We start from the raw sequence: 63,933 nt of genomic DNA on the forward strand, positions 1-63,933 counted from the left end.
GTCCAAGGTGCCCAGGACATCCTCTACCTGTCTGTCCCCATTGTCCAGTAACCTGTGTGTGTCATCACAGGGGGGTCTCATCAGCAGCACCGGGGTATCAGAAAGGGGCCTAAATAGTTCCGCCATTGGGTTTAGGGCGGAAGAGGGAAAACTCTCGTTTGGTTCAGCTGATCGAGACTGAAATCTTGTCTCCATCCCAGGATACACCAGGGTTGTGTCTTCCTCCTCAGACTCACTCTCAGATGTGCAGAATAGGGGTAAGTTAGCTGCAGGGGGCCCACTGTCTGTGTTGGATGGCGGCTTTGGTCTAGCACCTCTGTTCTGCCCGGCGGCCCTGCCGTGGCCCATCTCATAAGGGGTGCTTACCAATTCCCCCACAGGGAGCAAAAGGTTTCTATGCACCGTCTTTATTTGCCCTGGACCGTCTTCAGGTTTGATCTTGTAGACCGGCAGATCTCCCAGCTTTTCCATCACCAGGTAAGGTATTGCCTTCCATCTGTCAGCTATCTTGTGTTTGCCAGCAATACCCAAATTTCGCAGCAGGACTCTGTCCCCCGGCTGGAGCTCCTGCGAACGCACTCTAGCATCATATCGATGTTTGTTGCGGTCTGCGTTCTTCCGAGCCGCAGCGGTAGCTAAGCGATAAGCATCCCGCAGCTTTTCTCTTAGTCGGGATACATATTGCTGATGAGTTTCATAGCTATCTCCATCCTCTGATACACCAAAGCACAAGTCTATGGGTAATCTTGGTTCTCGCCCAAACATCAAGAGATATGGGGTGACTCCCGTAGCATCGTTCTTTGTGGCATTGTAGGCATGCACCAGAAATGCGACATGCTGGCTCCAGGTTGCCTTCTGCTCTGGTCGCAAAGTTCCCAACATATCTAATAGGGTTCGATTGAACCTCTCTGGCTGAGGATCACCTTGGGGGTGATAAGGCGTTGTCCTAGACTTTTTAATTCCTGCTATCTTCAGCACCTCCTTCAGAAGGTGACTCTTAAAATCCCGCCCCTGATCAGAGTGTATCCGAGCCGGGAATCCATAGACTGAGAAATATTTGTCCCACAATACTCGAGCAACGGTGGTGGCCCTCTGATCACGTGTGGGATATGCTTGTGCATACCGTGTAAAATGGTCAGTCACTACTAGAATGTTTCCAACATTCCTCTTGTCTACCTCTACAGACAAGAAATCAATGCATACCAACTCCAAAGGTTTGTTGCTGGTGATGTTCTTGAGATATGCAGCCCTCGTGGGCAGAGTTTTCCTTTGAACACATCGAGCGCAAGTCTCACATTTCCTGTGAACATCTTCAGCCATTCGGGGCCAACAGAACCTACTACGAATAAGTTCCAGGGTCCTCTCCATCCCTAAATGCCCAAAGTCATCATGCAGGGCCCTCATGGCCAGGGCTCTGTACTTTTTTGGCAGTACTAGTTGTGCTCGTTGTTTTTGTAAAGGGTCAGTGGTCATTCGGTGTAGCACTCCCTGAATCAGTTTTAGTTTGGTCCATTCTCTCAATAGTAGTTTACCCTCCGGGTTAGGTGGGACAACCGCAGCTGGGCTTCGCCCCTCCCTTTTGGCAAGTAGTGTATCACGAATGTCAATATCTTGCCGCTGGGCTTCTTGCCAGTCAGCCGCATTGAGCATGGGCAAAGGAGATTGGTCTAATGCAATATAGTTCACTGAAGCAGAAGGCATGCATTCAGGGGGCAGGCCCAAAGCTTCTGCAACACATCCCGGACGAGCCCCCAAAAATGTAACCCTTCTGCCCGTCAGAGTTGGCAGCAACAAGGGCCGGGTTCAATATCTAGGGGATCCATTCCAATAACACAATGCAAACCGGCTCGAGCCCCCACCCAGTGACCTGGGACAAATATATACCACCCCCGCTGGGCGCCTCCAAGAGGCAATACTTCCCCTCTCGCAAGCACATAGCCTGAGTGTAGCAAAAGCCTTTTAATAACAGAGAGAAACAATGTGGCATTATGTTGGGGAAACACCACCAACAGGATTCATAACACAACCCATGAGCAAAAAAAACCCACCCCAGGCAAATTGGGGCATGCCCTTTTCCCTTTGGTTCTTGAGTCCAGCAACCCCAAATCACCCAAAGTCCCAAAAGTCCAATGCCCCAAAAGTCTCTGTCCCTGGTCAGGGCAGCCCCAGAGTTTGAAAGTTTATCTGCGGAGCTTTACCTCCCAACCTGGGTGGAAATGGGACGGGGGTAAGAGGCACCTTACATGATCTGAAGCTGACCGCCCCATAGCTCCATAGCAGCGCTCCGCTCTGCCAGCCGCCCCACAAACTCCTTCGCTCCGCTGCGCTCCGCTCCACCAGCCGCCCCACGAACTCCTTCGCTCCGCTGCGCTCCGCTCCGCCAGCCGCCCCACAAACTCCTTCGCTCAGCTCCACGACCCACAAGCAGCTCCTGCCATCCACACACTGCTCCGCGTTGAACTGCTTCACCAGCCGTGCCGCAAACTGCTCCACAATATATCTTCAGGCTCCCCCACTACTTAACACAACACTCAGTGATTTCAGCTCTTAGGTGAATTCAGCTTGTAGTAGGGGAGCCCCAGTGCTGGTGCACTGTCAGCCCAAAGTGAGCTCAGCAGCCTATAACTAGACTTCTAATGAAATCAAAATTAGCTCTGATATTCCACAGTGGAGAGAGGAGGAAGTGCAATTAGCATGTAAGGTCCTCACCAAGGGGCCCATGCCACCAAGTATTAATACTTGTCCCCAGCCTCTCTCTATTCACACAGTTTTGGAACCCATGACCCTTGCCTAGCGAGTGCTACTTAGTTGATGGTGAATCCCTCCATCATAACAAAAGGCCACGTACAGTTCCAAGCACAGTTCCCATAATCAGGGTAATAACAATTTATTCTTCCTGCCCCAATAACAGAGACGCTGGGGATCCCACAGCAGCCAAAGTGACCATTTGAGCAGCTATGGTCTCATTCTAGGCGTGGTGGGTGTGCCTATGCAAATGACATCGGCCCCTGAAGTTCTTTTCCACAACTTGCCACACCTCACCACCAGATGTCAGGGTGGAGCTCATCCTGACACTGCTTACACCTAGAGTAAAGCTAAGTGGAAGAAGGATGCACCAGTATTACTGCCCAGTGCACCAGCCATATGCTGGGACAGCTCTCCAGAGCCTCCCTGCTCTAGCGCTGCTAGGGACATCCCCCAGACTCCTGGGTGCGTTGAACCCCTCCTTCCAGTGACAAATCTGGACCTATCTTATCCGCTTTCTCTGCCACTTACGGTAATGGAAACTGCTACTCCAGTGGATGCATCGCTGATCCTGGGGCAGAGACCATACCTGGCCATCGCCCACGGACTGCTCGTACTGACAGCTCCCCAGCTACCAGAGGCTTCCTTGGACTCTGACACCTTCTCTGAGGTGGAGCTATCCTTCTCTCCCATTTTCAGGCACACTCGGACTACCGTGCTCAGAGAATCCTGCTCCCAGAATCCTCCAGCAAGTTCAGACATACCAAGCCATACCAAACTTATGCTTGCCACGTTTATCCATATCAACCACAGCAGTTCATAATAATTTGGCACTGTCTCAACAGCCGCCATGCGATCGAGGAGGCACCGGTGCACCGAGCTGTGTGGGTTGCGGCATAACGGTCCGCTGGGAGACAGGCCTGAGCCGTCACAGAATCCAGGCGCGTGCTGATGAGGTGGATTGTCTGGACTGGGACGAGTATTGGTGTGTGCGTTTTAACCCCGAACTTTGAAATATATCAGCATAGAACCCGCTCACAAAGTAAAAAACACGTCAGCCCATGCGATCAGTGGGCTTGGTCCAGGCTGACATGGGTAAAAATGACCCTTTTTGGATAACCTCACACACTAAGAGCTTAAGTGAATGATTTATGAGAGGCTAAACTATGGATGAGCTTTGGTCTGTGTGTCTGCTTTGCAATCCCTTCCACAATTATGAAGAAAACCAGTAACAAACACCTACGAGGCATATTTCTGGAACAGGTGACTCCTTTGAGAACAAAAAGGGATATAAATGCTAAGCAAAGTAAATGAGTCAGATTAGTTCCCCAATGAACATCAGAAGAGGTTCGAGACTGTGAGCCAGAAGTCGTCGGGGTCACCGAGACCTCGCCCCGAGGGACTTTAGAACCAGAGGTCGTCAGGGTAACCAAGGCCCTGCTTCAAGGTACAGACCAAGTGCCTGAGAGGGGAAAGAAGAAAGAGAAGTAGTCTCCCTCTAGAGCTGGTAGATATGCCCGCTTGTTTGCTAATCAGGATACTGTGTAAAGCTAACATAGTTACTGAGGGTTGATGCTTGGGGAGCTAAGGCTTGTAGGAAAGGATGTATAGCATGTAACTTTAACTGCTTGGGTGATTCTCTCGCAAATAAATGACTGGTCATTGAGCATATTGGTTTCAGAATTCTCACTGGGATGGGTAAACATCTGCCCAGCTGCGGGCCATTAAAGCTCCGTTTCAACAGTGGCCTGCACCTATGTGACACCACGTGCCTGCCTACACATGCCCTGCCTCCAGCTGTGGCTCCTGTCAGTCTACAACCCTTACAGTGCCCACCTGGATGCCACACTGCTCGTCCCACGTTCGGTTCTGGTCTCCCTCACCTGGTGGACTGACCCTTCCAAGGTGCTGATCAGCACCCCCGTCGCCATCCCTGTTCCAGCCACCACCTTCATAACAGATGCCTCCCTCACCAGTTGGGGTGCCCAGCCAGACGTGCATGCCTCCCGGTGGATTTGGACTCCATGCAAGGCCCGCATGCACATCAGTGTCCTGAAGCTATGGGCAGTCCACTTGGCCTGCCACGCGCTCCTGACACTTCTCAGCACCTGCCATATTCAACTCCTATCCAACAATCACTGCAGTGGCCTACATAAACAGACAAGGACGCACCAAATCCCTTTTGCTCTGTGCAGCGTTCATCCGCCTCTGGAATTGGTGTATCTGCCATCACGTCACACTCCACGTGGCATGCCTCCCGGGTACGCAGAACTCTCTGGCAGAGGCAGTCAGCCAGACCTGGTATCTCAATCATGAGTGGGAGCCCCGCGGCCCCACACTCCATTCCATCTGCTGTGCCTGGGGCACCCCGCGCTGGGTCCTTGTCACCACTCGCGACAACCACAAGTTCCCCCTCTACTGCTGTCCTGCAAATGTACTGTCTGGGGTATAAGTAATGGCTTCCTGCCACGACTAGGTGAAAGGCATGGGCATGTGACTTGCCCATGTGACTCCAAACTCCATCTTGTTTTTCCACAGTAAGAACAATGGGTTTCCCTCCACATGGCAGAAGATATAAAAGACCCTGGAAACCCCTCCATTTTGCCTCTTTCCTGCTCAAACCTCCGGACTTATACTAATGGGAGCATTCTAACCAATGGACTGAGGACCTTCCAATGATTTGGAAGCAGCCAGAGACTTGACTTAAGCCAGCAGTTTACTCCATCACGGCTACAAGCCTGAACCAAGAACTTTGCAATTACTGTATGTAATTGATTCCTTTAGCCAATTTTAACACTCACCTATCTATCTCACAGAACTGGAAGGGACCTTGAAAGGTCGAGTCCAGTCCCCTGCCTTCACAGCAGGACCAAGTACCATCCCTTATTTTTGCCCCAGATCCCTAAATGGCCCTGTCAAGGATTGAACTCACAACCCTGGGTTTAGCAAGCCAATGTTCAAACCACTGAGCTATCCCTCCCCTCTTTCTTTCTTTCTTTCTTTCTTTCTTTCTTTCAATAAACCTTTAGATTTTAGATACTACAGGATTGGCAACAGTGTGATTTTTGGGTAAGATCTAAGTCTTCATGGCTATTGCAGACAGGTCTCAGGGCCATGCCCTCTCCTCCCCAAGCATCTCAAAGTCAGTCTCTACATGCATCTGAGAGTGCTATGTACTGTCTAACACCCTGCCAGGCTGGATTATGGCACACTCAAAGCGGGCACATCTGCTGAGCAGCAACCTGGTGTTCCATGCATATCTTCACCGCCCATTACGCCCAGTGAGTGGCAGAAGACACGGCCATGAGCTGTGCCATCCTGCAAACTGCGATACCTCCTGCATCCTCGCACCCACTCCACGCTGATCACTACTTGCTACTCACCCACGTGAGGGATACATATGGGGACTACCACTCAAAGAAGAAGAGGAGGTTACTTACCTGTAACTGGAGTTTCTTCGAGACGTGTGATCCCTATTTGTATTCCAATACCCACACACTGTCTCCTCTGCTGCAGACCATGCTACTCAGTGGTAAGAGGGTGACTGAAGGGGCGTCGCATCGCATGGCCTTATATAACCTCACCTGGAGCAGGAAGCGACATACAATGCATGGACACTGCTACAGAAATCTTCTGTTTCCAGCACATGGTGCACATGCGCACCCGTGTTTGGAATAAAAATAGCGACCACGCACCTCCAGTTACAGATAAGGAACCTCCTCTTTTTTGCATACCCATTAAACTGATAACTACTTGCTGTGGTTAGATGTTGATACATGTTTGGCTGCGTCTGTGTGTTCTTCCTCTGTGCTGGAACGACAGACCTCGAGCAAACCGCCCAATGACCACAAGATCCAGTAAGGTACAAAGGCACCCAGCCAGGTTTATTGTCGACGAAGCACGGTAATGGAACCTGGCAGACTCTACGAGGATACTAAGATGTCTATGCCAGTGACAATGACGCAGCTCAGTCAGTGGCAGGACTTTCCATTCCCCCCTAGGCTGGCCAAAGACACTCCCTCTGAGACACATCTTTATACCCTGATACAAACAAGGTACATACTGCCCCTTTGACACAGTTAGTTACTTCCCCCTGACGTGGGCTAGTTATCACCCATCACCTTGTACATGCTGGTTCGATCAAAACAACTCTGTTACATACTGTCATCCTGACCTTACTTTTTAGGAGGGGTCAGTGTGTTCCTGTTCTCCTTGGGGAATATTTTTGTACCATCCTTGATACCAGGATGTTCTGGTACCACTTGATATCGGGATGTGTTTGCATGAGTACTCTGTGCTTACTACACTTGCCAATGATCTTTGCACATCAAATGTGGTTTTTGTACATGAATTGGAATGGTAGATTTCGAAAATATTTTGAAATTGAGGCTCTGTTCTTTTATTCTTTTGCTTGAATAAGCAGAATTGGACCCTGGAATATATCAATTCATCTACAACTGAAATACCACTGTCTCTAGACTGAAACACATAATCTGTTTAACAAGGGCACCACAGTAACTACAGTCCTAAACATAGGTGACTTTTCTTTTTTGTATCCACCAGTCAGAAAAAAATAATGTAGGTCCTATATTATTCCAGGAGACTGGAAAGGGCAAATAGGGTGCCAATCTACAAAAAGGGAAATAAGGACAACCCGGGAATTACAGACCAGTCATCTTAACTTCTGAACTCAGAAAGATAATGGAGCAAATAATTAAGCAATCGATTTGCAAACATCTAGAAGATAATAAGGTGATAAGTAACAGTCAGCATAGATTTGTCAAGAACAAATAGTGTCAAACCAACCCGATAGCTTTCTTTGACAGGGTAACTAGCCTCATGGATGGAGGGAAGCAGTAGATGTGGTATATCTTGATTTTAGTAACGCTTTTAATACTGTCTCGCATGACCGTCTCATAAACAAACTTTCCATTACAGTATATTTTCCAAACCACACTGTGTTAAACATAATCTTGCAAAGTTTTCTGCTACTTATTTCTTTTTTTAAGAAAGGAAATGGACAGCTTCAGCCATCAAGCTGTGATACCTCAAGCCTAGTTGCCTTTTCAGAATGCAAAGTCTAGTAGAGAAAACCAGATCCAGGGAAAAGTATCTTTGCATTCTCTGTGCATTAAAATAGGGTCATTGTTATTAACACTTAGCAAAAACTTCCGTGGTCTGCATAGCCCTGCTATCACTTGTCAACCACCAATGTGGCATCCTTGTTTCCTGCCTGCCTTTGCTAAGCAAACAGGCCACTTTTTGTCTTGCAAACTGCTGCGGACATGCACACAGAAGACTTGTTCCCAGACGTCTTGATGTTGTTTAATAATTACAGAAATTCATGCGACTGGCTTAGGAAACACAATATTTTAATAATAAGTATGGGGTTCACGTTCAGAATGCTGTCAGGTAGCATGGAGGATGCAGTGCAGAATGCTGTGGTCCTGACACTCAATATGAACAGGCTGATCCACGTGTATGTTCAATTGAGAGCCGGAAGGCTTTGAGTGGGCCAGTGAATCCAATATGGCTAAAGGAGGAAGATGAAATCAAGCAGTTACTTCTGCATAGACTTTTCCTGGAATGGCTTTATTCAGTGGAGCGCCACTGCTAAGCTCAGGCAACTAGCAGTGAATGGTGGGACAGAAGAGTGATGCCGATGTTGGGATGACCACCGGTGGTGGCTGACTTTCAGGATGAGGACGTCTAATTTCCCACGGATCTGTGCAGAGCTCATCCCAGTGACGCCCTCTACATGACGAGGCATGTGGCCAGCTGTGATGAAGTGGGAATTTTTCATAAAATTTTGGAAGAATATTGTGTGTGCCCCAGTTCCCCCATGTGCTGCATGTTCAACCACGTGCTAGGAAGGGTGTTTCCTTTGGGCAGAGTCTCAGCAGACATTGGTTGCTCTGATGGCCTGGATATCTGATGCCTAGCAACTAACAGCCCTGGGTGGCTGACTTTCTGCAGGAAGCCAGCCTGTTTGACCGGCTGGGGAGGTTGTGGCTAAAAGTGAGGCGACTGGAAGGAGGGTTCGCTGGGGATTTTGGGACTCGGGGGTTGAGAGCCAGGTCTCTGGGCCTGACCAAGATGGACTTTGCTGTAACTTCCTGCTTTCTGTGCTAACAAAGGATTTTCTATGCTGTGTTCCAGACAACTAATAAACCTGTTTGTTTTACAACGCTGGCTGAGAGTCACTGCTGCTAAGGAAGGTGTGGGGTGCATTGCTCCCCTTTTGGGTGTGAGTACAAGGCTTCCCCATGCATCCTATTCAGATGGACTCACTGCAGGGAGCTCACAGTGTGAAGCAGAGGCGCCGAAGACTCCAAGGTTGATTCCAGGCAGCGTTGAAGCCATGGAGGCTTACCCTATTGAGAGTGTGCCCTGGGAGGGTTGTCACACTGCAGAGGGTCCTCCCAGGGATTGATTCAGAGCGGTTCCAGAGCACCAAGACTGTGGCTCCATGATTACATCACCATCTGGAAGCTCACCACCCTCAATGACTGCTGTTCAGTTGCTAATCAGTTGCGTTGGTAGACTGCCTGTCCAGGCTGTTGTCATGGAGGTGTGTGCTGATTTTGGCCAGGTGCTGCTGTCCTGGGTCATAAAGCTTGGAAATGCACAGGAGACAATTGTTGATGGATTTGCACAGATGGGGTTCCCAGATTGTACGAGGGTCATTGTACAACTAAGGATGAATATAAACAAATAACACAAATATGTAGGGACAAAATTAGAAAGGCCAAGGCACAAAACAAGATCAAACTAGCTAGAAACATAAAGGGTAACAAGAAACCATTCTACAAATATATTAGAAGCAAGAGAAAGACCAAGGACAGGGTAGGCCCATTACTAAATGAGGGGGGGGAAACAATAACAGAAAATGTGGAAATGGCAGAGATGCTCAATGACTTCTTTGTTTCAGTTTTCACCAAGAAGGCTGGTGGTGATTGGACGCCTAACATAGTGAATGCCAGTGAAAATGAGGTAGGATCAGAGACTAAAATAGGGAAAGAAAAAGTTAACAATTACTTAGACAAGTTAGATGTCTTCAAATCACCAGGGCCTGATGAAATGCATCCTAGAATACTCAAGGAGTTGACTGAGGAGATATCGGAGCCCTTAGCAATTATCGTTGAAAAGTCAGGGAAGACGGGAGAGATTCCAGGAGACTGGAAAAGGACAAATATATAAAAGGGCAATCTATAAAAAGGGAAATAAGGACAACCCAGGGAATTACAGACCAGTCAGCTTAACTTCTGTACTTGGAAAGATAATGGAGCAAATAATTAAGCAATGAATTTGAAAAAATCTAGAAGATAATAAAGTGATAAGTAACAGCATGGAATTGTCAAGAACAAATCATGTCAAACCAACCTGACAGCTTTCTTTGACAGGGTAACAAGCCGTGTCGATAGGGGGGAAGCAGTAGATGTGGTATATCTTGACTTTAGTAAGGCTTTTGATACTGTCTCGCATGGACCTTCTCAAAAACAAACCAGGGAAATACAACCTAGATGGAGCTACTATAAGGTGGGTGCCTAATTGGTTGGAAAACCGTTCCCAGAGAGTAGTTATCAGTGGTTCACAGTCATGTTGGAAGGGCACAACGAGTGGGGTCCTGCAGGGATCAGTTCTGGGTCTGGTTCTGTTCAATATCTTCATCAATGATTTAGATAATTGCATAAAGTTTGTGGATGATACCAAGCTGGGAGGGGTTGCAAGTGCTTTGGAGGATAGGATTAAAATTCAAAGTGATCTGGCCAAACTGGAGAAATGGTCTGAAGTAAATAGGATGAAATTCAATATGGACAAATGCAAAGTACTCCATTTAGGAAGGAACAATCAGTTGCACACATACAAAATGGGAAATGACTGCCTAGGAAGGAGTACTGCAGAATGGAATCTGTGGGTCACAGTGCACCACAAGCTAAATATTAGTCAACAATGTAACACTGTTGCAAAAAAACCGAACAGCATTCTGGGATGTATTAGCAGGAGTGTTGTAAGCAAGACACGAGACATAAGTCTTCCACTCTACGCCACGCGGATTAGGCCTCAGCTGGAGTATTGTGTCCAGTTCTGGGCGCCATATTTCAGGAAAGATGTGGACAAATTGGAAAAAGTCCAGAGAAGAGCAAGGGAAGTGATTAAAGGTCTAGAAAACATGACCTTTGTTTAGTCTGGAGAAGAGAAGACTGAGAGGGTACATGATAACAGTTTTAAAGTACATAAAAGGTTGTTACAAGGAGGAGGGAGAAAAATTGTTCTTCTTAACCTCTGAGGATAGGACAAGAAGCAATGGGCTTAAATTGCTGCAAGAGAAGTTTAGGTTGGACATTAGGAAAAAATTCCTAACTGTCAGGGTGGCTAAGCACTGGAATAAATTGCCTAGAGAGGTTGTGGAATCTCCATCATTGGAGATTTTTAAGAGCAGGTTAGATAAACACCTGTCAGGTATGGTCTAGATAATATTTAGTCCTGCCATGAGTGCAGAGAACTGGACTAGATGACCTCTCAAGGTCCCTTCCAGTCCTATGATTCTTTGGGACCCACAAGCCTATTGCTTCCCCTCTCCCCCAGGCTTCTGAGTTCATTAACAGAAAGGGGTATTTCTCCATGGTGCTGCAAGGGTCTCCCAATCCCCAACCCACTGCCGTGCACCAGAGACCAGAGACATCAATGGTTGTGGCCACGAAAAGGATACTCTCCTGCACAGACCATGCGTTGGTTCCACCATGTCAGTGAATTGAGGACTTGAGTTGGGATGATGAGTACCAAGGCCAGATGATGTCACAAAGGTGAATATACCATGGCCAGCCATGCCTGGAGAGGTCTGAGATGTAGCCTTGCATGTTGTACCATGTAGGTGCATGAGGCCATGTGGCCCAGAAGGCTCAGACGTTTCCAGACTGTTGGGACTGGATGTGCCCGTAGGGAACTTATCAGGGTCAAGATTGAGTGAAAACGATCCTCCGGAAGTACGGCTTTCACCTAAATGGAGTCGAAAACTGCCCCAATGAACTCTATTCTTTGTACAGGGATAAGGGTGGATTTCTGATAGTTTATTAGTAGGTTGATAGGATAAGATGGATGTTTCATTCCACCTGCGCTTCGGACTGGCCTCCGATTAGCCAGTCATCGAGGTATCGGAATATGTGAACTCCATTTCTCCTGAGGAAGGATGCCACTACTGACATACATTTGGTGAAGACCTGTGGGGCGGCTGACAGGCCAAATGGGAGAACTGCAAACTGGTAATGAGTTTGGTTCACAACAAATCTGAGGAACCTTCTGTGGCCTTGGAAAATCGATATGTGGAAGTTTGCATCCTTTAGATTGAGGGCGGCATACCAATCCCCTGGATCCAGTGAGGGAATGATGGAAGCCAAGGAGACCACATGGAACTTGAAGTTCTTGAGACAACAGTTTAGATGATGCAGATCTAAGATCGGTCTGAGACCCCCGTTGGCTTTCAGAATTAAGAAGTAATGGGAATAAAACCCCTTTCCTCTTAGATCAGTGGTGCTTAATCAGGAGGGCAGGGGCTAGGGTGTCCTCACTCCGGGGTGCTCTCTCTGCACCGGATGCTTCCTTGACCCACTGATCATTACATACAGTTCAAAGCAAATACAATGCATTAAACAGCAACCAATTTCTAAAAATAAGAAAAAAATGGGAAAGGAAAACCCGTCACCCCGCTCCGTGGCATGGGGACATCACAACCATCGTCTCTGGAATGTAAGGGAAGTTCGGTCTGTTCCTCACAAGTCCCAGACCTCCTTCTCAGGCCCTGGCTGTGCTGCAGGGAGGCTGCGGGTCAGACACTTGCTCTGGTGGTGGCCACATGCCCTCAGACTTTAGGTGGCAGGACCCTTCTTCCCAGCATCGGCCCCCCCCATCAGGGCTATGATCCCCCTCCAAGTCTGGCCTGCAAGGTGTCTTGGCTGGTGTTGGGATATATATATATCAATATACATTGTAATTTATATATTTATGTAATATGTTAGAGGTTATTAAGGCCTCGTATAAATGATGCATGCTTAACATAAATGCACACGTTGCAAGTTAGCAACCGAAGCAAGGACTTAAGCTCAAGGACTATTAGAACTTTTTGTGCAAAAACAATTTTACGTTCCAAGAAAAATATGGAACATTTTTAAAACCTCTATTGCGGGTCTAACACTGGGGGTGTCTGCCTGCACTGGGCTCACTGCCCAGGGTCCCCCTCGCTCTCCCCATCTGCTCACCGCACCTGGCTCCAGACTGCTCCAGCCCCCGCTCCAGCTCCACTCTGCCTCAGCACAGCTCCTGCTGCTGCTCTGCCTCCAGCTCCCTGGGCTGATTCTCTGGCCCCTCTGGCTCTGGATGCTACAACTCCGCTCCCAGCACTGACCTTCTTCCTGGGCTGCTTTTCTGGTCCCTCTGGCTGGCACGGACCTGCTCCACAGCTCAGCTTGGGCCCCCTGCTTTCTCCTTAGCTCGGCCCCTCTCTGTCTGACCCAGGCAATTCCAGCTCACACCGAGGACGGGACCACCCTGGCCTCCTGACTCCCTGATAAGCCTGCCCACCCTGTCAATCAGGCTGACCTGGAGCATTGGCCTCTCCCCATTGCTCCTGGGGACTGTCAGTCTCAGGGCCCTGATTTCCCATTGACCCTTCCCCTTACTTCTGGTACTGGGAGCTACCCAACCAAAAAAAAAAAACGCGACTGAGTTTTAGTAAGGGGCCAACAGTCCCCTTACACATGTTTAAAACTAAGCGTGTACTTAAGTCTACAAGATTTAAGCATATGAATCAAGCCAAGTACACATTTAAGTGCTTTGTAGAATTGAGGCCTAAACTTTCTGATTGTTTTCTTTAAAAAGAAAATCCCCTGCACCAGTGTGCCTTGCCTGGACCGTGAGGTATCTTTCTAGTAAGTCACAGAAGCACTTGCCTGAAGTGCACTATGAATGCACTGCTGTGGTATTTACAAGTAGCTTACCTGGTGCTTCCATAGAGCAGGCTGAGCTGCAGACTTTAAGCCCTAGCTCCACCATGAAAAGGTATGGGGAGAACATAAATCCAAAGAAGGTTATCCTTTCCCCTGCAAGTACTGTTAGGATCAAAGGGTTTGGAGCCCATCTCCTATCAATAGTTGGGAGTCTCAAGCTCACTCTTCCTACAGAAGCATTTCTATTGATTCCAAATTGTTACACGCTTTCTACAAAACAATATAAAAAGTTCGAGGACTAAAATAGCAGTAGCCTTTGTCATCAGGCCTGGCATACCACGTTAGCGAAGCTGTATTAAATGGTAGCTAGCAAAATAACTAGCCTGTTCTCCATTGTTTATGCAAGAATCACGCTTACTCAGAATTAGAAAAAATATTCTTCAGTCTCATGAAGGCTTTCTATTTTTGCACCTACTGTCAGATATTTCAGTTGCTTTAGTTATAAAAGGACTTTTGTCATGTTTCAAAATTGTTTTCTTTGTGGAAAAAGAAAGAGTAAGGTGTCTTCACAAGAAGCATCGGAAAGAACACATTTTCTGTCACTTTGTTGCCATCAGATCAATGATATTTTCATACCACACAGGGGAAAAAACAACAACACGTAGCCAGTCACTGGTTAGACAGGATTTGGTCACTTTGTTGCTGAAGTGTCTGTGGTCAATATCTCTCAGTTGGGTAGTACAGCAAACTTACAAATACCATTGTAGAAAATACACCTAAAGGAACAAACAAAATCCTTTTTCTCTGCTCTTTCATCTGCTTGAGAAGCGTGGGGAGGGGAGAGCACATATGGGTACAGTCTACTTGTATGCACATCAGTCTAAGGTTGGGGACATAGACGACTTGAGTCCCAGCCTCGTTGTCCCTGGAAATACTCGGGATAAATTTATTTCCTGTTAGTCAATAACATGCAACATTTCCTCCAGAAAAATCTATCCCTTATTTTCAAAAATACACATGTATTTGTAAATTAAATTAGTTTAAATACTTAATTTATTTCTACCAGCCCCGTGCCCACTTCACCTTTATGCTTCCTGTCCACTGCTCGCCCTCCACCCCACTTCCAGGATGAAACATTTTAAAAGTCACATGTTTAATAACGGACCGAGGGGCAGCGGCCGAGGACGTATTGGGGAAAGCATGGAGTCAGAAGCGAAGATCTCTAAATTTTGTTTTTAAATATTAAAAATGGTGTAAAAGTTTAAATATGGATTTTTGGGGGCAGGGCTGGGGGTGGTACAGCCATGCCAGAGGAGCTGGCAATCCACTAGACCCCCCTACCTCCTGGCATGCACTGACTGATTCCTTCCAGGTGTTCTTCCCACTGGCTAGGTCACTGTGGGTGAAATCCACCTCTGTGCAGAGGGACAGCACAACATCCATGCACCACAACTTCAACTTGTGTGACTATGGGAACTCAACCATCTTAAAGTGGGCACAAGTATAGAACCACTTTTTAGACACAGGGCCCAATCCTGTGAAGTGTGGTTTGCCCTCCCCTCCCATTGATTTCAGGGAGAATTAAGCTTGCTCAGCGCATCTTGCAGGTTTGAGCTCTCACATGGAAGAAGCAGTCTTTCCCTCGAATGGGGCACTCGGCCAAAGAATCACAAATACCCAGTTGTTTCACAAAGAGTGAACACGAGCTGGGAGAGCTAGGAGGGAAGGTTATATGTTAAAGATGGCTTCCCCTTATGGAAAGTTCAGGAATTGTCCGTGTAATTAAACTTTATTTTTGACTCGCAATCTGAGACCTACTCACTAATTACCTATATTGCAAGGATTTCTCTGGTATGTTACCAGGGAAAGGAAGTCAAATGTCTGATAGACAACACTTCCTGATTTTGGATGTGTCTGTCATCCTGCTAAGACGTACCGATGAGGCTGCTCTTAGACACAGTTTCTCCTCTGTACGTTCACACCTTCCTCTGCTGTTGTCATGGCTGGAGATACAGTTTATGCTGATTTAAACACTGCTGGAGCCTCTTCAAGACCACCACATCCATCTCAGCACCTCAGTAAGTGGATTTAATTTATTGATTTTATATCAGATACCTTCTATCTTTGAGGGGGCTCCTATTTTTCAAGTGATTTTTTTCCTTCAAGTGCAGCAGAAATAATTTAGAGAGAGAGAGATTCAGTAGAAATAAAGAGCAGGTCTGTGTTTTATGTACCATATGAGTGTCAGGACTTGGCTAATGTGAAGTCCTTTATCACTGTCAGAACTGGTAAGTGAATCTCTCTAATGCAATACAGGATATTTTATTTCAGTTTTGTCAATACATGTCACAGAAAACTTCATAGCCAGTGACAGTCTCTATACATACAAATTGAAGTGCAGGGCAATACAGTCTTATGTTGCACACCTTTCATACACATTGGAGGGATACAAGTAAAGCATTTAAGCTAAAACACTGACTTGCCCACTGTAGTACATAAAGAGCCATGCATTGGAGGAGTCTGGGGAAGAATGACTGAACACATGGAATCTGAGACTCAAGGAGCAGGAGGATTTCATTGTTTTATTGCAGAAGTTTAACATAAATTGGGGAGAAGAGATGGGATCTGAAAATAGCTATGGAGCCACTTTGATGCAGAAGGTCCTGGAGGCAAGACCAGAAGCTGAGGGGCATGTAGAGAAGGGTGCTACTAGATATTATGGAGAGGCAACTAAAGAGGCAGAGGTCTGTTATCTCAGGAAATCGGGCTGAAGAGCAGGAAGAAGTGAATGAAAACCTGGCCACTGCGGATGATGAAGGCAACCAGGGAATCTTTGTACTGCGTTCTGAAATGGACAGAAAGTCACAGACGGTTTCCAAGGACAGGGATGATGTTTCCATTTCTGAGCGTGGTCATGGAGGAGCTACTGTAATGCAAGTCAGCTGCTGTGTAATGAGTTGTGAGTTAGGGGAGATCAACAGAGTTGTAGTAAGGATGAGAGGCGACTTGTGTGGTTTAATTTAAAGCTGTAAAATGTAAATCATAGTATACATTTTTTAAAACGTTTGAAAATTAAAAACTTTAAAACTTTGATATTTTGGAGAACTATGATAAAGATAAAGGTAAGTTAGTTAGTTTAATAACTTTAGAGTGTGTTTTCTGTAAGTACAGCAGGGAAATTGATCTAAATGATTAACTATATTAAGCTGTTGATCTGAGCCTTCATATTTTCACTGTATTGATATTTAATTTGCTAAGTAAATATCCCAAACATGTTATCAAGCTACTTACACACAAGCTACTTATATATATATACTTACACTATACATATAACACTGCTGTACTATCCATAATGGTATTTCATAGTGATGATTTTTTTGTATCAATCTGGCTTTATCATGTTCTCTTCTTTATTTATATTTTAAAGTAATTATTTTGAACTTACAGATGAACTGTATTTATAAAGCTATTTTCTTTTTACATACACACCTATGAATATAATTAAATTATTGTACAGGGCCTGAAAATGATTCTTACGAAAGTACCCCTTTAGACTTGTATTAATAGTTTATATTTTCATGACATTTTTTGTTTTAGCATAAGGCCCTTCTTATCTAGCTGTCAAGGTGTAAGCTTTTATAAAGCTATATCCGCGCTCTTCAGACATTACTTTCACATAGGACTGGATATTCTTCTCTTGAAAAATATTTTAAGAGCCAGATTCTGTTCATGAGTAACATTAGAAGTCACTGGAGTTACTCCCAGCTTACATCAGTGTAACCGAGAGCTGAATTTGCCCCCCAAATTGTTCAGTTGTTTCTTAGCTAAAATTACGCTATGTTGAGAATTGACTGTGAAAATAATTTGGAACTTACTATTTCCAATGTCACAACTAGTCGGCAAATAACACTGAGCAGAGAGCTTGCTACTATGAATAGTCCCATTGGTTTTAGTCCCTAAACTTGAAAATGAAAACTAACTTTCTGTGGAAACATGGGAGTAACATCAAATAATAAGTCAAACTGAAAGACAGTTTACAGTAGAAGCCTGATCTAGAATTCCACTGCTTCTCCATTTCTAACCCCCCCCCCCGACCCCCAAATGATCCTTTTAGCCTGAAATGTGTGTGTTAGTCTGAGGCTAGATGAGAATGTTCTCTGGAAAGTTTGAAGTAAATTCAACAATCATTTTATTTTTTTAGTGATAAGAAAGGAGAGAGGGGACAGTTTTCATTTTTGGGAAATTGTTTTCACCAATTTTTTTCCCACTCATAACTTATGAACAAATTTATTCTTTCAAATTAATAGTATTAAGGCCACGATCCTGCCAACACTCATGTGATTAACTTAACACATGTGAGTAGTGTGTAAAGTAAAGCATGTGCCTCTGTGTTCATGGGATCATGCTCTTGAGCTCAACAAAAATGCGAATGCAGTGAGCAGTGGTAGAGTCTGCCAGGTGCTATTACCGTGCTTTGTCGACAATAAATCCAGCCTGGTACCTTCATGCCTTAACAGATCTTGTGGTCATTGGACGGTTCACTCGAGGTCTGCTGTGCCAGCTGTCTTTATGAACACTGGGCTACCATTTTCTGAAGTTACTCAAAGGGCCAGTATTCAGCTGGTGCAACTCTAAGAGAGGGTCTGTGCCCAGTTAAGGAGGCCATTGAGGCATGCCATCAATTGTGACCAGAATCAGCCACGGAAGGATCTTTGCTTTTTAAGAGAATGTGAGTTGGTTTGGGTATTTTCCTGCAACTTCTGTTGGTTTAGAGTAAAGAAGAAGCCTAGATAAGACATGTGGTTTTGTTTGTAAATCATCCTGTTGCTGTGTTTTTTTCTCAACGAAGTAAATAACTTTGTTTTTGAGAGAAAAGTGCTGTCTTTGAAATCCACATTGTAGTAGGAAGAGAGCCTGAGATTTAAGCCCTTGTATCAGAGGCCTGGTATGATGCAGGACCTGCTCACAGGATCTGGCAAGAACAGGGCTAATACTGCAGAAATACACGTTCCTAAGAAGTGCTAGGCACAGAGTACTCACATAAACACATCCTGATATCAGATGGTACCAGGACATCCCGGTATCAAGGATGGTACAAAAACATAGCCCAAGGAGAACAGGAACACGCTGACCCCTCCTAAAAGGTAAGGTCAGGTTGACAGTACGTAATAGAGATGTTTTGATTGAACCAACACGTACAAGGTGATGGGTGATAACTAGCCACGTTAGGGGCAGTAACTAGCTGTGTCAAAGGGGCAGTGTGTACCTTGTTTGTATCAGGGTACAAAGATGTATCTCAGAGGGAGTGTCTTTGGCCAGCCTAGGGGGGAACAGAAAGTCCTGCCACTGACTGAGCTGTGTCATTGTCACGGGCATACATGTCTTAGTATCCTCGTAGAATCTGCCAGGTGCTATTACCGTGCTTTGTCGACAATAAACCCAGCCTGGTACCTTCATGCCTTAACAGATCTTGTGGTCATTGGGCGGTTCACTCGAGGTCTGCTGTGCCAGCTGTCTGCACAGAGCTGGGGCAGCACATAGGGAGAACACAGAGAGGACACACACACACAGCCGAACATCTGAGGCAAGTTGTCTTCTGCCTCAGAGCCCAATACCCAAGTTACAAGAACCTGTCAGCAGAGGCATCTATTCTGGTTTTGGTATAGACAAAACCACAACAAATCTGGAGTTTCTTGGCCCAGCCATTTTGGAGGAATTGTGAGCCAAAGAAGAATTTTTTTTTTCAAAAGCAACCTTCTAGTAAACTCTCAAAATACTGCTGCACAGGCTCAAAGGAGAACAAGTTGCTATGTTTCTTATTCCTCACACTGGATGCTGAAGGATTTTCACCAAATATTGACTCTTGCAGGTCTCCCTCAGTGCCCACATTGGCATCGGATCGCTCTGGGAGTTGGATGGGCTGGGAATGTCATCCTGGCGGGAGCTGTGATTGTGCTGGGCGTCTGGGGTGAGTAGTTGCAGGCCTTATATTTTTGTTATTATTACTACAGTAAAATCAACTCAGATTCACGGACGATATTGTATTGATTGCCGAAAATACTATCAAACTACAGAAAATGTTGCAAGAACTCAGCACAAAAAGCAGCCAAGTCAGACTGAAAATTAACTGCTCTAAAACGAAATTTATGCGGTCTGATACCTTGCCAAAAGCCCAAATAACAATCAAGGGAGAACCAATAGAAGAAGTTGAGCAATAGGTCTATTTGGGCCAAGAAATTAACATGTGCTAAGATCAGGAAGGTGAACTCTCACAAAGAAAGAAATCAGGTTGGTGCGCATTCAATTCTATCAAGGCTGTCCTCCAAGGAAAAATCAACAAGGCAACACGCGCCAGCCTCTGAAACTCAACGGCATTGCCAGCAACGTTGTATGGCAGCGAAACACGGGCGCCGATGAAGACAGAGGACCAGCAACTGTCTGTCATGGAGAGGGCGATGGGAAGAAGAATTCTGGGAATTTCAATCCGCAACTGAGTCCCCCGTGAAGTGATCAGACAGCAGAGCGAAGTGCAGGATGCCATTGTTGAAAGCAGGTACAGTAAAATGCGATGGGCCGGGCATCAAGCGAGGCTCCCTGACAATCGATGGACTGCAGCTGTCGCTGAGTAGTACCCATGGGAACTGAAATGACCAGTCAGCCGATCTCCAAAGAGAGGGGAAGATTTTATAGTGAAAAGGCCGCACACGGAGAAGGAAGGCCAGGGTACGAGAAGAATGGAAGACGTGTTGTGGTTGGCGCAATCTATATGATGGCTGCAGGATCAAGGTGATCAAGGTGACTACACTGGCTTCCAGGGCCCCCATTTTACTGGGTTCTTTACAGATACCGGGTTAGACTGTCCCTTAGCCAAGGAGCTCACAGTCTCAATGTGCACCTTGAATTCGCCTGTTACTTCACAATCCCACAGAGATCTCATTTCTGATTACCGTCTATTTGTGAATGAAATACTTGACACATTGGACCATGCAAGTCAAAACTTTACATTAACTAGATGTAGTTAAGAGCTTGGGATATAAAAATTGTGTGATTGGACTAAAACAGCTTCATCATTAAATGTGCAAGGAAAAGTGGAATGAATATACATTACAAAGTGGAATGAATAAGATTTCCTCTCTGTTCCTCTCATAGATTAGACAGATAGTACAGTATTTAATGGATTTTATACCCTCTACCTTTTTTCTTTTCTTTTCTTTTTTTCCCCTAATCCTGAAATAGTAACCAAAGGATCCCGCCTGGAGGATTTCCCATCTGAACTGAAACAAATGCTTTGTGTTTCATCACTCAGTAACTCAACAGGTAACCTCATTCTCATTGAGCTCCTTTCCCCCATTTCATACCCACCGGAAGAATTCGCTGCAACTTAAAATCAAATTAGGCAGTCAAAATGCTCTCGTTTTCTGTATAGCAGAGATGTGTCACACCTTCATGATCCTCCTCCCTGTCTTTAGTTCTCTTATCATTTCCACTTGGTGCTGAGCAGAAGCAGAAGCAGTGACATCTAGTGGCCAGTAAGTACAGGGCAATCAACTTGCAGTGCAATAAATATTTCTCACAGATCCTGGGATCCCAAAGTACTTGACAAATTATGTAGCAGATACAGGAATCCCTTCACCCACTACACAAATGCAACTGCCTTTGGGGTGAAGCTTAGTGTTTGTTTAGCAGCGCACAGCAACCGTGCACAATAGCTAAGAAGGGAAGGACATTCCCATATCGTAACATCCCTGGGCAACTACAATCGCTGAGTATTAGAAAAGTATTTCAGGTATTTTAAATGTGTTAATGAAATTTAGCAGCTGGAAGTGGAGGAAGAGCCAGAATCACGTGTTCAGGGAGTTCTCCACAGAACAGGAGTGTCCTGGGTACCATTAGAGAAATTCAGGGAGATTTTAGAGGGGCAAAATTTGTTACACAAGCTGTTTAGACCTCCGGTTATTCAAAAGAGGCCATAGGATTTTTGTGATCACAAGCAGACTTAAGTTTTATTTCTCACATGAAGGAAGGCATTACCAGGAACACAGCACCAGCTAGTGGTAGGTTTGGGCATTAGGTTTAGTTCTAACTTACCAGGTGCTGCTTTTTCCTCTTAATTACCCATGCCATTTAATATCTAGCACTCATGGTCTTCCCTGGAGGTCTCCCCATCCACATACTCACTTATGATCCTGTTAAACTTGTAAGATCTGATTAAATCCAAATCCAAGTGCTAGCTTTTAATGTATCAATCTACTCTCTTCTCTTTGGAGTAATAGCAACTGAGGGTCCAGAAACAAGTTAGAAAAGTAGCAACTGAGTTAAGAGCTGAACTGCACAATCTGGAAATGTCTTACTTTCCAAAGGATGCTACCCCTAAACTCACCAGCAGGAAGTGAGATGAGAACATAGGCTTCAGAACTTTCCCGTGTACAGTTCTCAGTGAGGAATTAGGCTTTCTTCTGTTAATGAAAGAAATTACTGAGTTAAAATAGCACAATATACACGCACAAGTGTGTGTTACACATCCCCCCTCTTTGGCTGGCTCACAGGGAATGTGAGTCTGTTACAGCTCCCACCTAGAGAACCATCGTCTCTAGCTCAAGTTGTAGAGGTTTGTGCTATTGTTAGGAGGAGGGATGGTCCAGGATTTAGGGCATAAGCTCAGGACTTGGGAGATTGGGGTCATTTCCCTGCTGTGCCACACTCTTCCCATGCGACTTTGGAGAAATCGCTTAACCTCTCTGTGCCTCAGTTCCCCATCTGTAAAACGGGGATAACGGCACTGCCCTGCCTCCCGGGGGTGTCATGAGGCTAAATCCATTAAAGAGGAAAAGTGCGTGAGCTGTGTTCTGTATGAGCTTTACTCTCTTGTGCTTTAGATGATTAAATAGAAGAGCAATTAATTATGTTAGACTCTGAGCAAAGTGTCTGTGTATTAAATGCTTCACAACACTACTGTCAACTGTAACTGAAGTGGGTGCCAGATAGATCTGTGCCCTGAGAACATGTCTTGGGACCCCCAAGATTAGGGTAGTGGCTGGACTTGGTTCAGGTCCCAGAGTCTTAAACACCTGTGGATCTAGGGACCCAGAGGCTTGGATTCCCCTCACAACAATCTGGTGGGTGGCTGGCAAGGAGGCCAGTGACACCTGGCCTGTGTTATTCCCTGCTGGTCCACTCCTCCTGGTGCTGTTCATGTACTGCAGTGATGAACATACTAAAAACACCTGAATAACACAGCTCACTCCTGCAGTTCTAGTCCTCACTCCTGACCCATCCTAGCTTTGCCAAAGACCCTTAATCCTGCCCTAAAGTGTGTCTTGCTAAGAACTGAGCCTTGCTTCAACACACACAATCCAAAGAGAGAGACACCCTGGTTGGGACACTGAATCTGAAAGCTCCATGCATGATTTTACTTAAAACCTTCAAAACCATTCCTGACACCGTCTTTCCCTTTCCCCCTCTAGAGGGCGCCGAGTGCAAACTCTGCCCCATGGATTGGCTGTTGCATAGAAGGAAGTGCTATTGGGTCTCTAAAGAATTTAAAAACTGGAAGAAGAGCTTTGAAGACTGCACAGTGAAGACGTCTCAAATGCTCGTGATCCAGGACCAGGACGAGATGGTAAAGAAAATATGATGCTGAACCTTCCGCTGGAGAAATGGGTCTATAGTATAATACCAGGACTTGTGTCAGCCATAAGTACAGAAAGAAAGTGTTGGAAGGAGGCTCAGCTGTGTGAAATTTGGATTCATTAAAGCTAAAACAAAACATTCTTTACATCTGGGAGCAGAGAGGGGGAAAATGCTATACAACGCAGCTCCTACGGTGTCTCCCCATCTTAATTTTCTTTTGCTTATTTCTTATACATTTTAAGTAGAAAAGAACATGTTCATGTTCATAATTCAATAGCAAATGGATTTTTCTTATAACTATAGTGTGAACCTCTCAGTCCTACACTGAGATTCCATTTTCCCAGGGGCAGACGCTGCATTTGCTGTCTGGCTCAGGCCCTCAGAGCAGGGCTGCAGATTTCCCCCGGAGGCATCGCGGGCAGAGCCCCTGAAGCAAGAAGCAGGGTGTGTCTGTGCTGGTGGACCCCGAGAACTCTAGCCTGAGTCAGTGATTTTACCCAGTCCCCTCTGCTTTACACTTCACAGGATTTCATACGGAATGTTACAAGTGGTGTAAATCATGTTTGGATTGGACTTAATGTTACCTCCCCTGAGAGGAACTGGATGTGGGTGGATGGCTCCCTGGTCAATCAAACACTGTGAGTGCTCTTTGACCTTTCGTGTGTTTATTTTATAACTCTGGCAGAAAATCTTAGTCCATTGCTTTCCAACTTGGGTGCTTAAAATTCGGCACCTCAATCCATATTCTGATTTAAAATGTACAACAGGTGATATGGCATCCCCTAGTAGCCTACTAGGAATTGAAAGCCATAATGTATGTCCCTGGGAAATTAATTTCCTTTAAGGGCTTGGCTTTCACATGTAACTTGGCTTTCTGTGTAGGTTATGGTTTTTCTATAGCACACACATTGTAGAATCTAAGCATTAACCTGGTAACCTGGGCATTCAGTAGGCAGTACTTTCTCCTTGTCGCAGGGATGCCCTGAGCAGGATACACCAGATTAATATGTTTGGGGGGGCACAAGGGGGAGGAGACTATCCCACGGGACAATTCAAATGTTGGAAGCTCCTGGCCTCCTGCTCCTGATAACCGGCGCAGGTAAACTACATATGCTGGGGCTAAAAGCTTGGAGGACTGCTGGAAAAACCCAGCTGGGGAACCTGAATTGGGACTTTGAGGCTGGAGGGTTTGTAATGTCTTGGTACCAATCATCTCCCAGCTCAGAGAAGACCAAAGGAAACTTTTATTCCACCACTGAGAGAGGGAAAGCAACTGTGAGTGTTTGTTTGTTTGGTTTTTTTAAACTGAAGCCAGATTCACTGCTTGGGGTGTCCTTTTGACATGGATTTAGGGCAATTATCCCCTCTTTTCTGCCTAATTGTTGTTATGACAACCACAAAGCACCAGACCACCCTGTCACATTCCTCCGAATGGGTACCTCTTCTACATGTGCATGCCCACTGCACACAAATGAGGACGAATGACTACAATAGAACTTGTTGAATAAATTTAAACCTCTGATAATATATTTTCTTCATTCCACAGATTCCCAATAACCGGCCTTGCTGAACAGAACAGTTGTGGGGTGATGAAGGAACAGATTCGTTCTGAAATCTGTGGTGGTGAATTCAAATGGGTTTGCCAGAAAGAAGCCTTTCAGATATAAACAGGGTCTTTAAGTATATGTATTGATGGAACTGAAGTCGAAAGCATCCTCCTTGATAATTTGTAACGTGATTATTTTAAATGGTTCTGTGTTTAATCATTTTAATTCTCCGGGTCTGTAACTTTAGAAATCGATTTTCAAAACAGGGTCTATTCTCTATTTTTTGGTTTTAAGAGAAGCTGTTACGAAACCCTGAGAAGCCAGCAATTTTCTGCTCATCTTGATCTTAATCATATTTTCAGGCGTGAACAACTTTTTCAAAACCGATAGCAGAGGCAGGTTGGGACACCCAAGTGCTGTTTTGGTTCGTTTGACAAACGTAAGTGTTTGAGAATTCTTGCACATGGGCCAAATATTTAGAACTAGCCTCTAAATCTGTGTGCCCAAAATCTCCAATTTCGTTCCTCAGGTATCGTAGTTGTGTGTCCCGCTGACCAGTTTGGTGAACAAATGCCATTTATTTACCCAAATCTGAGATTCTGTGCTACCGAAAAGAAATTGGGTGGGCAAGTTTAGAGGGAATATTCTCTGAAAATTTGGTCCCAAGGCTTTGAGGTACGATGGAATCCATACAGAGTGAGATTTTCAAAGGCAGGTAGGGCAGTTAGGCACCCAATTCTGATTGAAAGTCAGTGTGCTTCGAAAATCTCTTAGACCACAGTGTTCCTCTGGATATTATGGGCAAAGTTTGCAACTTAGCCTTTAAGATGCTCTGGAAGGGGTGGGGTGGGAATCCATCCCCACCTTTTTCTTTAATTTGCTTCTCCACGATGAAGATCCAAAAGGTGGGTGTGTTTAATTTTTTTAAAACTATTTATTTAGGAAGCTTTAACAAGCTTACAAATCCTTGCCATGTAACTATCAGAAACAAAGCAATCATTACAAAGTTATCTTATGTTTACAGAGACTTTACAGAGGAATATAGTCATCAGATCTTTCTATTTAACAGGGTGATACCATATATCTTTACACCTATTGTATTTCTAGTGATTTTATTAAATTGAGTTACTACAGAGAATTCTTTCCTGGGTATCTGGCTGGTGAATCTTGCCCACATGCTCAGGGTTTAGCTGATCACCATATTTGCGGTTGGGAAGGAATTTTCCTCCAGGGCAGATTGGAAGAGGCCCTGGGGGTTTTTCGCCTTCCTCTGCAGCATGGGGCACGGGTCACTTGCTGGAGGATTCTCTGCACCTTGAAGTCTTTAAACCATGATTTGAGGACTTCAGTAGCTCAGACATAGGTGAGAGGTTTATCGCAGGAGTGGGTGGGTGAGATTCGGTGGCCTGCGTTGTGCAGGAGGTCAGACTAGATGATCATAATGGTCCCTTCTGACCTTAATATCTATAAAAGCTCTGTATATGTAAGACATATTTAACAAACCTGTCGTGTCTGCCAAATGTTAGTATTCAAAAAGAAGTTGGGCAGATGTGCTGGCTTTTTTGTGGGTGAATGTACTTTTTCTGAGTACTGAATAAAAGGTAACCACATATCTATCTGTTCTTGGTCTATTTTGCTAAGTACCTAAGTGGTGTGTGAATTTTTCCGTAAGCAACCTCCCATATTTTTTGAACCATTTCTCAATAGTTGGGCTATTTTTTTTCCCAGTGAGAGGCTACCACTAGCCAACAGCAACTAGCAGATGAAAGATTAATTCATTTCCTTTGGTGTGACCATTTCCACTAGGAAGCCCCGGGAGGGTTACCAAAGGATCTTTTGGTAATAAAGATCCAACAATTTGTGATATTTGGTTACCGATTGCATCCCAAGACTCTCCCGTGACTGGACACGTCCACCATATATGCATAATAATCTCCTTTTCCACCCCAGTTTCTGCAACATTTATCCCCATTCAGTCTCTCTCTGGTTTTCAATCTGACTGGTGTGAGGTACCATTGAAACAGTAGTTTAGCAGAATTTTCTTTTATTGTGCCGCAGGTTGAGGTTACTGCTCAAACCCCTTTCCTCTGGGGTAACTTTTCTATCCACACCCTTTTCCCGGCATGTCCTACATGGACATTTTTTTTAGGAAAGCTGTCTGCAGAGCTTGCTATCAATTAGTTATAATGCTGTTTGCTTCCTAATTGACCAGACACCATCACTTCTATTCAAGTTAGCTTTCAGTAGAAAATAAGTTTTCTAGAAAGTTAAAGAAACATAGTGCCTGACTTGAAAGTACCGGTAGCAGGGGAGAGTGGGCCAGTTAAAGTTAGTTTTGATCTCTAAATAAGTTAGAAAAGTTTCTTTACTGAATAGCCAGCCAACTCTGGGTATTCCAATCTTTCAAGCTCTCTGGTTCGTAATTTGGTTTAAGATCTGGATTATTTGCAATGGATGTCATTGGTGAGGGAAATGAACTGTACTTTAGCTCTTCTATCCCAAAGCCGTAGGGTAGCCTTTGCTAAAGGATGCGTATAAATTTCTGGTGGGCAGGGCCGTCCTTACCCATATGCAAAGTACGCAACTGTGTGCGGCTCCAGGCCCCTGCTCCGCCTCTTCTCCATGGCCCCCGCCCCAGTCCCGCTTCTGTCCGCCCCTGCTCTGCCCCAGCCCCGCCCCCACTCCACCCCTTCCCCAAAGTCCCTGCCCCTGCTCTGCCCCCCACCCCGCCTCTTCCCACCCCTGCTCCACCCCCACTCCCCTGAGGACTCCAGAAGCGGTCGGGCCTGCCCTCACCCCTAAGTAGAGCGACCTGGCCCCAGCCTGCTCCGCTCCCCTGGCTCCCAGTCACACCACCAGCGAGTGCTGGGGGGGGGTGGCTCCCCCCTAGTCCCCAAGCCTGGGAGCCAGGAGAGCAGAGGAGGCTGGGGCCGGGTCACTCCACTTCCCGCCGGAAGTGGCCAGCCCCTCGCGGAAGCCTGGGGCCCAAAATAGTAAGGGACGGCCCCGCTGGTGGGCGTGATTTTTTTAGTAACCCAAGGTAGCCTAGTAATGCTTACACTTTCTTGTTCAACAAAAACCCAGTGTTTAGCTGTGTCAGAGCACCCGCAATCCAATACTGCTTTGAGCTGGCTGGCTGGATAGACTATTTAGAAAAGCTAGTCCATCCCAGTTAATAGGTCTGTACAAAATATTTTCTCTCACTCTTGGTCTTTTCTTATTCCATATAAATTCTAACAATGTCCTCAGTATTCCTGCTGGGGGGTTTTATCTACGACACTCACACAAATATATCCTTGGCCGAAGATTTGTTTTGACACTGGCTATTCTTCCCAACCAAGAAATTGCATATATTCCCCAGCACTCAGGTCTTTTTTGACATTGCAGTGGTTTGACATTGAATCATAGCGCTCTTCTAACTTGTCTGAGAGATGAATTCCCAGGTATTTTGTAGAATGTGTTGCCCATTTGTATCCATATGTTTTCTGGAGGAGAGACTTTGCATAGTCCGGCAAATTTCTAGCTATTTCAGATCTGACATAATTTACTTTAAATCCAGACACTTTTGCAAAGTCCTGAATTTCTTTAGAAACCAATTTTAGGGAAACATTTGGTTTAGATAAACACACTATTAAATCACTTGGATATCATGCTATTTTTCTGATGTTTTCCTGCAAGTTTTATTCCTGTGAGGGGTCCATTGGTCCTTATCCTCTGTGCAAAAGGCTCCATAGCCAATGCGCAATCCCTCTTCGTAATTCAAAAAGGCGAGATTTAACTTCATTAACTTACACAGCTGTTTTTGGGCTGGTGTAAAGAGCAGTTATCCATTTAAGGAACCGGGGGGGACAGGGGTGCGTGTGTACAAAGTTCACATACGAGGCAGGACCTGAAACACAAAGGCTTTGTCTACACTGGCACTTTGGCTGCAAAACTTTTGTCGTTCCGGGGTGTTAACCCCCCCTCCCATGACAAAAGTTTTACCGATGAAAATCACCAGTGTGAACAGCACTTTGCCGGGAGGAGGGCTCTCCTGCCGCCAAAGCCACTCGTGGGGGGTGGACGTTTTTGAGAGCTCTCCTGCCGACAAACAGCAGCTACACTGCGTGGCTTTTAGCAGCACGGCTGTCATGGCACAGCCGAGTTGCTGAAAGCCTGGTCGTGTAGCCAGAGCCAAAGTTTCACTCTATTCCAGGGGTTCTCAAACTTCATGGCACACAACCCCCCTTCTGACAACGAAGTTATTATGTGAGCTTGCTGGGGCAGAGCCTGAGCCCCACTGCCTCGGCTGCGGGGAGAAGGGGCCGCGGTCCAAGCCCCACCACCCGAGTGGAGGGAGAGGGGGCTGCAGCCCAACCCCCGCTGCTCCGGGTGGGGGTGGAGCTCGGGCTTCAGCTTGACCCCTGGGTCCCAGCAAGTCTAATGCTGGCCCTGGCAACCCCACTCAAATGGGGTTGTGACCCACTTTGGCGTCCTGACTCACGGTTTGACAGCCACTGCTCTATTCTATCAAAGGCTTCCTCTGCGTCTAGCGACAACCAGAGAAATGGATCTTTTTTTGCTCTGGCGTTATGGATGATTCCACGTACTCGCCGAATATTGTCTGACGTTTGTCTATCCTTAAGGAATCCAGTTGTAGCTGGATTTAGAGAAGACGCCATCACAGGCTGGACTCAGCTAGTTCCTATTTTTGCTAAAGACTTTGTATTCGTGGGTCCCTTGAGATGGACTTTCAATGCCATTCTGCCGGGGGAGGAACTGACAGAAGCTATTCTGGCTGTTCTCCCGAAAGGTGGAAAAGACCTTACCCCTATGCCGTTCCTGTCGCCCTGTATTTCTGCTGACTCACAACAAAAGTTTTTCAAAAGCAGCCACGACAGCCCCCTGGGCAGAGATGGGGAGGGGAGCAAAGCAGCGCCCCCTCCCTGCCGCGCCCAGCTGTTGCTCCTGGAGGTGCAGCCTTGGTGTTTCCTGGACTGACAGCACAGGATTGGTGCCCTGTCCCGCGCAGCCTCCTGGGGCTCCAGGCAGCACCTCTGCGGACACATGGGGTGGGCAGAGTGACCATACATCCCATTTTGGCAGGGACAGTCCCTTTTTTAAGCCCTGTCCCACCCGCCCCAACTTTGCATACACACAGTTTGTGTACATACAGTCTCATACAAACAAAGACTTAAGTTTGAATCACTTTCGACATCACCAACAGAAGTGTACAAACACTGCCTCTGATCTGCTGGCAACACTTCAGTACAAAGGACAGAACGCACTGGACTGGACAATCTCAAGCATCCAGTTTTTCAAAGCTGTGGAGAGAAACTGCAGGAGTACTTAAAGACACAATCCAAGGAGCAGCTTACATGCCAGAGGCTATGTGTGAACAGCCCAGGAGCTGGGGTTCTCACAGCAGAGCAGGGTAAGGCTGGCTCCCAGACTCCAGGATTGGAGTGACCTAGGAGATCACCGGTCCAGATAACACCAGGGGAACGTCACAGCGTGGTTTAACAGAGATACTTGTAAACTCATTTGGCTGTGTCTCCACCTGTTGATGGCTGAGTGATCACAGTACACGGAGGGGTTTGCTGCTTGTCACTTGCATGGCACTGTGAGAGAGCCCAGGCTGGAGAGTTTAAGGGGACTCAGCTTAGACCAGTTTGTAACCATGGGGGGATGTCATGCCTGTATGTTTTGTACTAATTAGGGCTGTCAAGCGATTAAAAAAAATAATCACGATTAATTGTGCAATTAATCGCACTGTTAAATACTAGAATACCATTTAAATATTTTTGGATGTTTTCTACATTTTCAAATATATTGATTTCAATTACAACACAGAATACAAAGTGTACACTGCTCACTTTATATTTTTTATTACAAACATTTCCATTGTAAAAAAAACTTCAATTCACTTCACTGAAGTACTGTAGTGCAATCTCTTTATCATGAAAGTTGAACTTACAAATGCAGAATTATGTAAAAAAGAGTAACTGCACTTAACAATAAAACAGAGTAAAACTTTAGAGCCTACAAATCCGCCCAGTCCTACTTCTTGTTCAGCCAATCGCTCAGACAAACAAGCATTCAGTGCTGGGGGAGGACAGGGGAGGAGGGAAGGAAGCAATGACGTGTGCAGGAGGAGAGTGATGAAGGTGTCTTGCTGCTGTTTCTGGAAGGGTGGAACAAGGAGACATCGCATTTCACAGGGAAGGGCTTATTTTGGTCCCTGACGCATTTTTCATGCCCCATGAAATTGGTAGTGCCCTGCTGATAAGCATCAAGCTTATGGGTTAACTGGTTAAACTTTTACATCTCTACTAGTCCCCCTCCATTGCATGTTCCTTTCACTTTGCATATGCATCAGGTTTGGTACAGATCCAGTTCCTCAGAGAATAGCACCTTGAAGAGCTCACGAAGACATCGCTCAGATACGCGCAGTCCCCTTCTGCTCTTACTTCAAACCTGTAATGTAAGCCATGGAGCTAGTCAGGAGCTGAACGTTTCCCCCTCCACCCGCAATAGTCACCATCGAGGTGGCGTTCCACACATTTGGATGGTGACACAGAGCTGCAGCGCTCACAGGTTTTCAGGGTTTCCCCTTTCTGCACCAGCAACAGGATTCACCCCAAACTCCTGCCTGGCAGCCAAGGATCAGAACAGGAGGAAACATTTCAGGCAATCATTAGGCACAGCAAGCCGAAAAAGGGATCCGAGTGGGGTGGCTCTCGGCTGCTCAGCAAACCAGAATTTTTCCATGGCACGGCCATAGTCAGCTATCTTAAAAAAAAAAAAAAATTCTAACCCTTTATGACTGATGCAAACTTTAAAAATACAAACAGAGTGTAGCCAATGTAGCAATATCTGCCTGAGTAGCCAGACCATGGAAACTTAAGTATACCAGAACAGTGAGGTGTCTATTTAGCACCTTCAAATTAAGAGTAACCCAGGCCCAGATCCTTTAAGGATCTGGGCCTGAGTTAGACTTAGGCATAGGTGCTGACTCCGTGAGTGCTCTGGGGCTGGAACACCCACAGGGAAAAAATGGTGGGTCCTGAACACCCACCGACAGCCCCCCTATCAGCGCCCCCCACCCCCACCCCGCGCCTCCCATCAGCTGGTGGGCCCCACGGATCAGTGCCTCTCCCCTCCCTCCCGTGATCAGCTGTTTCGCGGTATGCAGGAGGCTCTGGGGGGAGGGGGAAGGAGCAAGGATGCGGCGTGCTTGGGGGAGGGAGGCGGAACTGGGTGGGGCGGGTGTGGAGTGGGGTCTTGGAGGAAGGAGTGGAGTGGGGGCGGGGCCTGGAGCAGAGCCGAGGGTCAAGCACCCCCCGGCACTTTGGAAAGCCGGTGCCTGTGGGGGTAGGCAGTGCACAGCCCATGCGCAAGACAAATGCAGCAGCTGCGCTGATCAGCAAGGGATCACAAAGAGCCTCTGGCGTTACAGCCTGTTTCACTGCCGAGGTGCATCCACTGGGACGCTACCCCCCCAGGGGTTTTAACTCCTACCGAGACAGCACGCTGGAGAAAGGGCATTGGGAGCCCAGATCAAGGCCAGAGACACACACTCCTTCTTGCACCGTACTGTGCTGCACAGAAGAGTTAGGTCCTATTTTAACACCGGTTTTAAGATTAAAAGCTCTAATGGGGTAAGCTGTGGATCCGTCCAAGCTAACATTTCAGTCGCTTGTGATTTACCCCTGGGAAAGCAAAAAGACAGAAATGGACTCACAGCTGCTGGTTGAATATGGTTCCGTTCACCCACTTCCAGGGCTGGCTTGATTCTCTTCTGAGCCCAATCCAGTGCTCAATGGGGCCTGCATAGCGCACCATGAAATCCTTAACAACAGGACAGTGTGTATCAGACTCTGCCGTGTTCCTGGGATCCTGCCCCACAGGGCTTTGTACAGCAGGGAATCTCAATTGTATAGCTAAGGGCTTGTCTCCACATCAGAGTTGCAGAGCTTGAGCTATACCAGTATAGTTACTGAAGGGCCAAAAATCCATTAATATGTACGTAAGACCTTGACCACAGTCTCTGTTAAGAACTTTTCACATAGGCCCAAATTCCACAGCTTGGTCTGAGGCATGAGGCCTAGCTAACAATGAACAATACATGGTTAAAAGAAAGCTGGCGTAAACAGGAGACAACCTTGTTTTGTTTCAACTAGTTAAGTGGAGTCAGCATAATTCCAGATTGGGAGACTTACCAGGAGTCAGAGTTACAGGCACAAAGCACTGAGCGGAGCCTAAAGGAAGAAGATAACGTGCTTGACTTGACACACTCCCCAAAGGCCAACCAGAGTTCAGGGACAGGCCTAACATGTCAGCATGAGCTATGACATCCTCCCTTTCACAGATGCTAATTCTAGTTCGCAGAAACGTAGTGGTAACCCTAAAACAATTGCTATTGCTGTGTACTGCTCACTATTCTTTTTGCTTTAAGCTCCCAGGAATGTACCTGTTGGCCAAGCGGAAGAGCCATCTCATTTCTATGGATCCAAAAATCAGCATTTAACCTACACATTGCAATAGGAAACGTTTGACAGAGAACAACTGTGTATTAGCGACATGTTAACCTGAGCTACGGGCGGAGCCATTATGTAATCTTTTAGACTATTGGCTTATTGGGCTAATTTTGTCTTGCTGCTAGAACCTAGCCAGGGGCTCGGGAATTCCCACCCCGCTGCTTCTCTCCACCCATTGGCACCCTATATAATCTATTGTAATCAATTGTTTGGCAGTGTCTCACTGGGCCTGATAAGCAAAGTAACACTCTGCCAGTGCTGTGCATAATAATCCCTGCTGCTTGACTCCACACGGTGTCCATCTCTGTTTCTTCAGATGGCGACGAGGATGGGATACAAGTTTGTGAACTGATTGGGTGCCAGAGACGGACATCCAAAAGAGAGGTGAGTATGTTTAATTTACCACCTCATTAGGCTAGGGATAAACGTCTCTCATCCCCTTCAGACACAGCTTGCTCCCGCTTTTTAAAATTTAAGTGAAAAGGAACCTAGACACGTGTAATCCAAGTGTAGGGGTTAAAAAGGGGTACCAATTGGGAAGGGAGACGAGTACAAGAGGGTTATATAGTGTTTAACTAAGGGGTGTATTACGGAGGATTGGACAAATAACCAGCAAGCGACTGGCTGTGAGTTAAGCCCAGAATTGCCTGGGTATGCGAGTGGTAGGCAGTGCGAACTGGTGATCCCACTTCCTCACTGTACGTAACACTGCAAGTCCTGACAGAGCGCCCCCCATCAGGCACGTGATGTATATTCCCTTGAATAGTACAAGTCCCCAGCAAGGCCGGCAATTTTGTGTAAATTGAGATCATGGTGATAAGCGGGGCGGTGGGGAACGTACTTCCCCAATAAGGTCAGCAGTCGGGGTAATCAAAAAGCCATGGCATCTAAGGGGGAGACGAAAGTCAGCCCTCGGGAATATTTAGAGTATAAACACATAAAGACCCGGCAGGCGGCAGTTAAAAAAAAGCAAATTATGTTGCAGCCGGACCAGTGGAAGAGTTGGTTGAATGGTGGAATGACCAAAAAGGTGACAAAACAGACAAAGCAGTGATAGTAATATTGAATATCCTCAATATAAAGAAAAGGAAAATAAAACTCTAAAAGCTGATAATAAGGCACTAAGAGATAAAAGCCTGTACCAGAATGACAATACTCCCTTCAAAATGTGTAGCTGTCAGGCAGACGGGAAAGATCCCAAAGCAACAGAATCAAAATTACCATGCCAGGGGCACACCCCTAGATTAGAAGAGGGGGAGCTCACAACTGGCCCTTGACAGCCAACTGTACCACCAATTAATTATCCGTGGAAAGATCTGGCAGTGAGGAGCAAAGGCGATAGACCTGAACCCCCTCCATACGGGCCAGCACCTCAAGGGCCAAATCTGGGCACCACCAGGGATAATGGGGGGAGCCACAGGCATTAGTTGCCCCAGGGGATCATGTACAAACGCATGGCCCCAATTAAAACGCAGTCAAGAAGGCTCAGAAATGTTAATGCGAATGGTGAGCCAGGACGGGGATTCAGGACGGAAACCACTGAGATCTACCGTCCCTTTACCACACAGGAAAGCCAGGTGCTGCTGTCCGATCTGCCTGAACTCAAGCGTGATAATAAGAATGCCGAGTTCTGGGACAAACCGCATGGCCTGACTGAAATGCAAATGTCCCAGGGATGTGTGGGACAACTTAGACAACAAATGGAAAACCAGGCACTGGGCTGAGGATCATGACTCCAACCAGGTGGGAGCGGCTCTCACAGAAGAACCAGCCCCGAACCCAGAATCCGGAAGCCAAACCAAATTTAAAGCTGCACTTTCTACAGCTCTAGGAGCTCAAACCATCAAATGGGAGGCCTTGCAATCAGTGATTCAGCAGAAAGGGGAGTCTGCCACGTCCTATGCCGAAAAGAAGTGGGATGCGTTCTGCTCTTATTCAGGCCTGGATAATATAACAACCCGAGACCATGACGTGTTCCTCCAAAATTTTAAAAGAAGGATTGTCTGCGGACCACCAAGCGGTCCTGGCATTAGGCAACTGGGTTGGAGATTCATACTCAGCCGTGATGAAATGGGCCACGGATTTAGAAAATAGAAAGAAAAAGAAGATAGTGGCAACCATCCCCTCCGAGGAGGTTGCAGCGGTTCATGCACTCAGATCTGCTACCAGTTACACCTGTAACAAGCCAGGACATCTGGCATGTGATTGTAAAGACAAGAAGAAAACCAAAATGTGCAGTAACTCTAAAAAAATTGGCCACACAAAAGAGAATTGCTTCTACCCTCGGGTGGGGGTAAGGAAGGCTAGTGGCCAAGCAAGCAAAATAAAACGTATAAAACTGGAACCCAAGAACAGGAACAGGCTAAACAAATCCAGGAGTTGCTCAAACTCCTGGCTAACAAGTAGGTAATAGCGGCCTCCGTGGCTGGCACTGTAGGCGACCCATGGATGTCTCATAACGCACAAGTAGGGGGCCAGTCGTGCAAAATGTTAATAGACACGGGAGCCTTGGTATCGATAACCAGCCAAGACCTCCCCTTACCCAGCGAACCGTATGGATTGAAGGGATGGGAGGGGGAAGATTAAAAGCAACCCTAAGTCAGCCAGTAGAAACAGAATTTGAGGATATGATCACAGTAAGCCAAAACTGGGTTTGCCCCGAGCAAGGAGACACAATTTGCGGCATAGATCTCCTTAGAGAGCTCGGAGGAGTAATCAACCCCAGCAGCACTGAATGGACCAGAAGGTCCAAGCAGGAAAGGCCATCCCAAAATATAGCCATGATTGCCAGTAGCAAGGCAATAACGCCAGAGTCTAGTGGAGACACTGTGCTCCCTTCACCCTGAAGTTTGGGCAACAGATAAACAGGACTGCGGAACGGTAAACATGGAGCCTATAGTCATAGGAGGGCCAACACACAAAGCTCACAGGCAATACCCTATTAAACCAGAAGCCTTAGAGGCAGTTAAAAACATAGTCACGGATTTAGAATTTAGAGAGGTGGTGAGGGAAACCACCTCTACAACTAACTCCCCAATACGGCTCGTCCGGAAGCCAGATGGGACAAGGAGGTTAACTATAGACTACACCCACCTTAACCGGGTGACCGCAAAAGCCCATCCTGTTGTGGCAAGCCCTGCCACTAGTCTCAATTTGCTAAAACCGGGTCACTCAGTGTTTTCAGTCCTAGATGTGGCAAATGGATTTTGGAGCATTGCCCTCGCGAGAGAGAGCGAGCCAGGAGAAATTTGCATTTACACTGGGAGACCAGCAGTACTCTTGGACCCGTGTTTCCCAGGGGTTCCAGAACTCTCCTTCCATCTTCCATGTGGCAATGGCAGAAACAACAGCACGGGTGCCCTTGGAGGGAGATACGCGGATATTGCTGTATGTCGATGACTTGCTAATCGCCAGTTCAAATGAGAGGGATCACTTAAAAACCCTAAACAGACTGTTTATGCATCTTCGCAAGGCTGGATTTAAGTTAAGCGCGAAGAAAGGTCAGTAACAGCAGTCAAAGGTCCTGTATTTAGGGCACGAGATAGCGCAGGGAGTAAAAACCCTCACAGCAGACAGAAGACGGGCCATTCGAGAGTTAAAAAGGCCACGGACAGTTAAAGAAGTCTGGAAAGTGCTGGGACTCCTTAACTACTGCAGGGCATATATACTGGAGTACTCAGAAATGGTGGAACCGATCCAAGTACTTACCGGAGGGGGGAAAACCCGCCAATGAGCCAGTAACATGGGGCCTGGCACAAGAGGAGGCATTCATAAAGGTAAAGCAAGCTCTAGCCTCCGCCCCCAGCCTGGGCTTACCCGACATGGGAAAACCGTTCCACCTTTACTGCAATCATAGTAAGACCCAATATGCCGCAGTGCTGACCCAGCTCTACGGCGACCGACAGCGCCCGGGGGCATGTCCACCCTAAGACCCCCCTGTATCACAAGGGCTACCGTCGTGTGTGGCCGCCTCGGATTGTGGAACCTGGGCTGTAAAAGCCTGCAAGCCATACACCCTTACGGGCACGCCCCACACACACACTCATTGAACTCCTTAATACCGGGCGGTTAAAATCCATAACAGATTCCCCCTGACTCCTGCGGGCATCAACACCGTGTCTGCAAAAACCCCAATTTTTCCATAGTGAGGGACAAAGGAATAAATGTGGTTGAATACCTGAACACAGATGGAGAGGTACACGAGTGTCTCCTAGATAAGGGGGAGGAAGTGTTGGGAATAGTTCAGGAAGAGCCACTGGAGAATCCAGACATGGTTTTGTATGTAGATGGATCAAGGAAGTCTGAAAATGGAGTGCCATGTACAGGATGGGCAGTGGCAGTCAGTGATGGAACCGTAATAGCGTCAGGGCAGTTGAATGGTTCAAAATCAGCCTGAGAAGCAGAGTTAACAGCCCTCACTGAAGCCCTAAGAGTGGGGGAGGGCAAAAGACTCAGTGTACACAGATAGCAGGTACGCGTTCGGAGTAGCGCACGACGACATGGACGTGTGGTCGCGCAGGGGTTTTATAACAACGACCGGCAAACCCATTAATAATATGGATGCAGTAAAGAGGCTAACAGAAGCCACTAACTCCATTTACCCTGTGTGACAGGTTTCAGTCCTCCGAGCCCCTGGGGGTGGGGGATGGAGAGCTATTGTCCCACTGGAGGCCTTCGTCACACCTTTCGGGCACTGGGGAATTAGCGGGGCGCCCCTCAGGCAGGGGGAGTGCCGGCCCGAGTCTGCAGCGCACAGTTCTGCTACCCGAGGCCGGCTGGCCGGGGTAGGGGAACGTGGGCCCACCCAACTCCACGGCGTTCCAGCCCAGGGCCCTGACAGTGGCGGGAGGCGAAGGTCCCGCCACTGGGTCAGCGGGGCCATCCGCGCCCCGCTGACCAAACACACCCACCCCACGGTGCAGTTCTGCCCCTGGGCTACTTCCTACCCAGTCTCTCCAGCGGGTCTCTCCGGTCCCTCCAGGTATTCCGCTGCTGGCAGCTCCAGCTCCCCCTGTGTCGGACTCACGCCGGCCCGGGCTACAGCCGGGCCCCTCCAGGTCCTCCGGGTACTCAGCGGCTGGCAGTCCTGGTCGCCACAGGCCTTCCTCCCGGTCAGGTTCCCGGTCGGCAGCAGGATCGCGAGGGAGCAGCCAGCTGCCTGTGTCTGTCTCCCTCCCTGGTGCTCTCCTCGCTGGGCAAAGAGCCCCGCCTTTTGTACTTCCTGTCCCACCCCGCCCCTTCCGGGGATTGGCGGAAGCTTGGTCTGGCCCCGCCCACTCAGGCTGAGAGGGTGGCTCTTTACCCTCTGGTTCGGAGGGGAGCCACCCCGGCTCCCTACACCCTGGCTGGTTGCCAAGAAAACGCAAAACTGGGCAGGGGAGGCTGGGAAGCCATAAAACTGCCATCTCCAGTCAGAAGCTGAGGGTTCAAAAGGTCCGTACTGATCACAGAGGCACATTGATAGCCAGGGCAGGGACTTAGCTTCCAGAATCTCACTCATTCTCACCTCCAATCCTGAGAAACATCAAAGATCCTACTCACACTCCAGGGGTGGGGCTCTGCCCACATTTCAACTCTGTCTGTCATGCCAAGCCCAGTCCATTGCAGTTAGAAAGAATCTGCAGGAGTCTCACCTTTTCCTCCTGGGTGTCAATCACAGCCAGGGAAGCATTGAACGAAGAGCAGAAGTGCTGGCTAGAATCCCAGTTCTTTTCTTCCTTTGAGAAATAGTAGCATTTTCCTTGGTATCCGACCCATTCCTCCAGGCAGCAGAGGCCAAACGGGGGCCCCTGAGATGGGACAAAAGGGGGGCCCTGAGATGGGACAGTAGAGGTGACTCGACCATCCAAAGATCTTGTGAATAGGAGCACTGAAAACGAAAGAACACAGGGTTAAGAGACTGGTGACACATATACCTGCTCTCTGAGAAGAGCAAACAGGAATAATCTCATCAGATCCACATTTCAGACTCCTGAAGACTCTGGAAGCTGCTCAGAGGATGGGAGGGAGCCAGGAAGTCGTTAGAAACTGAATCAGTTATGAGGGGCCACCACACCTCAGTTTGTTGGTGTGGAGTGTGGGGCTGAATTCAGTGAGGATGCAGACAGACAGGATTTCCATGCATCAGCACAAAATGCAGAATTCAGAGCTAGGCCCAAATTCAGGGAGCTGCAGAACTGTCAAATGACCAGCAGGAGAATACAGAAAAGCTCGATTTTGTTATGATCAGCTAGGACATAGACTGCTACACTGGGCTGGCTGATTCCCTCTTCCTGCTCTTTGCTTTGCTCTCCTGGAGAGGCATGTTGAGACCAAAGTGTGAATACTCATTTCAGGAGATAAAACACTGAAATTTGAAAGTGCTGGACCCAGCAGAGAGGATGACGTCAGCCCTGCTAGGCCCTGATAATGCTACTAAAAAGAGAAGTTTCAGAGTAACAGCCGTGTTAGTCTGTATTCGCAAAAAGAAAAGGAGTACTTGTGGCACCTTAGAGACTAACCAATTTATTTGAGCATGAGCTTTCGTGAGCTACAGCTCACTTCATCAGATACATCTGATGAAGTGAGCTGTAGCTCACGAAAGCTCATGCTCAAATAAATTGGTTAGTCTCTAAGGTGCCACAAGTACTCCTTTTCTTTTTAAAAAGAGAAGGGCGCTCATATAAAATTAGAAGCAGACTTTAAGGGCTGGCAGCCACTCTGACTGGGTCTGTCTCCCCAACCACTGTCAATAGACTAGGAATATTTCAATTGGATCAAATTATTAAACAATGTGTAAACACCTAGAGGATAACAGAGTAATGAGGAAAACCCTACATGGATTTGCCAAGAACAAATCATGCCAAACCATCCTCATTTCCTTTTTTGACCGGGTTACTGACCTAGTAACCAACTGAAGTGGTTTAGAGGGGAAGTGAAGGCAGTTATAATAATATATATACATATATATTTCAGTGCCATCAGACAGCAGCAGTAGGATCACCATAACTCACATCCAGTGCAGTGGATGGATAGCCAGAGGTGGGTTTATTAGGGCCACGATGGGTAAGAACTGTTAAACCCTGCATCGGTTAGTGGTTTCCCCCACAATAATCCCTCCTGCTTGCTCTCCACCTGGAAGGGATTGTTTCCTGAGATGTTCTTTTTTGGGGTGGGAAGTTTTTGAGTCAAACCCCTCCAGTGATTGTTGAGTATATCCCCTTTTGTGCACCAGAGTAACTCAGTAGCTGCACCCATGTGGCTGGTGCTCAGTGAGGAACAGACAGTGAGTTAGGAAACCAGGCCGTTGTTATCAAAGAAAGAGCATTCTCAGCTCACACACGAGGCATGCTGAGATGGAGATGGCCCTGGAGATTTAACTGTGTAGTGCAGGGGTAGTCAATAGGTGGACCATGGGTCAAATCTGGACTGCAGGTGCTTTTTATTGCCAGAGATCTTTTTATTTACTTTACTTTTGTTATATTTTTTTATTTTCTCTGCAGTCTGGACCTTGGCTACTCCTTGACCAAGAAATGTGGACCTTGACTAAAAATAATTGACTACCCCGGTGTAGTGCATACTACCATGCACATGCATACTGTGGAACTGAGTAGGAAAGTCAGTGATTAGGACTTGTCACCACGATCTAAATGTTTGCGTCTAGCTGAGGTGTGAATCTACCCCACACCAGTCTGCTGCGGTCTGACTGTCTATGGGCACCCTACTGACATGCATTAACAGTTTGTTAATACATTTTGATCTACTCCCCTTTCAAAGAGGAACAGATCAAATCACATTAACAAATTTAAACGTGCATCAGCAAGGTGCACACTGAGAACTCAGAGCAGACTAGTGTGAGGTAGATTCATAGAATATCAGGGTTGGAAGGGATCTCCTGAAGTCATCTAGCCCAACCCCCTGCTCAAAGCAGGACCAATCCCCAATTAAATCATCCCAGCCAGGGCTTTGTCAAGCCAGGACTTAAAAACTTCTAAGGATGGATATTCCACCACCTCCCTAGGTAACCCATTCCAGTGCTTCACCACCCTCCTAGTGAAAAAGTCTTTCCTAATATCCAACCTAAACCTCTCCCACCGCAACTTGAGACCATTACTCCTTGTTCTGTCATCTGGTACCACTGAAAACAGTCTAGATCCATCCTCTTTGGAACCCCCTTTCAGGTAGTTGAAAGCAGCTATCAAATCCCCCCTCATTCTTCTCTTCTGCAGACTAAATAATCTCAGTTCCCACAGCCTCTCCTCATAAATCATGTACTCCAGCCCCCTAATCATTTTTGTTGCCCTCCGCTGGACTCTTTCCAATTTTTCCACATCCTTCTTGTCGTGTGGGGCCCAAAACTGGACACAGTACTCCAGATGAGGCCTCACCAATGCCGAATAGAGGGGAACAATCACATCCCTCAATCTGCTGGCAAGGCTCCTACTTATACAGCCCAAAATGCTGTTAGCCTTCTTGGCAACAAGGACACACTGTTGACTCATATCCAGCTTCTCATCCACTGTAACCCCTGGGTCCTTTTCTGCAGAACTGCTGCCTAGCCATTCGGTCCCTAGTCTGTAGCAGTGCATGGGATTCTTCCGTCCTAAGTGCAGGACTCTGCACTTGTCCTTGTTGTACCTCATCAGATTTCTTTTGGCCCAATCCTCTAATTTGTCTAGGTCCCTCTGTATCCTATCCCTACCCTGCAGCGTACCTACCACTCCTCCCAGTTTAGTGTCATCTGCAAACTTGCTGAGGGTGCAATCCACGCCATCCTCCAGATCATTAATGAAGATATTGAACAAAACTGGCCCCAGGACCGACCCTTCGGACACTCCGCTTGATACCAGTAGCCAACTAGACATGGAGCCATTGATCACTACCCACTAAGCCCGATGATCTAGCCAGCTTTCTGTCCACCTTATAGTCCATTCATCCAGCCCATACTTCTTTAACTTGCTGGCAAGACTACTGTGGGAGACCGTATCAAAAGCTTTACTAAAGTCAAGGAATAACACGTCCACTGCTTCCCCCCCATCCACAGAGCCAGTGATCTCATCATAGAAGGCAATTAGGTTAGTCAGGCATGACTTGCTCTTGGTGAATCCATGCTGACTGTTCCTGATCACTTTCTTCTCCTCTAAGTGCTTCAAAATTGATTCCTTGAGGACCCACACCCCAGCTTGCCATGAACTAAATATTCCTGTACACAAGCCCCTAAAATAAAAGGAGCACTTGTGGCACCTTAGAGACTAACCAATTTATTTGAGCATGAGCTTTCGTGAGCTACAGCTCACTTCACTGGATGCATACTTTAGGAAAGCCCCTAAAATAGTTTTTGACACATGCTCAGCTTATATTTGTGCAACTCATTTCAGGAGCGACTGCAGCTGAGAGTTTAATAATTACAAGTTTCATACCCTGTATAGAGCACTGAATATTAAGACTCTAGAGACCCTGTGAGAGAGGCTGCCAGACCTCCTAGGTCCCTTCCAAAGTCTCCTACAATGGAAGAGGTACATCAAGGAACCTCTTTGTTCTGGGAACCTCCCTGCACCCAGAGGTGAAGAACCCCAGAGTTCACAGATCTCCCCTCACCTTACCCTGTGTGAGTCAATGGGATTCAGGGGCTGTCTATGGCAGAACAATTTCCATGGATGTAATGCTGGTGATGAATGAGTCTCTGTGGAACGATGGGTGGCTCATTTTGGGCGCTGCAGTGAATTGCATCAACGCAAGCCCCTCTCTGTCTGCACCTCTTCAGCTGCACTGATGTCATTACATTGGCACAAAGGATGCAGACTAGCTTGGACTCAACCCACGCTCCTAGCTGCTAAACTCTCCTGAGGTCCAGTGATCAGATCCCAGGGCAACAGATAAATCCACCCCTGACAATCGTACAGCACCTGCTTCCCCAGACTATGGTACAGCAGGGTTCACATTCACCAGGAACAGCCGCCCTCGGAACTAGCAGGTGCGGTCTGCGCAGACTGGGGGAATGAATGGCACTAAGGGACTCTTTACTGCCGAGGTCACCGGTCAACTCTGCACAAGTCACAGAACCATAGAAATGCAGGACTGGAAGAGACCTCAGTAGGTCACCCGAGACATGACCAAGTAAACATAGACCGCAGCAAATTTTAGCCCTGCAGCCACGAACCTGAGTCAACAGAGACGGGCCAGCCACTCCCATACTGCTGGACTTTTAGCACTGTGTAGACATAGTCTTAGCGTCTGGCTTTTAAGCCCTTCTCTCCTAGGTCAGCCCTGCCCCGTGTTAACGCACAGGAAAAGAGTGATCACAAGGATGTCCAAGGATGAAAGGACAGGAGACTAGAGCCTTGCAAGTGCATACACATCTAGGAGGCCTCTGGCCGCCACAGCCCCCAAACACACAATCCCCAGTAGACCACACTGTAAACTGTAACCAAGCCAAAACCAAAACCCAGCCAGACAAACCAGCTCCCTTGATGGCGGTGTCCGCACTGCATTCTAAGGCTCATTTCAGTGACGCTGAAGGTTCTGCCACCCCGGCCCCGGGCACGACCCGGGGATGCAGGAAGGCCAGGCTGGTACCTCAGGGGCACAAGCTGCAGGCAGAGGGCCCAGCTTATTGCTGCCCTGCACCTTCTCCGGTCAATCACCCGCACTCTACACGGGTATCGGTGACTGTGCCTGGGGCCCAGCAATAGTCACGCGGACCCAAAGTGCTCAGAGATCTGCTGGGGGGAGCTAATTTCAGTCCCGACACAGAGAGTGCCCAGGTGCAGGGGTCTGGGAGGGAGCAGGAGAGGGTCGGGCTCTGGGAGGGAGCAGGAGGAGGGTCGGAGAGGAACATTCCCCAGGAATCCTCTGGAAGCCAGACAGGCCAGAAGGAGAGACCGTGACTGTGGTGGCTCCAGGGGGAATGGGATGTGCAGAGAGGGGGAAGGGAGGCCTGAGAACTCACCTGCCAGGACAGTAACAGCGATGAGACATAAGGACACAACTGCGAGGACAATTCTATATTTCTTGTAGTAGTTACGTTTCTTGTCGTTACAATGAGGGTCTGAAACAGAAAGACCCCTCAAGCAGGGCTGTGAGGACGCATCTCACTGACAGCACCCCGGCTGGAGCTGCCCTAGAACCTGCACCTTTCTGCCGATTGCTCCTTCTGTCAGACACTCTGGGGTACAGAGACAGGGACCCGCATACTCTGGGGGCAGGAGCTCAAACTGCCCCCCCATCCCCACCCCCGCTCCGCCCCCTGCCGAGTTCTGGCTGGGCCCACACTGCCGAGTGCCCCTGTCCCCGCACACTGGGGTCTCACACTGGCCATACACAGCAGAAGGGGGGAGAACGAACCAGGCAGAGATGGCCCAGCGCAGTCACAGGGGGTCTGACACACCCAGCCCAGAAGGCCCCTGCACAGCCCCCGTTGTGTCCGCCAGACAGCAGCTTTGAACCAGGGATCGGTGCCCTGAGAGCCCCTGGGGGTGATCCAGTCCCTGCTGCCCACAGACGGGGTGTTGCTGGGCACTGGCTGCTGCCACTGAGAGCCTGGCCCCATGTGGGGCAGCCTCAGTGTCCCTCTCCAGCCTGTTCCCAGGCAGCGACGCCCCATTACCTGGCTCCCCTCCAGTCTCCAGGTGTCCAGTGCCCTCAACAGGCCACTCCTGCTGCAGCTCTTCGCCCCCAGCAGGTCCAGCTGCTGGCCCCATCGTCTCTCTCAGCGACACTCGGGCCGCACACGCTGCTGGAGACGCTGGGCTGGGGTCGGCTCCTCTCGGTCTGACTGGGTCCCACTCGGCCAAGCCGAGCCGGGGCGGGGGTCCTGGCCCTGGTCGCCCCCCTGCTCCGGACTCTCCAGCCGATCTGGAAGCCGAGACAGACCCAGCAGGACAGGTCAGTGGGCGGGGGGAGGGGGGGATGTGTGGTTTCTCGTTCCCTGCCCAGCAGCCCAACCCCCTGCCAGAGGCGGTGCCATGATGATTGAACCCCCTTAACCCCCATCGGCCCCTCCACCCCCCAGGGCTTCGGAGACCTGATCTGCCACGGGCCCCGCCCTCCCGTGACAGGCACCCACGGTGCGGGAGGGGAAGAGGGGCAGAGCCCCCGGGGAAGCAGCAGAGGTGAAAGTAAGCCGGTCCGGACCAGCGTATTGGCAAGAGCCAGTACACCCTGCCGGACCAGACCGGCTTCCCCAGCGGTGATTTAAAGGGCCCGGAGCCCCGGGCCCTTCAAATCACCTCCGGAGCTCTGGCAGCAGGGGCTTGGCCAGGCTTTAAAAGGCCCCGGGGTCCCCACAGGGGCAGGAGCCCCCGGGGGCTGCAGCAGGGATTTAAAACGCCCCGAGCTCTGCACCGGCCGGGACCCCCGGGCCCTTGAAGTCACTTCTCCCGGCTGGGGCCACGCTCCCGCCTCCGGACTCCGGCAAACCGGTAAATCCTTTCAATTACTTTCACCCCCCGGCCAGCAGAGACCCGCTGCGGGCCAGCCAGGGCCGGAGGGACCCGCCAGGCCCCGGCCCGGGGCGTCTCCCCACAGAACACACGAGCCAGGGGCAGCGTGTCTGTGGTTTGCCCCCAGGGGCGCGCAGGGCACGAGCCCCGTAATATCGGGGGGACCCCCCCCGCCCGGCCCGGCCCGGCCCGGCCCTGCGGCTTCCCCGGGCGGCCGCGCCTCTTACCCGAAAGTCCCGCAAGCTCCGGGCGGGCGCCACGTGCGGGGCCGGGGCCGGATCGCGGGGATCGAACGCGGGGAGCCGCGTGGCCTCCCTCCACGTGTCCTCCGGGCTCTTCCGGGTTCGCTCCGCCCCCTGCACCAACAGCCAGCCACTCAGCGCCGCGCAACGCTGTGCCCCGCCCCCTGTCACCGGTCCGCCACTCAGCGCCGCCCAACGCTCTGCCCCGCCCCCTGTCACCGCTCCGCCACTCAGCACCGCACAACGCTCTGCCCCGCCCCCTGTCACCACTCCGCCACTCAGCACCGCCCAACGCTCTGCCCCGCCCCCTGGCACCGCTCCGCCACTCAGCACCGCCCAACGCTGCGCCCCGCCCTCTGTCACCGCTCCGCCACTCAGCGCCGCTCAACGCTCTGCCGCCCCCTGGACCCGCTCCGCCACTCAGCGCCGCTCAACGCTCTGCCCGCCCCCTGGCACCGCTCCGCCACTCAGCGCCGCCCAACGCTGCGCCCCGCCCCCTGTCACTGCTCCGCCACTCAGCGCTGCCCAACGCTGCGCCCCGCCCCCTGTCACTGCTCCGCCACTCAGCGCCGCCCAACGCTCTGCCCCGCCCCCTGTCACTGCTCCGCCACTCAGCGCTGCCCAAGGCTCTGCGCCCTGCTCCTGGTAACGCGGCTCCGCCCCTCTGTCACTAGCAGCCGGCGTGGCCAGTGCAGCTGGGACTGTTCATAGAATCACAGAATCTCAGGGTTGGAAGGGACCTCAGGAGGTATCTAGTCCAACCCCCTGCTCAAAGCAGGACCAATCCCCAATTAAATCGTCCCATCCAGGGCTTTCTCAAGCCTGACCTTAAAAACTTCTAAGGAAGGAGATTCCACCACCTCCCTAGGTAACGCATTCCAGTGCTTCACCACCCTCCTAGTGAAAAAGTTTTTCCTAATATCCAACCTAGACCTCCCCCACTCCAACTTGAGGCCATTACTCCTCGTTCTGTCATCTGCTACCACTGAGAATAGTCTAGAGCCATCCTCTTTGGAACCCCCTTTCAGGTAGTTGAAAGCAGCTATCAAATCCCCCCTCATTCTTCTCTTCTGCAGGCTAAACAATCCCAGCTCCCTCAGCCTCTCCTCATAAGTCATGTGTTCCAGACCCCTAATCATTTTTGTTGCCCTTCGCTGGACTCTTTCCAATTTATCCACATCCTTCTTGTAGTGGGGGGACCAAAACTGGACACAGTACTCCAGATGAGGCCTCACCAATGTCGAATAGAGGAGGACGATCACGTCCCTCGATCTGCTCGCTATGCCCCTACTTCTACATCCCAAAATGCCATTGGCCTTCTTGGCAACAAGGGCACATTGCTGACTCATATCCAGCTTCTCGTCCACTGTCACCCCTAGGTCCTTTTCCGCAGAACTGCTGCCTAGCCATTCGGTCCCTAGTCTGTAGCGGTGCATTGGGTTCTTCCGTCCTAAGTGCAGGACCCTGCACTTATCCTTATTGAACCTCATCAGATTTCTTTTGGCCCAATCCTCCAATTTGTTTAGGTCCCTCTGTATCCTATCCCTGCCCTCCAGCGTATCTACCACTCCTCCCAGTTTAGTATCATCCGCAAATTTGCTGAGAGTGCAATCCACACCATCCTCCAGATCATTTATGAAGATATTGAACAAAACCAGCCCCAGGATCGACCCCTGAGGCACTCCACTTGACACCGGCTGCCAACTAGACATGGAGCCATTGATCACTACCCGTTGAGCCCGGCAATCTAGCCAATTTTCTACCCACCGTACAGTGCATTCATCCAGCTCATACTTCTTTAACTTGCTGACAAGAATACTGTGGGAGACTGTGTCAAAAGCTTTTTTAAAGTCAAGAAACAATACATCCACTGCTTTCCCTTCATCCACAGAACCAGTAATCTCATCATAGAAGGCGATTAGATTAGTCAGGCATGACCTTCCCTTGGTGAATCCATGCTGACTGTTCCTGATCACTTTCCTCTCATGTAAGTGCTTCAGGATTGATTCTTTGAGGACCTGCTCCATGATTTTTCTGGGGACTGAGGTGAGGCTGACTGGCCTGTAGTTCCCAGGATCCTCCTTCTTCCCTTTTTTAAAGATTGGCACTACATTAACCTTTTTCCAGTCATCCGGGACTTCCCCCGTTCGCCACGAGTTTTCAAAGATAATGGCCAATGGCTCTGCAATCACAGCCGCCAATTCCTTTAGCACTCTCGGATGCAACTCGTCCGGCCCCATGGACTTGTGCACGTCCAGCTTTTCTAAATAGTCCCTGGTAGCAGCAGAGCAAAGGGCGTTGATGGGAGCTGGCCCAGCGAAGTGGGGTTTGAAGAGGGATCTGGAGGTGGATTAAGAGGCTCCTTAAGCCCTGGGAGAGAGAGGCCAATCCAGACACTGGGGGCTGCATGGACAAAACCCTGTAGGCCCAAGGGGGAGAAGGTGAAGGACAAAGGAGGGAGGAGGTGGTGGAGTGGGGTCAGGAGGGACCTTCCCCTGGGGACAGGTTATCCTAGACTGTGAGGTGTCTTGCTCCTTCCTCTGGTGCTGGCCAGAGTCACAGACAGGAGAGTGGGTAGAGGGACCCCCGGTCTGGTAATCCCTGCGATCCTGGGACTGCAGCCCAAGAACTGGAATGGGGGCAGAGCTAGGGATGAAGATGTGGGCAGGGGCAGGGCCGTGCAGCACTGTCAAGTGCGGATGAGCAGCGTGATCCGCTCCTTGCCTTGAACTTTGTAGAGTCAGTTACCCAATGGGCGGAGACACTGATGGATTTAGAAAGATAAACTCAACCCGGAGAAAGAGAGAGAGAGACAGAGACACTGGCCTTGGGGTTACGGCACTGGGCTGGGACTTAGCAGATGTGGGCTCAGCTCCCAGCTCTGCCCCAGACTCCCTGTGAGACCGTGGGCAAGTCACGGTCATTGAGCTCAAACTTTGCACGTGCGCACAAGGGATCTCCTCTGGCTGGAGAACGTGCGTGGGAAACTTCCAGTGGAAAGCAGCCTCTCTGGAGCCGATGGAGCAGCCTGACAAGATAGAGTTGGTCACGGGACGTTGTTCATTAGAAGCTTAGCTATGGGGCCATCACGAGGTGTGTCTGGCTCTCATCCTGCCTGTCGGGCCATGCGTCTTTACTTCCTATGTGGTTTCACAGTCACTTTCATGGAGAAGCAAAGCTCCTACCACAGGCCTGAGCCTGAAGCTACAGACTGAGTCCAAATACACTTAATCACTGTGTTACGGTTGCACCCATGTGTGAAGGAGATAAGCACGCGTGGAGCTGATTTAAGCACAGCCAACTGCTATCAAGACTTTGATTGTTTCTGGCACTAATATGCCTGGAGGAATTCAGCCCCAACTGCCCTGCCGCATTCATGTCCCCTGCAGAATTTTTGCTTTCCCGCAGAGAAAGGACAGGGAAGCAAAGGGAAGCTGCAAAAGTGGTCAAGCACCTCTCCCCAGCAGCGCAGGTATGTTGTTTCAGGTGCCCAGAGCAGCCAGCAGAGAGGTAAATCATCATGGGAGTGGGGGGCAGGGCTGGGGATGCCCCAGCCGGTGCCTCCTGCCCTGCACCAGATTCAGGTGCTAGTCCCAGCTGGGGAAGATTGAACTTCCTCTACTTTGCACAGAGCAACCTCTTCCCCAGAGGAGCCGGGCCAGATCAGACCCACCCCCGGAAATGTCCCCTGGCTGCAGAAAGCTCTGCAGCCTCCCCAACCCCCATCGCTCCTCGGCCACAGGGGGAGGGATCACTATACAGGGAGCTGCTCCCCTTTCCGCCCAATCCCTGTGCATCCAGACCCCTCCATCCTCAGATCCCCCAGCTGAGCCTCAGACTCCCACACCCAGATCCCTCCCTGACCCCCCCCCACATCCAGATGCCCAGCCCTGCACCCCAACAAGCCCCATGCCTGGATCCCCACCCCAATGAACCCTACCCCCATGGCACCTGGACCATCCTAATAGGCCCCGACCACCTTCACCTGGACCCCCTGCAGAGTCCCATTGCCCTGCACCCAGAACCCTCCAATGAGCCCCTCTGCATCCAACTCCCTCCTACATCCAGACCCTCCACTGAGCTGCCCGCACCCAGAACCCTCTGGGTCCCGCCCCCCGCCCCACACACACTAAGCTTCTCCGTGCTTGGATCCTGCTGGGCTGAGCCTGCTTGCCCCATACCCGGCGCAGAGGGGCAGGACCCCAGGGTGTTTCTGGGGCAGGCCCAGCCCTTGCACTGTCTCAGGGTCGGGCGCAGCCTCCCTGGCACGTCTGTGCCCTGGGGCGGAGGTGGGAGAAGGGGGCTGCTGGGTGGCCTCCTAAATTCTTTGTAAGCTGCGCGGCCGTGCAGGGAGCCCACCTGGCCGGGACCTGCTGCGGCGCCCCTCCCCCGACCCCAACGCAGCCACAGACCTGCCACGGCCGGGGGAGGGGCGCCCGTCCTGGGGCCCCGCCCCCACAGCCCAGGTGCGGCTGCCGGGGAGAGACATCGGGGGGGAGTCCCCTCTCCCCGCCATAGCCACGGCGCACCCTCCTGCACCCCGAACCCCGCATCCCTGGCCCCGCCCCAGAGCCCGCACCCCAACCCTCTGCCCCAGCCCTCAGCCCCCTCCCACACTCTGAACCCCTTGCCCCCCACCCCCGCCACATCAATTTTGTTCTGTGCACCAATATGGAGGTGATGTGTCTGGCTGTAGGTCCAGTTCCCTTCGGCCTTAGCAAAATAGTCATCTTTCCCTTGGATCCAGAACCAGCCTGGGCACCAGGAGGCAGCCCAGGGGGCATGGAGGAGACTGGTATCACCACCGGGGGCGGGAAAAGTAAGAAAAGACCCAGGGTGAGAGATCATCTTGTCTCTGTGGAGAACAAGCAGGAGCAGAAAGCGCCAAACCAGATCAGGCTAGTGGCCTAGATGGTCCGCTCTCGTAGTGTGGCCAGCGCCAGGGGCTTCATAGGAAATGGCAGGACGCCCTCTCGTGGTAGCGTTGCCAACTTTCTAACTGCACAAAACTGAACACCCTTGCCCCGTCCCCTGCCCTGAGGCCCCACTCGTTCCAGCCCCCCGCCCTCTGTCGCTTCCTCTCCCTCCCTCCCTTTCACGGGGCTGGAATTTGGGGTGCGGGTGGGGGGGTGCAGGTTCCGGGGTGGGGCCAGAAATGAGGGGTTCAGGGAGCTGGAGGGGGCCCTGGGCTGGGGCAGAGGGTTGGGTTGCAGGAGGGGGTGCGGGCTCTGGGAGGGAGTTCGGGTGCGGGACAGGGTTCGAGCTTTGGCCGGGCGGCGCTTACCTCAGGTGGCTCCCAGTTGGTTGCGCAGCCTACCTACCTGCCCTGGCTCCGCGACGCCCCCGGAAGCGGCCGCCATGTCCAGCCGCTAGTCTGTGCCATGCATAGCCTGCGCCCACAGACTCGCCCCTGCAGCTCCCATTGGCTGCTGTTCCCACTGGTGCTTGGGGTGGGAGCAGCGCGTGGAGCTTCCCTGGCTGCCCCTGCACCTAGGGGCCGCAGGGACATGCCAGTCGTTCCGGGAGCTGCAGGGAGCCATGGGAGGCAGGGAGCCTGCCTTAGCCCCACGGACTGGACTTTTAACGCCCCGGTCAGGGTGCTGACTGCAGCCACCAGGGACCCTTTTGGACCAGGCGTTCTGGTCAAAAACCAGATGCCTGGCAACCCTATCTCATGGGCAGTGGTGAGAGAGCCTGCTCCAGAGAACGTTTCCTCCAAAATGCAGTCAGAGGCTGGCTAGGCGCCGGAGCAGGAAGGTTCATATTCCTTCTATTCGTACCCTGGTTCAGAGAGAATAACCTGCCCGGAGGGGTCAGGAGAACACTTCTCTCGGTCAGTGGCTGGCTCATGGCCTGAAGCAGGAGGGTTCGTACCCCCCCAGACACTGAACCCTCTCCAGGATAACTCTGGAGGGTCTCGTTATCCATGTCAAGGTCCCATCCTTCTGTGAATCCTGCTGAGCTCTGGGCCTCAGTAACAGCCTGTGGCAGTGAGTTACCCTGGCCGCGAGGCTGCTAGTTACTCGTTTTATGCAACAGGAGAGGGAGGAAGAGGTTTAAGAGTGGTGTAGTATAATTCAGTCAATTCTATGGAATGGCCTCTAGGGGAATCAGACCCCCACAACTGGGGGTGACCTACTGGACTTAATGCTGAGGGTCTTGCTCCCAAAGATCATTTACACTAGCTTTTTATGCAGCCTGTTGTAAAACTAGGCAAATATCTACATGAGTTGATGTAACCCCTGGAAGGCCTCTGAGTACCCCCAGGGGTACACGTAGCCCTGATTGAGACCCACTGGTCTATACAATAATGGATGGAACAGGGAAGATGCATTGGGAGCTTTTGTTAGTAAAGGTGTGGACGGTCCTTGCACGCCCCCTTGTGGCCTAGTGTGGCACTCTGGGTGCACCCCCTCCTTAATTTCACAGTGACACGGGCCTACTTGTGAGAGACTCCAGTATTCCCCCTCCCGTACTGTCCCCGTAGCCCCCCATCCACGCTCGCCCCTGCTGCATTTGGAGAAACAACTACGTCTAACTACGTCTATGGGGTCTACAAAAGTTTGTCGTTACCATAGAACAGTGGTTTTTAGCCTGTGGTCCGTGGACCCCGGGGGGTCCTCAGACTATGTCTAAGATTTCCAAAGGGGTCCACACCTCCACTGGAAATTTTGTAGGGGTCTGCAAATGAAAAAAGGTTGAAAACCAATGGTTTTGAGTTCATTTCTAATGTTCGCAAAAAGAAAAGGAGTCCTTGTGGCACCTTAGAGACTAACCAATTTATTTGAGCATGAGCTTTCGTGAGCTACAGCTCACTTCATCAGATATCAGGTATCTGATGAAGTGAGCTGTAGCTCACGAAAGCTCATGCTCAAATAAATTGGTTAGTCTCTAAGGTGCCACAAGGACTCCTTTTCTTTTTGCGAATACAGACTAACACGGCTGTTACTCTGAAACATTTCTAATGTTGTTTGTTTGTTTTATAATGCAGCCATCAACGTCTCTTTAGCACACCAACAAGCCCAATATTTCCGCAGGCTTTTATGTTAGTACTGAATATGGGAGTAGTGAAATTATGGTTACCAGTGTTTGTAATTATTGTGGGAATACAGGAAAGAAGGACTGTGCTTAACCTGTCCCAAAGGAAGGAGTCACTTTCAGTGTTAAGAGAAAAGGAGTACTTGTGGCACCTTAGAGACTAACAAATTTATTTGAGCCTTGTTAAAACAAGGGTTTGAATGTCTGTGAAAGAAAAGGGGGTGGGGTCAGGAATATTAGCCAGGAGGCTGTATACCCTGGAAGGTCTTTCCTAGGCTGGTTTAACCTTTTTCCCCATCCCATCCCGCTTAGCTGTTTAAAGAATAAAACTAAATAGGTTTCATTAGGAGCGACTTTTGTTATGTTAAATGGCTCACTGCGAGCTGAAGTTGCTTGTGGTGAGACTGTTTCTGCCCAGAACTGAAGTCACTTGTGGCAGGACTGTGTTTCTGCCCAGAAACAACCGTGCAAGGAAGGAACAAAGCCTGGATCAGGATTATAAAAATAATCCTGGAAGAAAGGAGCAGCTGAAAAGTGAGTGAGGCTGTAAATGGAAATCCTCTTCTGCACAATCCATAATTAGGCGGTGGAACTCATTGCCACAAGATGTCACCGACGCCAAGAATTTGGCAAGATTCACAGTGGGCTTGGACTTTTATATGGGTGATGTGAGGATGCAAAGTTAGATACAAAGGAAGTTTTTTAATTACTAAAAAAAGAAAAAGTTAGAGAAAGGCTGTGAAGCTCTGTGCTTCAGGGCACTAATGGGGGCCGGGCAGTAACTTTCTCTGGGGGCAGATTATTGTATAACTGCAGGATTTCTTGCCTGGTCCTCTGAAGCAGCTGGTGCTGGCCACTGTCAGAGACAGGTGACTGGGCTAAATGGACCAGGGGTATGATGCCGCCTGGCAACTGCTATGTTTCTATTGGTAAAAGCACTCACCGTATAGGTCTGGGCACTGTACATCCATTATAAAGTGTACCACATAGTAATGATAAAAACCAGAGACCTCCTTGCCCTGCAAATTACCCTCCAACCAACCCCTCCCAAACCCTAATTAGCCCCGTGAAAAGGCCTGGAAGGAACCAGATTAACTGCAGTGTGTCCCCAAGCTCCGGCAAGAGAGCTGTAGAGTCAAGCCTTCCTACTTCCACCACCAGGTGACACTATTCAGGCTCAAAGCTTTTCTCCCCTCCATGGACGTCTCCCAATAGCTGTTCTTTATTGTTGACCTGCAGCTCACAAAAGCTTGTGCTCATATAAATTGGTTAGTCTCTAAGGTGCCACAAGTCCTCCTTTTCTTTTTGCGAATACAGACTAACACGGCTGCTACTCTGAAACCTGTTTATTATTTGTGTTATTGTAACCTCTAGAAATTCCAAATACGGTTTGGAGCCTCGTTGTGGTAGGAGCTTTACACACACAATTCCATAGTTATTAGTTCATGGAGCTTTCTTTTTAAGAGCTTGAATTTTCAAAGGCCACTAACACCCATAAAGGACAGTCCGTGCCTTGTCCTTTTTTGTCTTTTTCCCTGCAAATTTGTTCCATCAGTGGCAGGAAGGAAATGGGATCTGCATAGTTATTTTTGGTACAGGAAAGGGAAATCCGGAGTGATTGTGTACATAGCTACTCCCTGCATCGCTTGGAGAGCCTGAATTTGTGCTATGTCTCCCTCTCTGGCTATATAGATGGATACTAAGTCTCATTTCTTCTGAGTTATGGATTTGCAGTGAGGACAGCAGAGGACTGTGCTTAACCAGGCTCATGCAACCATGTGATTTGTAAAGTGCTACACAGGCAAAAAATGGATCTGGGGGAAAGCAGCTGATTACATGAAAAGAAAGGAACATGCAAAGCTTAGGAGAATCGCAGAAACCAGAGAAGACTCCTAGATTTCAAGGCCAGATCATCTCACCTGACTTCCTGCATAAGGCCAGAGAAACTCACCCACTGATTCCTGCATCAAATTCAATAAGGTGTAGCTGCTTAGATCATATGCTGTGTACCCCTCCGGAGAATGGATTGGTGCCTACAGTCTGTTCTCCTGCACTTCACCCAGTCCTAGTTCTGCTCCTTTCCTGGGGAGACTATTACACAATAAATATCCTCTTATCCAATAAATATCCAATAAATATCCTCTTGCCACTAAGAAATATTTTCAGAATGTTTCTGTTTGCTCTGTTCACATGTTACTAGTTCTAGTCCTACCACTACCATGGAGTCTTTATGTGACCTTTCATCTCTCTGGGCCTCAGTTTCCCCACCTCTAACAAGGGGATAACACTTTCCTCCCTCACAGTGGAGTTATGAGGGTGTCTAGAAACTGCAGGGCTCCCTGCAGCCGAGAGAAGATGGAGGAAACGTAGAGCTCTGTCTGTTTAGTTTATCAAACAGAAGATCAAGAGATGATGTTATTCCTGTGTGTAAGTACCTTCACATGGAGAAAGTACTAGAGGGTCTTTAATATAGTGGAGATAGGCAGAAGAAGAGCCAGTGGTTGAAGTCAGACAAATTCAAAGGCAAAACCAGGCGCAAATGTTTTACAGTGAGGGTGATTAACCACTGGAACAAGTGGCCAAGGAAAGCGGTGGATTCTCCATCGCTTGATGTCTTCAACCCAAGCCTGGATGCCTTTCAGGAAGATGCGTTAATCCAATACAAGTTACTAGACTCACTGAGCAGATAATGAGGTGGGGTTCTCTAGCCTGTGATATCCAGGAGGTCAGGCTACATGATCCGATGGTCCCTCCTGACCTTAACATCCATGAATCAGGCAGGTCTTGGTTCAAGGCAGCCCACTGACATCAGTGATTGACTTCCTTGGGGTTTGGATCAGGGTCCCAGAGTACAGACACTGGTTATGCAGAAGAGCTGGACCTGAGCTGCCTTGAGCTTTGGCTTAGCTGGTCCCACTGTCACCGAGACCTGTTCCTTGGGCATCATCTGGCTCTAACTCACCCATCTTTTATGGGTCCCACCAGCAAGCGTCAGGTTAGCTGGTGAAGCTGGTGGTGTCATGGCAATGCTCCTCGGTGTGGGACTCCCTCCTCCTGGATGTTTGCCTCAGCACCTCTCTCCGCTTTACTGGGGGGAGTGTGTGGGAGAGTGGAGGAGGGATCCACTCTTATTATGGGATGGATTCATCTGAGTGCACAATAATTATCCTGTGTAGTGTTTTACACACTCAGATCCTTCCCACACTCTGCTCCTCACAGCATCTCTATCACTAGCAATCCATCCTGTTAGTTTTTGTCAGTTGTCTAGTAGTTACAGCAGGGGGGCTGGGAGCCAGGACTCCTGGGTTCTAGCTCCAGCTCTGGAAGGGGAGTGGGGTCTAGTTGCTAGAATGGGGTTCTGACTCCCTGTGGCATGTTGGGCAAGTCACTTCCCCTCTCTTGTGCCTCAGTTTCCCCCTCTGTTAAATACTGATACTGACCCACCTTTATAAAGTGCTTTGGGAGCAGAGCTTTTTCTTGGACAAAATATGCCTCTTCAACCAAACCCAATTTCCTGTGAGCGGTTTCGATCCTGCCAGCGTTCTTTGATTTTTGACATTGTGTTTCAGCCTGCAATAACGTTTTTCACTTTGTTCTGGTTTTTGAAAACTGGAAAAAAAAAATCTCAGGTTTTGATTTTGGGGGTTTCCTCCTTTCCTCTCCCCTCAACCCCCCGGTTCATTTCCCCACCAGAAAACAGGACGAAAGACTAGGGCGGGTGGCGGTGGAAACTCAGACACGCTGTATTTTATCCTGCCAATCAGTAACAGCCAGCTGGACAGAATTCCATCTCTTCCTTGTTCCTCATCCACCCTGTATCATAAACCAGATGCTTATCACCATATGCTGCTCCGACTGCCGCTATAAATTTCATGTTGCATTTCAGGTTTTTGCTTGAGGAGATCCCACTTCTCCCACTGCCTGGGTTTCTGCACGACCTCCCCTCTTACCCCAACCTTTAAATGCTAGCTCGCCTGGCATTTCCCGACAGGGAATGATTGCAGTGAGTGAACAACGGGATTTCAGGAAGAGAGGGGCACCCCGAAGGGTTAGTAGTTGTATTCTGTTCATCTTTCCATCAGTGTCCTTTGGAGACCGGCTCACTGGCATAACTGCAGAGAAAGGGGAAGGGCACTGATTTTACATCTCCTTGTTCTCAGCATCCTGTAAAGGCTTTACCCCTGTGTGTAGGGTTTAGTCTGTCCTGGTTCTTTCCTCTTTTGTGCTTTTCCACACTGATCCTCTTTAGCTTTCCTCTTGACTCCGCCCCAATAGTTTATTTCCAAAGCCAGACTGTTCTTAATCCCCGGAACGTTTCTACCCATCGACCACCCTTGTAATGTTCGGGCAGGAGTGGGGTTGATTGCTTGCCTCCTGTCTCTTTCTTATTCTGAGAGAGCTGTAGGGTTTAATCTGTCTGTGTTGGGATTTTCTGTAGCACTCAAAAGCACGGCATCTGAAACGAATCACTGTTGCTTTGCAGGGTAAGTTCTCTCCTTTCACTGGAGCCCTCTGAGACGCCTGTCTGGGTTGATGGACAAAAATATCAAGTTGTTTGCAGCATTGTTGCAGCTGTGTTGGCCCCAGGAGGTGAGAGAGACAAGGTGGGTGAGGTCGTATCTTCTACTGGACCAACTCCTTCACCTGGAGAAGAGCTTTGTGCAGCTTGAAAGTTTGTCTCTTCTACCAACAGAGGTTGGGCCAATAAAAGATATAGATTCATAGATACTAAGGTCAGAAGGGACCATTATGATCGTCTAGTCTGATCTCCTGCACAACGCAGGCCACAGAATCTCACCCACCCACTCCTGCGAAAAACCTCTCACCTATGTCTGAGCTATTGAAGTCCTCAAATCATGGTTTAAAGACTTCAAGGAGCAGAGAATCCTCCAGCAAGTGACCCGTGCCCCATGCTACAGAGGAAGGCGAAAAACCTCTTCTAATCTGCCCTGGAGGAAAATTCCTTCCCGACCCCAAATATGGCAATCAGCTAAACCCTGAGCATATGGGCAAGATTCACCAGCCAGATACCCAGGAAAGAATCCCACCCCATCTAACATCCCATCACAGGCCATTAGGCCTATTTACCATGAATATTTAAAGATCAATTAATTACCAAAATCATGTTATCCCATCATACCATCTCCTCCATAAACATATGACCTCGCCTATGTTGTCCCTAAAATTTTTAGGTCCAAATTCTCTGCTGCAGCCAGTGGCAATAGCCAGAGGTAGGGCTGCAAAAGGGGAGGTTGGGGATCACTGATTCTGAAGGCTTTCATAGTCTGCACAGACTGACTGCCATGCAGAGGCATCCAGGGTGCAGCAGTGGGCACCTTCCCTGTGGTCAGCAAGAGGATCTGGGCAGCCAGCTCTGTGAAGCTGATGAAGTTAGGGCTGGATGCCGATCTCAGTGACCCTGGTGTAAATGTAAAGTGACCCCACTGCAGTCAGGGCTGGATTCGGATCTCAGTGGCCCCGGAGTTAATCCAGAGTGACCCCCCTAATTTACTCCAGGTTTGCACTGACCTGAGAGTGGAGTCTCCTTAAGCATTTGTGTGTGGAGATTGTCTAACTGAACAAAGCACTGCAACAAATTGCCTAGAGAGGTTGTGGAGTCTCCATCATTGGAGGTTTTCAAGAGCAGGTTAGACAAACATCTGCCAGGGATGGGCTAGATAATACTTAGTCCTGGCTCAGGGCAGGGGACTGGACTAGATGACCTAGCAAATTCCCTTTCAATCTCAAAGTTTTCAATTCTGAGTACCTTTCCCAGCCCTGAAGAAGAGCTTGGTGTGCCTTGAAAGCTTGCCTCTCTTCCCAACAGAAGTTGGTCCAATAAAATATGTTACCCCCTCCACCAGGTCTCAGAATGTAATTGTAAATGGGGAATTATCACCAATCGTATCTGTTTCCTGTGGGGTCCTGCAGGATCAGTTCTTGGCCCTACACTATTTAACAATTTTATCAGTGACCTGGAAGAAAACGTAACATCTTCACTCACAAAGTTTGCAGGTGACACAAATACTGGGGGAGTGGTAAACAATGAAGAGGACTAGTCACTGATAGAGAGCGGTCTGGATCACTTGGTAAATTGGATGAAGGAAACAATGTACATTTTAATACGGCCAAAGGTAAAGTCATACGCCTAGGAACAAAGCATGCAGGCCATACGTACAAGATGGGGGACTCCACCCTGGGAAGCAGGGACTCTGACAAAGATTTGGGGGTCATGGTGGATAATCAGCCAACATGCGCTCCCAGTCCGATACCGTGGCTGAAGAAGCTAAGGCGATCCTGGGAGATATAAACAGGGGAATCTCGAGGAGAAGCAGAAGATTATTTTACCTCTGTGTTCGGCACTGGTGTGACCACTGAAGGAATCCTGTGTCCAGTTCTGGTGCCCACAATTGAAGGAGGTGGTTGATAAATTGGAGAAGGTTCAGAGAACCATGAGAATCACTGAAGGATTCGAAAACCTGCCTTATAGAAGAGCTCAATCTATTTAGCTTAACAAAGGGAAGGTTAAGGGGTGACTTGATTACAGTCTATCAGTACCTACATGGGGAACAAATATTTAATAATGAGCTCTTCAATCGAGCAGAGAAAGGTCTGAAATGATCCAATGGCTAGAAGTTGAGACTAGACAAATTCAGACTGGAAATAACAGGACATTTTTTAACAGTGAGCGTAATTAACCACTGGAACAATTTACCAAGGGTCCTGAGGGATTCTCCATCACTGACAATTTTTAAATCCAGATTGGATGTTGTTCTAAAAGCTCGGCTCTAGGGATTATTTTCGGAGCAGGTCTTTGGCCTGCATTATCCAAGAGGTCAGACTAGATGATCACAACGGTCCCTTCTGGCTTTGGAATCTACGAGGGGATCTGCTATTTGCAGTTATTGCCAAGAGACGATGCTGTGTTTGGATTGTAAGCTCTTTGGAGAAGGGAGTGCCTCTCGCTTTGCACGACTTCAGCACCTTGCACAGTGGTGCCCTGATCTTAGCCGGAGCCTCGGTGCTCTGTATACAATGATAAGCATGCGGTGTGCCTCTGATTTTGCCCTGACGCAGGATTTGTGCTGGTGTTTTTGGAACAGAGGAATGAAAATTGCCTTTTCCCCCGCATTAGGTTTCCTCACTGAACTGGGCTGTTCCCTACTTGTTGGGAACAGTAGGGATGAGACTGTGTCACAACATTCTTTCTTAGACAACCCCCGATCACCCACACAATTCTCCTTCTATGGTACTTTTCTTGCCACTGTCGGTATCTCATAGAATCATAGAATATCAGGGTTGGAAGGGACCTCAGGAGGTCATCTAGTCCAACCCCCTGCTCAAAGCAGGACTGTTCCCCGACTAAATCACCCCAGCCAGGGCTTTGTCAAGCCTGACCTTAAAAACTTCTAGGGAAGGAGATTCTACCACCTCCCTAGGTAACGCATTCCAGTGTTTCCCCATCCTCCTAGTGAAAAAGTTTTTCCTAATATCCAACCTTAATCTCCCCCACTGCAACTTGAGACCATTACTCCTTGTTCTGTCACCTGCTACCACTGAGAACAGTCTAGATCCATCCTCTTTGGAACCCCCTTTCAGGTAGTTGAAAGCAGCTATCAAATCCCCCCTCATTCTTCTCTTCTGAAGACTAAACATCCCCAGTTCCCTCAGCCTCTCCTCATAAGTCATGTGTTCCAGTCCCCTAATCATTTTTGTTGCCCTCCGCTGGACTCTTTCCAATTTTTCCAAATCCTTCTTGTAGTGTGGGGCCCAAAACTGGACACAGTCCTCCAGATGAGGCCTCACCAAATGTCGAATAGAGGGGGAACGATCACGTCCCTCGATCTCGCAATCTTTATTGTATTTACCCTGTGAGGTAGGGCAGGGCCTTTGTCCTCATAGAGGGCTATCTCCCAGTTGCAGCCTGCAACACCAAGTAGCTAAGCTGCCACTTTGTAGGCCGTCCTCCTTTACAGTGCACAGCATAGGGGTGGAGTTTTGCAGTATATAGTTCAGTGACTATATTTGTTCTTTCTCTTTCAGTCCTGGAACTCGGTAAGTTCACTTCTCCGGGATCAGAGCGAAGTGGGGAGCGGGAGCCCGGTTTTCATACTTGTTCATTATTTAGGGAGTGGGGAGAACGGGATTTGAATCATATTGCAAAGCCTAGGGGTGATTTAGCTGAGGGGTGGAGAGGGGCAGAGAGAGGGGAGAGACAGGGGTGGGGGTAGGGGAGGGGCAGGGAGAGACTGGGGTTGTGGGACGGGAGGATCGAAGCGCACCCCGCTGTACTAGGCAGTATTGACACCAAGAATAGGAATGAGCCAGGTCTGGTCTCTAAACTGAGCCTCTTTTGGGGACTGCAACAAGTTTCAGACCAAAGAGAAGACAGGCGGGGGGGCAGAGACCCCTTGCAGTGCTTGTGATTCAAGTCAGTAGTAAAACTGAAAGTATTTTGAAACACATCCTGCTATTGAACTGACCTTTGCTTTGGGGGAGTGTTTCTCAGCCTTTGTATGTTGGCGACTCCCTTTGGACTTACAATAAAATTGTGACCTTCTCCCTTAAATTAAGACTTGGAAAAATTGTGACCCCCCTTAAATATCATTAAGTAAATTAAAAGATTAAAGACTCAGGGGTGGCATTAGGGGGTGGCAAGCAGGGCAATTGCCCAGGGCCCCATGAAGTTAAGTTACATGCTTCCGGCCTGGGCAGCGGGGCTCGGCCTTCAGCTTCAGCCCTGAGCCCCACCGCCCAGGATGGAAGCATGTAACTTAGTTTCGTGGGGCCCCCCTTGTAGAGGGGGGCACGGGCAATTGCCCAGCGTGCCACCCCCAAACACTGACACTGCTCTTGTGACCTCCTAAACCCATCCTGCAACCAGGGCCGTCCGTAGGGGGGTGCAGGGCCTGGGACAAATCTGCCCCCACCGGCTTAGGGGCCCCGCTGTGCATTGGTGGCTGGGCCGGTGGGACGGATCCGGCCTGGTGCTGGGCCACCAGCTGCTGCTGGCAGTTGCTGGCGCCTACCGTGGGGCTATTGTTGGCCATAGCGCCCCATGGCTCAGGGCTCCGGCCAGGGCGGGGGACTCGCTGCACCAAAACACAGGCGGCCAAGCCAGGTGCTGTCTCCACTAACTGCCAGCAAGATGGTGGGCCCTGCGGAAGTGACAGATTCATCTTCCGGGACCGACCGCGCTGGCCAATTGCACCAGCCCACGGAGCCCCCAAAGCGTGGGGTCCGGAGTGGTTGCCCCGAGTCGCCCTACCCAAGGGATGGCTCTGCCCGTGACCCCCCACCCCCGGGGTTCGCAACCCCCAGGTTGAGAAACACTGCTTTAGGGTGATCCCTTCACTTCCCTGTAACTGACAATACCCCCTGCAATTCACGATCTTGGCCCCTGGTAGCAATGTATTGTCTGGTATGAAACAAATTTAGAAGGGAGAAAAACGTAAGGTTCCCCTAGATACAGTCAACCTGAAACCAAATCAGTTTTAATAAATAAGATAAAACCAGCTGTGGTTTTCCGCACTTAAGCCGGAGTCTCCCTGCCAGGTTTTTTTACAAGCAAATGTCCTTTAGTCATGAGCTGGTTTTTCACTCCCTTTTTGCTGAGTGAAACTCACACATGAAACAAAACAGGAACCTGACTGACTATACAGGGGAACCGATGGAACCCATGATGTACTAGTTACCGTCATCAGAACCATTTCAGGGCTCCTCCCATCTCGTTGCTGGATTCACCCGCTGCCTCTTGCCTGATTGGTAGGCTCTGATCCTGCCAAAACGAATGCACATGCTTCGTGCTGTGAGTAGCCCCCTTGGCTTCCGGGAGCCCACTCAGTGTGTGACGTTAAATAGGCATGTCAATGTTTGCAGGATTGGGGTCTTTAGGTCAGTTCTACACTACAGCCGTCTATTGGTATAATTACGTCGCTCAGGGGTGTGAAAAATACACCCGCCTGAGCGACATAGTAATACCGACCTACCCCCAGTGTAGACAGCGCTTTGTCAACGGGAGAACTGCTCCTGTCGCCATAGCTACCGCCTCTCAGGGAGGTGGAGTAAGTATCCTGTCGGCTGACTGGAGAGCTCTCGCCCTTTCGCTGAGAGTGTCTTCATTAAAGTGAAAAGAACAGGAGGACTTGTGGCACCTTAGAAACTAACCAATTTATTGGAGCATAAGCTTTCGTGAGCTACAGCTCACTTCATCGGCTGCATGCAGTGGAAAATACAGTGGGGAGATTTTGTATACACAGAGAGCATGAAACAATGGGTGTCACCGTAGAGACTGTAACCAGAGCAATCGGGAAACGTGAGCTATTACCAGCCGCGGAACAACTGTGCCGACTCAGCATTTTAAGTGTCGACCTGCCTTTAGATTGCAAACTCTTTGGGGCAGAGAACAGTTTTTTGTTAGTTGTGTATGGCGCGTGGAGCACAGGGGGACCTGGGCCCTAACATAATGCAGATAACAAATAATAACAACACAAGCTGCTGTCCAACACACAAAGGAAACACACCACAGAGAGTTTCCCCCCCTCTAATCATTCAATTACATCACTGTAACTTCAAGCAGAATTGTGATTTTTTTTTTTTTAACAGAGAATGACCCAGAAAGACAAAGCATGTACAATGGCCTGGGTATCTGTAAGGAACAGCAGCTGGATGTTCCCCTTAATAGCAATGGAGACCAACAGCAAGGAAAGGAACCAGGTAGGTGGAGCCCCTCTGCCTGGGAGAAACACTGCGGCTTCTGCAGATGAAGCCAGATGTTCAGTTTTGGGTGCAGCAGCCCCAATGCCTGCCTGCGAACGCAGCAGGGATCTGATCACCCCACCGGCTTCCTA

General features: G+C 48.9%; 3 protein-coding genes across 4 annotated transcripts in view; 2 read left to right on the forward strand and 1 right to left on the reverse strand.

The window, feature by feature from the left end:
* The first annotated feature begins 15,687 nt into the window (after positions 1 to 15,687).
* On the forward strand, positions 15,688 to 24,985 carry LOC144274560 (killer cell lectin-like receptor subfamily B member 1B allele C). The gene is made up of 6 exons (XM_077833439.1): positions 15,688 to 15,766; positions 19,558 to 19,656; positions 20,925 to 21,005; positions 23,153 to 23,307; positions 23,844 to 23,956; positions 24,865 to 24,985. Exons 1-6 carry the CDS (start codon positions 15,688 to 15,690, stop codon positions 24,983 to 24,985), a joined length of 648 nt encoding a protein of 215 aa, XP_077689565.1.
* Positions 24,986 to 30,706: 5,721 nt separating this feature from the next.
* Positions 30,707 to 46,129, reverse strand: LOC144274562 (C-type lectin domain family 2 member B-like). 2 transcript variants are annotated; one of them, XM_077833441.1, is made up of 5 exons: positions 46,031 to 46,129; positions 44,969 to 45,193; positions 39,018 to 39,253; positions 32,589 to 32,695; positions 30,707 to 31,321 (listed from the first exon to the last, which is right to left on the reverse strand). In XM_077833441.1, the coding sequence occupies exons 2-5, from the start codon at positions 45,060 to 45,062 to the stop codon at positions 31,204 to 31,206; spliced, it is 555 nt and encodes a 184-aa protein (XP_077689567.1). In that variant the 5' UTR covers positions 45,063 to 45,193; positions 46,031 to 46,129; the 3' UTR covers positions 30,707 to 31,203. The 2 variants fall into 2 exon arrangements, with proteins under 2 accessions (XP_077689567.1, XP_077689568.1); XM_077833442.1 differs by lacking the exon at positions 46,031 to 46,129 and having other exon boundaries at positions 44,969 to 45,221.
* A 17,538-nt stretch (positions 46,130 to 63,667) lies between these two features.
* LOC144274558 (C-type lectin domain family 2 member D-like) overlaps positions 63,668 to 63,933 on the forward strand; it is a 5,717-nt gene continuing 5,451 nt past the window's right edge. Inside the window, exon 1 of the mRNA XM_077833435.1 lies at positions 63,668 to 63,799. Within this exon, the coding sequence (XP_077689561.1) occupies positions 63,712 to 63,799 (88 nt within the window). The 5' untranslated portion in view covers positions 63,668 to 63,711. The remainder of the gene's footprint in view (positions 63,800 to 63,933) is intronic.

Source organism: Eretmochelys imbricata, chromosome 14 (genome assembly GCF_965152235.1).
Source record: "Eretmochelys imbricata isolate rEreImb1 chromosome 14, rEreImb1.hap1, whole genome shotgun sequence".
NCBI classification, from domain to species: Eukaryota; Metazoa; Chordata; order Testudines; family Cheloniidae; genus Eretmochelys; species Eretmochelys imbricata.

Coding starts and splice junctions, on each gene's coding strand:
- LOC144274560 (XM_077833439.1), top strand. CDS start 15,688: ATGGCTGGAGATACAGTTTATGCTGATTTAAACACTGCTGGAGCCTCT. Junction 19,657..20,924: donor GATTGTGCTGGGCGTCTGGG/GTGAGTAGTTGC, acceptor ATCCTGAAATAG/TAACCAAAGGATCCCGCCTG. Junction 23,957..24,864: donor TCCCTGGTCAATCAAACACT/GTGAGTGCTCTT, acceptor TTCATTCCACAG/ATTCCCAATAACCGGCCTTG.
- LOC144274562 (XM_077833441.1), bottom strand. CDS start 45,062: ATGGGGCCAGCAGCTGGACCTGCTGGGGGCGAAGAGCTGCAGCAGGAG. Junction 39,254..44,968: donor GGAGACTGGAGGGGAGCCAG/GTAATGGGGCGT, acceptor TTTCGTTTTCAG/TGCTCCTATTCACAAGATCT. Junction 32,696..39,017: donor TTGACACCCAGGAGGAAAAG/GTGAGACTCCTG, acceptor CCTGTTGTTAAG/GATTTCATGGTGCGCTATGC.